The 72,089-nt window shown below is 37.3% G+C and overlaps 2 long non-coding RNA genes across 5 annotated transcripts; both read left to right on the forward strand.

The window, feature by feature from the left end:
• Positions 1-30,152: 30,152 nt before the first annotated feature.
• On the forward strand, positions 30,153-35,674 carry LOC148197195 (uncharacterized). Its single transcript, XR_015780063.1, has 5 exons — positions 30,153-31,124; positions 31,734-31,804; positions 31,884-31,984; positions 32,055-32,428; positions 35,580-35,674. It is a non-coding gene; the product is annotated as an uncharacterized LOC148197195 (long non-coding RNA).
• A 284-nt stretch (positions 35,675-35,958) lies between these two features.
• On the forward strand, positions 35,959-51,813 carry LOC148197196 (uncharacterized). 4 transcript variants are annotated; one of them, XR_015780190.1, is made up of 5 exons: positions 35,986-36,554; positions 36,636-36,727; positions 36,957-36,992; positions 40,974-41,119; positions 41,290-41,946. It is a non-coding gene; the product is annotated as an uncharacterized LOC148197196 (long non-coding RNA). The 4 variants fall into 4 exon arrangements; XR_015780191.1 differs by having other exon boundaries at positions 35,986-36,545; XR_015780192.1 differs by lacking the exon at positions 41,290-41,946 and adding an exon at positions 51,588-51,813 and having other exon boundaries at positions 35,959-36,727.
• Positions 51,814-72,089: the final 20,276 nt, after the last annotated feature.

Here is a 72,089-nt window from a genome sequence, read left to right on the forward strand (position 1 = left end):
CTGGAATTGAAAAACTTAAGGAAACAGTGCACAGATTCAAGAAAAACACGAAGGAAGTGTTTATGACAGTATGGAATGGGAAGAACACTTAGCTGGAGCGTGATGCAGAACCTAGGCTCTGAATACCACTTGATGAGTTGCTCCAGCAAGAGTGACAGGTTGAATGCAGCGGAAAATGGAAACCAGAGATGGGCAGCGGAGATGCAGAGTGAAAATCAGTTGTATAAGTGATGGTTGAAGAGCTGTTTGGGAGGTTGAAAGCTAGCTCAGGCGGCCTTCCACTGGAAGGAAGCTAGATGAAGAAGGGAAGCTCATTGGAATGACTTTTGGACAGAGTTTAAGGTGCTGAAAATGCATGAGCAGAGTAAAACTCAATATTCTTCAAAAGTGATTACAAAGGAGATCTAGGAGTGAATTTATAGAAGGAATTCAGCTCCTATTTTGGGTATCAACGGTGCTAAGAGATTCCTACAAATGTGGATCTAATGCCACGTGTGCAAGCATAAGGTGGGTGCTAAAGATCTAGAATGAGCACGATATACACGTGCTTTAAAGTGAAGATGGGCTAAGCACTCCTAGACCTTGCACTGGTGCACCTTCATTGCCTGCAATTATGCTTTCCTTGGCTAGCTTCTAGTATTTGACCTTAATTATTTGATGGGCTTGGGCCCAAGTATCATGTTTTTTGTGCAATTGTTCTATTGCAAAGGTTTGATGATTTTGTTGATGTTACTTATGTTATTACAGACATTGGGTCAAAGCAAATGCGGATTCGAACCTGTGCTCCGGATGTTTAGCAGTTTGGATTTACTCAAGCAGAAACTCGAGTTTTACAACTCCCAAGGTAGATTATTGTCTATCTATGCTAGTACTCTGACATTTTTATCATGCACTCTCATTATTTTTGTCATTTATTTTGTTTGTTTGAGATAAGCTATATACAGAGTTGTAGTTTTATCAATTGTTTGTCCTACTAATGTTTTGTTCAATGTAAAGTTGTGTTCAGTCGGAGATCAAATTTTTATTATGTTTTGTGAGGCTAACTTGGCCTAAGTCTATTGGCAAATTGAGAGAGTTTAGTGTAACTGACTTGCTAATTGTTTCTTGAGCAGATTACTTAAACTGGAGCGCAATCAAGATAACAAAAGAGAAAATTTCTATTGCATTTACTTCAACTTTTAAAATTGTTTACTACTACGACATTCACTTCCAATTTTTTAAATTTGTTTGCTGATTTATATTCTTCATTTCCATTTAGTTCCATCTCAATTAGAGTCTAATTGGATTCAAGTATTTCTGAGTAGACAACAGCAACAACACCTCAGTGTGGAGCTTGGAGCAGGCTAGAAACAACCATCCAAATAGGGAAGTTGTCTAACTTACCTTTGTTTTGAATTGTTGCTTCGGTTTTAGGTCTTAAGTGATAGTATTGAATCGATACCCTACTTATTGAAGTTTAAATATCTGTGCAGCTTTGGATTGATGAAAATAGGAAGGTTAGTGCACAAGATTTAAAATTGAGTGCAACTAGGATCCATTTTCCACGTCAATTGTGCAAGACCGGGAAAGGGAGAATTCTTTATCTTGTGCATTGTATCTTGCAATCTGTTTAGGCAAGAGAATATTAAGCTGTGTGATATATGTGTGCAGGATTGAAAATCAGACCAAAAGAATGGAATTAAAGGAGCACAAAGTTGTCCAGAAACAACAAAAGTGGAGCACGTGATTTTTGTTTACCTTTATTTTGTCCACAAAGTTTACCTTTCTTTTGTTTCAACATATTAATTCTAACTCCTTTGGCAGCCTTCTTGGATAATTGATGAAGAATTTGACATGGGTTATCGCGGGAAGAAATCTGCACCAATTGTGACTAAATCTTCAGTTGAACACTACAGGTAATATATTAATATTTTTTTCCTTAGGTAATTCTTAGTTGATTCAAAAGCTTGGTGTCATGAGTTGAAGTGCTTAGCATATGAGAGATTCCCCTTTTGTACATAAGTTTGCATATTGAATCCTTGTTTATATGTTTTGATATTTTGTTTTTTTGCATATGATATGATAATATTTTTATTTTCTACCATTTTGTTCTTTTGAGCTTAATTCATATATACTGGTTTGCAGGGTGCCAATCCAACAAAATGAATTATGAGCATAGAGGTAAATTTTTTTTTGGATTCCCTTGCCTTCTGTTTTCTGTGTTTTTTCCATCTTAATTTTGCTGCTCGCTTGGAAGTAGTTACCCTACACGTGGGAGTTTTCTGCATCATTCATGTGTTGACATTTGCTTGTATTTGGGGTTTGAGTATTTATTATTATTTTTATGTCTATTTTTATTTCATTGAGCTGGGACCTTACATTTATTCTGATTTCTATTGATGAATACTTGGCATCGGTGGTGATGCATTGGAATATCTTTTTTGGGATATCTTCATATATATTGTATTTATTACCACGTGTTTGCTAAGCTCAGTTGATTATTTAAAATGTCTTTGATATGTTCAGTAGCATTATTCTAGGCATAAGCTAGTTTTTGTATTTTTAGTTGCAAGTTTGTAAGTACCTGTAGTCATAACTTAGTTAGATGAATTTGAAATTGCTTAGTTGTTGTTTAGAGTATTATAGTAGTATTAGGTTTGATCAGATTTTATATGTTCATTCTAATTTATATTTTGTAGATTAGTTTTAAATTCAACTTTGCATAGTGAATTTTTGTTTAGTATTTGTTTGTATTGTTTTTAAGCTTTCTACATTAATTTTTACCAATTAGAACGTGTTGAGATAGTTTTTGTTATATTTCCCTTGGTTTAGTAACTCATAATTCTGCATAGCTTTTAAATAGGCATAGTTTTAGTTGATAGATTTTAGTGAATGGGTTAAAATTCGAATCTGTGATCAATTTTAGTAGTTAACTTTTTTTCTAGCTTTCATTAGTTGTGAAACTTGTAGAAATGAGGTAGTTAGTTTTTAATTGGTGTTTGTATGAGTACTTATGTTATGTGCTGTTTTTCTTGATGTCATTCAGTTTCTTATATATATATATATATATATATATATATATATATATAGTCAAGATTTTATATTTTCTCCCAAATGACGCAAATATGAGTTCGGTTAAGTAATTTTGAAGTCGTGTGCATAGTTACTTTGTTATTAGATATCACTTTTGTATTTAGTTGTAGAATAAATGTATAAGTGTGATTTCCTACAGAACCAATCTCTATGCAGGTAGCTTTCTTAATTAAATTCCTTGGTATGTTTCATTGAGCTGCTGAGACTTTACATTTATTCTGATTTATACTGATGAATACTTGACATAGGTGGTGATGCATTGGAATCTCTGGTGCTGCATTCTTTTGGGATATCTTCATATATATGATATTTAATACTACGTGTTTGCTATGCTCAAATCATTATTTAAAATCTGATATTAATAAGAATTGCAGGATCTTTTTGGTCTTTGATCTATTCAGTAGCATTAGTCTAGGCATAAGCTAGTTTTTGTATTTTTAGTTTCATGTTTGTAAATACCTGTAGTCATAACATAGTTAGATGAATTTGAAATTGCTCAGTTATTGTTTAGTTGATTATAGTAGTATTAGGTTTGTTCAGATTTTATATGTTCATTCTAATTTATAGTTATTAGATTAGTTTTAAATTTCAGCTTTGCATAGTGAATTTTTGTATAGTACTTTTTTGTATTGTTTTTAAGCTTTCTACATTAATTTTTACCTATTAGAACTTGTTAAGATAGCTTCTGTTACATTTCCCTTGGTTTAGTAAGTCATAATTCTGCATAGCTTTCAAAAAGGCGTAGTTTTAGTGGATAGATTTTAGTGAATAGGTCAAAATTCGAATCTAGCATGAATTATAGTAGTTAACTTTGTTTCTAGCTTTTATTAGTTGTTTGAAACCTGTAGGAATCAGGTTAGTTAGTTTTTAAGTTGTGTTTGTAGGAGTACTTATTGTTATGTGCTGTTTTTGTTAGATTTAATCCAGTTTCTTAGATTTATATAGTCAGATTGTATATTTTCACCCTTTTGAAGCAAATATGAGTTCAGTTAGTTCAGTTAAGTGATTTTAAAGTTGTGTGCATAGTTACTTTGTTATTAGGTAGTGTTAAAATCATATTTTAGAACTAGTGCAGTTTTATTAGCCTAATTTTATTAGTTAGTGCTGTAATTTTTAGTAGTACAGGTATATTTTGATTTGCTAATGATTCTTAGTAACTTGTTCAGTCTTTTGTAACCTTTTAACATTCAAAACTTGTTTTGGCACTTACCTTGAGGTTTTATTATAGGGTCAAAACTTGTTTTGGCACTTACCTTGAGGTTTTATTATAGGATAGTTACAATTCTTGCATTTTAACTTAGACTGTCAAGTAAGTTAGGCTTTAGGTAGACAAATTTTTGGTTTGTGATAGAAATAGATATTGTAGTAGTTCTTAGACTGTTTGAACCATTTTGAATATGTTTAGATAGCTTTTATGTTGTATATGTGATAGATTAGTGCAATTTATAGTTTCTATGTAGTACAACTTAAGATGAACCTGTAAGCCTAACTGACTTGCTAATTGTTTCTTGTGCAGATTGCTTAAACTGGAGTGCAATCAAGATAACAAAAGAGAAAATTTCTATTGCATTTACTTCAACTTTTAAAATTGTTTACTACTACGACATTCACTTCCAATTTTTTAAATTTGTTTGTTGATTTATGTGCAGATGTTAGTTTGATTTTGGTATACTCTTGATTGCCATTTAGTTCCATCTCAATTAGAGTCTAATTGGAGTCAAGTATTTCTGAGTAGACAGCAGCAACAACACCTCAGTGTGGAGCTTGGAGCAGGCTAGAAACAACCATCCAAATAGGGAAGTTGTCTAACTTACCCTTGTTTTGAATTGTTGCTTCGGTTTTAGCTCTTAAGTGATAGTATTGAATGGATACCCTACTGATTGAAGTTTAAATATCTGTGCAGCTTTGGATTGATGAGAATAGGAAGGTTAGTGCACAAGATAGTAAATTAAGTGCAACTAGGATCCATTTTCCACGTCAATTGTGCAAGACCGGGAAAGGGAGAATTCTTTATCTTGTGCATTGTATCTTGCAATCTGTTTAGCCAAGAGAATATTAAGTTGTGTGATATATTTGTGCAGGATTGAAAATCAGACCAAAAGAATGGAATTAAAGGAGCACAAAGTTGTCCTGAAACAACAAAAGTGGAGCACGTGATTTTTGTTTACCTTTATTTTGTCCACAAAGTTTACCTTTATTTTGTTTCAACATATTAATTCTAACTCCTTTGGCAGCCTTCATGGGTAATTGCTGAAGAATTTGGCATGGGTTATCGCGAGAAGAAATCTGCACCAATTGTGACTAAATCTTCAGTTGAACAATACAGGTACTATATTAATCTTTTTTTTCTTTAGGTAATTTTTAGTTGATTCAAAAACTTGATTTCATGTGTTGAAGTGCTTAGCATATGACAGATTCCCCTTTTGTACATAAGTTTGCATATTGGATCCTTGTTTATATGTTTTGATATTTTGTTTTTTTGCATATGATATGATAATTTTTTTATTTTCTAGCATTTTGTTCTTTTGAGCTTAATTCATATATATACTGGTTTGCAGGGTGCCAATCCGGCAGAATGAATTATGAGCATGGAGGTAAATTTTATTTTTAATTCCCTTGTCTTTTGTTTTCTGTGCTTTTTCCATCTTAATTTTGCTGCTTGCCTGGAAGTAGTTACCCTACATGTGGGAGTTTTCTGTAGTATTCATGTGTTGACATTTACTTGTATTTGGGGTTTGAGTATTTATTACAATTTTTATGTCTATTTTGTTGTTTATTTGGTGGAGAGTTTGATCTTGATTGAGCTGAAAGGAGAATAAGATATTTTTGCAATGAAGTTTTGTTTTTGATATATTAAATATCTACTCTATTCAGAGAGTTTCAATTCTTTAATTATATCTCTATGCTTATATTGTGCCAGTTATGGGTATCCTTGGCTCCTGAACTACTTTCACCCAATGGTCTTTATCATGTTGACAAAAAAATCGCCAGCCTGCAATGCTCATGGACTCGGACTTTATTGTGTACCTTTAGACGATACCTTGGGTATGTCACCCCTTCGTTATCTTGTTTCTACACCATGTTCATGCTTATACTCAAATGCAATTAAAATTTACTTTTGTCATCTATTATTGTACAAAGAGTTGCTGCTATCAAGGAACTGTTATCTCAAAAGCTTTGATGTTGTGAGAAAAGTTGCAACATTTGTGGCCATGTAATATTTTTTGTCTATTTAATCCTTAATCGCATCCTTGACCATAATCATAATCCTTACTCTAACCCTAATCATAACTCTTACCCTAATCTTAGCTCTAAATATAAGCATACAACTTGAGACTTGCTGGTAAAACCTTAATAGAAGGTTCAATTATTTAAGATTATGTTTTTCTTAAACCTCATTCTTTTTCGTGGCTGCAGGGGTTGAATGATAGTTCATCTAAAACATCCTTGATATAAGAAAGAAACGCTCATGCCCTAGCCATAATCCCTACCGGAATTGGTGAGCTTTAATTTACCAGCTTTCAAAATTCTACAATTTAGTAAGGTGTGGTGGATAATATGTACAAAATTCTACAATTTAATGAGGTGTGGTGGATAATTAGTACCAACTGTTTTGTGCATACAATGGATTACGGCTTTGCTAATCATCATCGGGCAAAGGAGGGTTTAGGAGGTAGAGTTCGTCTTATTTTGTCTGGAGCAACACGTTTATCTGCACATGTGGGGAAGGTTACTTACGGGTTGTGACTTCTTGTAATGTCCGACAAGGATATGGTATGTTCTTTTTAAATATGAGAATCAAACTTATATCATGCTACCACTTTTCAAGAAAAATGTCATTAATTTGATTTCCATGTGATGGTGACACAAACATATGCTCTTAGTTGAAAATGATTTTTTATCAACAAATATTGGTATTTTATTTTTATCCAAGGATTACATATGTTATAATATTTTAAAGAGTGTTTGTCACAGTTCAAAATAACACTAGGTAGAATGGAACCAGTTTTGTAATTGTTCCCTTGTTGTAAAGGAAGAGTTTCTTGTCTACAATATCAATTGTGCAATTAACCATGATAATTTTACTATGTCTTTCTATTTGTTTTGTTACAAGTGATTTATACATCTTGTGGGAGTCTTCGCAATAAATACTTTGCAACCCAACTAGGAGCGGAGAAAGTAGTTGACTTCATAAAAGGTATTCTTTGAAATTTGTAATTCCATATATTTCTCGTTCATTTTAGAAAAAATTTCGTTATCTACCGATGAGTTATTATGTTTATCTTTTTCACTATGAAATTATTCAAGTTCATTATTGCTCTAAAACTAATTGAATTTTATTGGCTTTAAGAAAGAATAAGATACTTGCTGAAATGGAAACTGTTACCCAGTGTTTGGGTCCACCAATAACTGTCAACGATCAAAATGTAACAAATGTTTGGTTGAAGATGAAAGATAAGGTACAATATTGCATTTGATTTGTTATGTCTTCAAATATAATTAGTTGTAGTAATTGTCCGCAATTGAAAATTGTTTGTCTTATCATGATTTTTCTTTATTGTGTAGCTTGGAGGCTTGAATTATGTACTACTCGATGAAGTCGTAGTTGTTTCCAACGCTACCACCCTCATTATTGGCACTGTTGTGTCCCTCGACTCCCAAGAGCTACTCCTTCAATTGTAGTAGTGACAGATAAGAAATCTTATGTTCTCCTTATGACACTATTTATTTTGAACCAAGAATTGTTTAGCATTGTATGAGTACCATTTGGAGGCATAGGGCGTAGGGCATAGGGCATAGGGCATAGGGCATAGGGCATAGGGCATAGGGCATAGGGCATAGGGCATAGGGCATAGGGCATAGGGCATAGGGCATAGGGCATAGGGCATAGGGCTTAGGGCTTAGGGCATAGGGCTTAGGGCATAGGGCATAGGGCATAGGGCATAGGGCATAGGGCATAGGGCATAGGGCATAGGGCATAGGGCATAGGGCATAGGGCATAGGGCATAGGGCATAGGGCATAGGGCATAGGGCATAGGGCATAGGGCATAGGGCATAGGGCATAGGGCTTAAAGGCTTAGGTCAAAGTATGATTAGGGATTAGGGCTTAGTATACTAAGACATAAGACTTAGGCCTTAAAGGTTAGAACTTAGTGCTCTGCCATTTGAGTTCAAATTTGTTCTCAAAGTTTGAATTGCTTCAACTAATGGTTTTGTTGTTGTGGTTGTTTTCTTTTTAACATTGCTTACTTGTTGTATTTTGTAGATTTTTTTGAAACGGAAATTTAAGTTTCCGAAAGAGGATGTGGCGCACAAATAAAATCAAAACATTATGGTAGAGATATCTTTTCATCTTTACATTCAAGTATTCCACAGTGTGATGCATTGCTGTTTATTTACATTTCAGAACATTTATTGTTTATGTTATGCATTCATGAATGATTTATGCATTCATTTTTCATAACACCTCTCTTTGATTTTGGACTTGATTTTTATCTCTTTCTACCTCACCTATACCTTGGCCACATTACAAGCCTTGATTGGAGTCCTATTGATCTCGAGTGTATTTCTAATTCAATTGGTGCGATTAGAAGTTTTCCAAGTTTATGATAGGGTAAATTTGCATAATGTGTTGAGAGTTAAACACCTAGATGTTGAAGTCTGAGGTTATTCTTATATATAGAGAGAGACCGAAACACCTCATATCCTGGGACCGGTGGGTTATGCAATTTTCCACCTTCATTTTAGGGCCATTCAGGATTTGTATGATGTATGCAATTTGATGTCCTGTCTATGAATGAGATTTGTCACAATTGTTGTCTGCATACTTTGATTTTTAAATACTGTCTTCTTGCTTGCATGCATTTGGGATAATTAAGGTTGATTTTTCTTTTCCTTTCTTTTTTTATCTATGGGAAAATTATGAGACTTGTAGTTTACGGGCAAAGGCTATGGATGAAGGGCGATTGTTTGAGAAGCTGAAAGGCCCCCAAAAATACAAATTTAGTATGTTCCTATCATATTTTTCTATACTATACTGTAGATAACTTGCCTTTGAATATTTTTAACCTTTGATTTCACGCAGAAATTCAAAAAGATTATATTCTGTTGACTAACAAAGAATATGCGTCAGACATTCCTAAAGATGCCTAATGCAAAGTCAGTTTGGGAGTTGTTTTCTTTTAGGTAGATGTTTTCTTTGGTTGAAATTATTATCCTAATTTTTTTGATTCTGATGTTTCTTTTATTTGTGCAGTGTTTTCACTCCTTAATATCCTAGATCGTGTTTTATGGCATTTGTGACTCCTCATGAAAAATGAAGATGGAATTTATCCAGGTAATTTTACTTAGTTTCTTTCTTCAACAGACATAGACTGTTGTTGCAATCTTTGGAGCTTATCCATGAGTTCTCTTTTGTAGTAGGAGGGCATGTGCCTTTTCCGAAGGGCATTTGTAAGCTCATTCCAATGTTTTATTGGAGGAAGTCGCTGTCTTAGTCTCTCTTGGACTGTAGCAGTCCACCAGTGCATTGCATATCCTTGAAAACTTAGGGTAGCAAGAGAGACTTTTCTTTTTTCTCCCACTTGATGGCAAGCACAAATTTGCTCTACCTTCATTTCCCAATCTAGGGAAGCCTTAACATTATCTTTTCCATGAAAATGAGGCAATACTACATTAACTTCCTTAGGGGTAGGAGGATTTTCAAATTCCCTCCTATGTCTTCTTGATGAAGAAGGTTGATGATAATATTCTCCTACTCTTAAGGCCTCTTGTTCATATTGGGACTCTCCACTATAACTTCTCTCCCTATTTCGGACTTGTTCCTTTCTCAAAAGTTTCAACTCATTTTCAACCATGGCATTATGTTGCTCTCTTTGGACTTTTTCTTGACTTATTTTTCTCTCAATCTCATTGAGTTGATTGACGAGAGTTTGGAATGAAAATTGATCTTTGGGAGGATCACTAATTCTAGGGGATTGTCTTCCAGACATTTTGATGAACTTAAAAGTTTTCTTGAAGTAAAGACTAGAATTTTTTCACTTGAGGACAATATTCCAGGTAAGAGAGGTGAACCGTATAGGTTGCTTAAATACGAAGTCTTGCCTTGCCAAATATATCCCTAGTTACTTACTAAAAGTCTTTAAATCAAAATTACCTCTAAATTCATTAAATGTTTAAAGACACACTCAAACTCAAAGAAAACTAGACCCTAAATGCGGACTTCTAAGACTTGGCCTATGCGCTTGCAAAAATTGAAAGAAGTGAGATCTCCTAAGTGAGGCTTGGAACTTTGTATCCAAGACACACTCACTGTCTACCAATTTTATATGAACAATTAAAAGCAAAGTTTGCAAGTGATGGAAGAACACTTGTGAATTCTTCCAAGTCACTTATTTAATGGCCAATTACAAGTATTTTTGCAAGAAATAGAAATGAAACAATCAAGAGAATAGAAAGTAAAAGTGGTGTGCAGCTCTGGCTTCTCTCAAAGGAAGTGAATTTGGTTGATTCACACTAATCTCACAGCTGCTAAGTGAAATATGCTGCTGTTGCAGCAACCAGATTTTATGCAGACCAGTGAAGAACGTGGTTCTGCTGCACCAAAAATCAGCCCCAATGTTGATCTTTCCTTGCTACAATCCACTCCCTAAGATGCTACCAGTGTTGTGGGACGTTTTGAGATAGTTCTGAACCCAACATAGAGCTCATACAAACCACCAATAATCAATTATTAAGCCAGAAAATCAACACTGCTGCTGCCCGAAAACTGTTAAACCAGAATGCACAACTGTAGTTTTATCAAACAGCTTATGTGCAGGATTTTCAAACAACTTAAATCAATGTTTCCAATAAATGGTGGCACTCAAAATGAACTTAGGAAAGGATCTAGAGTGGATTTGAAAAGCAAGAAACAAAGATAAGTTGCAGCTATGATCAATTCGAACCCAAATTTAAACTAGGCAAAGTGTTTGACAAAATGCCTGGCAGAAGGCTGAAAAATGTGCATCAGAGTTTTCAAATTTGCTTAGTACAGGTTCAAACAGCTTTTTACAGTGCAGTTTATGGTAAGATTTGAATTGTGCACTTCTTTTAATTCAATTGAACCAAGCTTTTGCTACCAATCTAACATTGAATCTGATGCATTAATCATACCAAACTCTGAATTTTCAAAATCTGCAACTTATATCAGAAAAAGTGTTGAAAATTGGTGGTTTAGATGGTCAATTTGCACAAACGTGTTTGGACTTTCAATTTAATGGTTCGAGCAACTTTAGTTTACCAAATATGACTTGTGCAAGCTGCCAGCAGAGGCTAAATGCTAGCAAATCAAAATTTCACTAGTTCAGTTGCCTTTTAACACCAAATTTTACCAATTCACCAACCAAACTTCAGCTGAGGATTCAAACAAAACTGTAAACAACTTTTATGACTCCAGGACAGCAAATTAAACTTGAACAAGACTCTAGAAATGCATTAAGAGATGTCCAGAAGTGAGTTCTAAGCTGGACAGATTCAAAAATCAGGAAAAGACTCAATCAAAGTGTGTGCAGCTCGGTCCAACTGCTCTAGCAATGACTTCTGGATTCTGCTGACTGGTGCAACCAGTTTTTATTGTCTTAGACAATACAATGTTCATATGGTATGCACACAACGCAGTCCAAGAATTCAAACACAACCAGAAAGCAAATTTCCACACGTTGTAGTTCAGAAAATTTAAAGCAGATTCAAAAACTACATCAATTGGCAGTGCACTGTGATGGAATTCAAGATGCACTTGAGCTCTTTAATCATTGCTCATCTGATGTGCTTCTATTGAAAAACACATCCAGTTTCACAGATTTATCCAGGCACCAAAATTACTCAGGATTTTTGACAAAATTCAAGCAAATCACATGACTGGACAAAACAATGCAGATTTTAAAAAAAAATTAACAGACTCAAATCAATAAGTTGATCCGATTAAAATGATGAACAATAAAGCAATTAAAAGCGGGAACAAACGAATCAACACAATGGAATCTACTGGAATTGAAAAACTTAAGGAAACAGTGCACAGATTCAAGAAAAACACGAAGGAAGTGTTTATGACAGTATGGAATGGGAAGAACACTTAGCTGGAGCGTGATGCAGAACCTAGGCTCTGAATACCACTTGATGAGTTGCTCCAGCAAGAGTGACAGGTTGAATGCAGCGGAAAATGGAAACCAGAGATGGGCAGCGGAGATGCAGAGTGAAAATCAGTTGTATAAGTGATGGTTGAAGAGCTGTTTGGGAGGTTGAAAGCTAGCTCAGGCGGCCTTCCACTGGAAGGAAGCTAGATGAAGAAGGGAAGCTCATTGGAATGACTTTTGGACAGAGTTTAAGGTGCTGAAAATGCATGAGCAGAGTAAAACTCAATATTCTTCAAAAGTGATTACAAAGGAGATCTAGGAGTGAATTTATAGAAGGAATTCAGCTCCTATTTTGGGTATCAACGGTGCTAAGAGATTCCTACAAATGTGGATCTAATGCCACGTGTGCAAGCATAAGGTGGGTGCTAAAGATCTAGAATGAGCACGATATACACGTGCTTTAAAGTGAAGATGGGCTAAGCACTCCTAGACCTTGCACTGGTGCACCTTCATTGCCTGCAATTATGCTTTCCTTGGCTAGCTTCTAGTATTTGACCTTAATTATTTGATGGGCTTGGGCCCAAGTATCATGTTTTTTGTGCAATTGTTCTATTGCAAAGGTTTGATGATTTTGTTGATGTTACTTATGTTATTACAGACATTGGGTCAAAGCAAATGCGGATTCGAACCTGTGCTCCGGATGTTTAGCAGTTTGGATTTACTCAAGCAGAAACTCGAGTTTTACAACTCCCAAGGTAGATTATTGTCTATCTATGCTAGTACTCTGACATTTTTATCATGCACTCTCATTATTTTTGTCATTTATTTTGTTTGTTTGAGATAAGCTATATACAGAGTTGTAGTTTTATCAATTGTTTGTCCTACTAATGTTTTGTTCAATGTAAAGTTGTGTTCAGTCGGAGATCAAATTTTTATTATGTTTTGTGAGGCTAACTTGGCCTAAGTCTATTGGCAAATTGAGAGAGTTTAGTGTAACTGACTTGCTAATTGTTTCTTGTGCAGATTACTTAAACTGGAGCGCAATCAAGATAACAAAAGAGAAAATTTCTATTGCATTTACTTCAACTTTTAAAATTGTTTACTACTACGACATTCACTTCCAATTTTTTAAATTTGTTTGCTGATTTATATTCTTCATTTCCATTTAGTTCCATCTCAATTAGAGTCTAATTGGATTCAAGTATTTCTGAGTAGACAACAGCAACAACACCTCAGTGTGGAGCTTGGAGCAGGCTAGAAACAACCATCCAAATAGGGAAGTTGTCTAACTTACCTTTGTTTTGAATTGTTGCTTCGGTTTTAGGTCTTAAGTGATAGTATTGAATCGATACCCTACTTATTGAAGTTTAAATATCTGTGCAGCTTTGGATTGATGAAAATAGGAAGGTTAGTGCACAAGATTTAAAATTGAGTGCAACTAGGATCCATTTTCCACGTCAATTGTGCAAGACCGGGAAAGGGAGAATTCTTTATCTTGTGCATTGTATCTTGCAATCTGTTTAGGCAAGAGAATATTAAGCTGTGTGATATATGTGTGCAGGATTGAAAATCAGACCAAAAGAATGGAATTAAAGGAGCACAAAGTTGTCCAGAAACAACAAAAGTGGAGCACGTGATTTTTGTTTACCTTTATTTTGTCCACAAAGTTTACCTTTCTTTTGTTTCAACATATTAATTCTAACTCCTTTGGCAGCCTTCTTGGATAATTGATGAAGAATTTGACATGGGTTATCGCGGGAAGAAATCTGCACCAATTGTGACTAAATCTTCAGTTGAACACTACAGGTAATATATTAATATTTTTTTCCTTAGGTAATTCTTAGTTGATTCAAAAGCTTGGTGTCATGAGTTGAAGTGCTTAGCATATGAGAGATTCCCCTTTTGTACATAAGTTTGCATATTGAATCCTTGTTTATATGTTTTGATATTTTGTTTTTTTGCATATGATATGATAATATTTTTATTTTCTACCATTTTGTTCTTTTGAGCTTAATTCATATATACTGGTTTGCAGGGTGCCAATCCAACAAAATGAATTATGAGCATAGAGGTAAATTTTTTTTTGGATTCCCTTGCCTTCTGTTTTCTGTGTTTTTTCCATCTTAATTTTGCTGCTCGCTTGGAAGTAGTTACCCTACACGTGGGAGTTTTCTGCATCATTCATGTGTTGACATTTGCTTGTATTTGGGGTTTGAGTATTTATTATTATTTTTATGTCTATTTTTATTTCATTGAGCTGGGACCTTACATTTATTCTGATTTCTATTGATGAATACTTGGCATCGGTGGTGATGCATTGGAATATCTTTTTTGGGATATCTTCATATATATTGTATTTATTACCACGTGTTTGCTAAGCTCAGTTGATTATTTAAAATGTCTTTGATATGTTCAGTAGCATTATTCTAGGCATAAGCTAGTTTTTGTATTTTTAGTTGCAAGTTTGTAAGTACCTGTAGTCATAACTTAGTTAGATGAATTTGAAATTGCTTAGTTGTTGTTTAGAGTATTATAGTAGTATTAGGTTTGATCAGATTTTATATGTTCATTCTAATTTATATTTTGTAGATTAGTTTTAAATTCAACTTTGCATAGTGAATTTTTGTTTAGTATTTGTTTGTATTGTTTTTAAGCTTTCTACATTAATTTTTACCAATTAGAACTTGTTGAGATAGTTTTTGTTATATTTCCCTTGGTTTAGTAACTCATAATTCTGCATAGCTTTTAAATAGGCATAGTTTTAGTTGATAGATTTTAGTGAATAGGTTAAAATTCGAATCTGTGATCAATTTTAGTAGTTAACTTTTTTTCTAGCTTTCATTAGTTGTGAAACTTGTAGAAATGAGGTAGTTAGTTTTTAATTGGTGTTTGTATGAGTACTTATGTTATGTGCTGTTTTTCTTGATGTCATTCAGTTTCTTATATATATATATATATATATATAGTCAAGATTTTATATTTTCTCCCAAATGACGCAAATATGAGTTCGGTTAAGTAATTTTGAAGTCGTGTGCATAGTTACTTTGTTATTAGATATCACTTTTGTATTTAGTTGTAGAATAAATGTATAAGTGTGATTTCCTACAGAACCAATCTCTATGCAGGTAGCTTTCTTAATTAAATTCCTTGGTATGTTTCATTGAGCTGCTGAGACTTTACATTTATTCTGATTTATACTGATGAATACTTGACATAGGTGGTGATGCATTGGAATCTCTGGTGCTGCATTCTTTTGGGATATCTTCATATATATGATATTTAATACTACGTGTTTGCTATGCTCAAATCATTATTTAAAATCTGATATTAATAAGAATTGCAGGATCTTTTTGGTCTTTGATCTATTCAGTAGCATTAGTCTAGGCATAAGCTAGTTTTTGTATTTTTAGTTTCATGTTTGTAAATACCTGTAGTCATAACATAGTTAGATGAATTTGAAATTGCTCAGTTATTGTTTAGTTGATTATAGTAGTATTAGGTTTGTTCAGATTTTATATGTTCATTCTAATTTATAGTTATTAGATTAGTTTTAAATTTCAGCTTTGCATAGTGAATTTTTGTATAGTACTTTTTTGTATTGTTTTTAAGCTTTCTACATTAATTTTTACCTATTAGAACTTGTTAAGATAGCTTCTGTTACATTTCCCTTGGTTTAGTAAGTCATAATTCTGCATAGCTTTCAAAAAGGCGTAGTTTTAGTGGATAGATTTTAGTGAATAGGTCAAAATTCGAATCTAGCATGAATTATAGTAGTTAACTTTGTTTCTAGCTTTTATTAGTTGTTTGAAACCTGTAGGAATCAGGTTAGTTAGTTTTTAAGTTGTGTTTGTAGGAGTACTTATTGTTATGTGCTGTTTTTGTTAGATTTAATCCAGTTTCTTAGATTTATATAGTCAGATTGTATATTTTCACCCTTTTGAAGCAAATATGAGTTCAGTTAGTTCAGTTAAGTGATTTTAAAGTTGTGTGCATAGTTACTTTGTTATTAGGTAGTGTTAAAATCATATTTTAGAACTAGTGCAGTTTTATTAGCCTAATTTTATTAGTTAGTGCTGTAATTTTTAGTAGTACAGGTATATTTTGATTTGCTAATGATTCTTAGTAACTTGTTCAGTCTTTTGTAACCTTTTAACATTCAAAACTTGTTTTGGCACTTACCTTGAGGTTTTATTATAGGGTCAAAACTTGTTTTGGCACTTACCTTGAGGTTTTATTATAGGATAGTTACAATTCTTGCATTTTAACTTAGACTGTCAAGTAAGTTAGGCTTTAGGTAGACAAATTTTTGGTTTGTGATAGAAATAGATATTGTAGTAGTTCTTAGACTGTTTGAACCATTTTGAATATGTTTAGATAGCTTTTATGTTGTATATGTGATAGATTAGTGCAATTTATAGTTTCTATGTAGTACAACTTAAGATGAACCTGTAAGCCTAACTGACTTGCTAATTGTTTCTTGTGCAGATTGCTTAAACTGGAGTGCAATCAAGATAACAAAAGAGAAAATTTCTATTGCATTTACTTCAACTTTTAAAATTGTTTACTACTACGACATTCACTTCCAATTTTTTAAATTTGTTTGCTGATTTATGTGCAGATGTTAGTTTGATTTTGGTATACTCTTGATTGCCATTTAGTTCCATCTCAATTAGAGTCTAATTGGAGTCAAGTATTTCTGAGTAGACAGCAGCAACAACACCTCAGTGTGGAGCTTGGAGCAGGCTAGAAACAACCATCCAAATAGGGAAGTTGTCTAACTTACCCTTGTTTTGAATTGTTGCTTCGGTTTTAGCTCTTAAGTGATAGTATTGAATGGATACCCTACTGATTGAAGTTTAAATATCTGTGCAGCTTTGGATTGATGAGAATAGGAAGGTTAGTGCACAAGATAGTAAATTAAGTGCAACTAGGATCCATTTTCCACGTCAATTGTGCAAGACCGGGAAAGGGAGAATTCTTTATCTTGTGCATTGTATCTTGCAATCTGTTTAGCCAAGAGAATATTAAGTTGTGTGATATATTTGTGCAGGATTGAAAATCAGACCAAAAGAATGGAATTAAAGGAGCACAAAGTTGTCCTGAAACAACAAAAGTGGAGCACGTGATTTTTGTTTACCTTTATTTTGTCCACAAAGTTTACCTTTATTTTGTTTCAACATATTAATTCTAACTCCTTTGGCAGCCTTCATGGGTAATTGCTGAAGAATTTGGCATGGGTTATCGCGAGAAGAAATCTGCACCAATTGTGACTAAATCTTCAGTTGAACAATACAGGTACTATATTAATCTTTTTTTTCTTTAGGTAATTTTTAGTTGATTCAAAAACTTGATTTCATGTGTTGAAGTGCTTAGCATATGACAGATTCCCCTTTTGTACATAAGTTTGCATATTGGATCCTTGTTTATATGTTTTGATATTTTGTTTTTTTGCATATGATATGATAATTTTTTTATTTTCTAGCATTTTGTTCTTTTGAGCTTAATTCATATATATACTGGTTTGCAGGGTGCCAATCCGGCAGAATGAATTATGAGCATGGAGGTAAATTTTATTTTTAATTCCCTTGCCTTTTGTTTTCTGTGCTTTTTCCATCTTAATTTTGCTGCTTGCCTGGAAGTAGTTACCCTACATGTGGGAGTTTTCTGCAGTATTCATGTGTTGACATTTACTTGTATTTGGGGTTTGAGTATTTATTACAATTTTTATGTCTATTTTGTTGTTTATTTGGTGGAGAGTTTGATCTTGATTGAGCTGAAAGGAGAATAAGATATTTCTGCAATGAAGTTTTGTTTTTGATATATTGAATATCTACTCTATTCAGAGAGTTTCAATTCTTTAATTATATCTCTATGCTTATATTGTGCCAGTTATGGGTATCCTTGGCTCCTGAACTACTTTCACCCAATGGTCTTTATCATGTTGACAAAAAAATCGCCAGCCTGCAATGCTCATGGACTCGAACTTTATTGTGTACCTTTATACGATACCTTGGGTATGTCACCCCTTCGTTATCTTGTTTCTACACCATGTTCATGCTTATACTCAAATGCAATTAAAATTTATTTTTGTCATCTATTATTGTACAAAGAGTTGCTGCTATCAAGGAACTGTTATCTCAAAAGCTTTGATGTTGTGAGAAAAGTTGCAACATTTGTGGCCATGTAATATTTTTTTTCTATTTAATCCTTAATCGCATCCTTGACCATAATCATAATCCTTACTCTAACCCTAATCATAACTCTTACCCTAATCTTAGCTCTAAATATAAGCATACAACTTGAGACTTGCTGGTAAAACCTTAATAGAAGGTTCAATTATTTAAGATTATGTTTTTCTTAAACCTCATTCTTTTTCGTGGCTGCAGGGGTTGAATGATAGTTCATCTAAAACATCCTTGATATAAGAAAGAAACGCTCATGCCCTAGCCATAATCCCTACCGGAATTGGTGAGCTTTAATTTACCAGCTTTCAAAATTCTACAATTTAGTAAGGTGTGGTGGATAATATGTACAAAATTCTACAATTTAATGAGGTGTGGTGGATAATTAGTACCAACTGTTTTGTGCATAAAATGGATTACGGCTTTGCTAATCATCATCGGGCAAAGGAAGGTTTAGGAGGTAGAGTTCGTCTTATTTTGTCTGGAGCAACACGTTTATCTGCACATGTGGGGAAGGTTACTTACGGGTTGTGACTTCTTGTAATGTCCGACAAGGATATGGTATGTTCTTTTTAAATATGAGAATCAAACTTATATCATGCTACCACTTTTCAAGAAAAATGTCATTAATTTGATTTCCATGTGATGGTGACACAAACATATGCTCTTAGTTGAAAATGATTTTTTATCAACAAATATTGGTATTTTATTTTTATCCAAGGATTACATATGTTATAATATTTTAAAGAGTGTTTGTCACAGTTCAAAATAACACTAGGTAGAATGGAACCAGTTTTGTAATTGTTCCCTTGTTGTAAAGGAAGAGTTTCTTGTCTACAATATCAATTGTGCAATTAACCATGATAATTTTACTATGTCTTTCTATTTGTTTTGTTACAAGTGATTTATACATCTTGTGGGAGTCTTCGCAATAAATACTTTGCAACCCAACTAGGAGCGGAGAAAGTAGTTGACTTCATAAAAGGTATTCTTTGAAATTTGTAATTCCATATATTTCTCGTACATTTTAGAAAAAATTTCGTTATCTACCGATGAGTTATTATGTTTATCTTTTTCACTATGAAATTATTCAAGTTCATTATTGCTCTAAAACTAATTGAATTTTATTGGCTTTAAGAAAGAATAAGATACTTGCTGAAATGGAAACTGTTACCCAGTGTTTGGGTCCACCAATAACTGTCAACGATCAAAATGTAACAAATGTTTGGTTGAAGATGAAAGATAAGGTACAATATTGCATTTGATTTGTTATGTCTTCAAATATAATTAGTTGTAGTAATTGTCCGCAATTGAAAATTGTTTGTCTTATCATGATTTTTCTTTATTGTGTAGCTTGGAGGCTTGAATTATGTACTACTAGATGAAGTCGTAGTTGTTTCCAACGCTACCACCCTCATTATTGGCACTGTTGTGTCCCTCGACTCCCAAGAGCTACTCCTTCAATTGTAGTAGTGACAGATAAGAAATCTTATGTTCTCCTTATGACACTATTTATTTTGAACCAAGAATTGTTTAGCATTGTATGAGTACCATTTGGAGGCATAGGGCGTAGGGCGTAGGGCATAGGGCATAGGGCATAGGGCATAGGGCATAGGGCATAGGGCATAGGGCATAGGGCATAGGGCATAGGGCATAGGGCATAGGGCATAGGGCATAGGACATAGGACATAGGGCATAGGGCATAGGGCATAGGGCATAGGGCATAGGGCATAGGGCTTAGGGCATAGGGCATAGGGCATAGGGCATAGGGCATAGGGCATAGGGCATAGGGCATAGGGCATAGGGCATAGGGCATAGGGCATAGGGCATAGGGCATAGGGCATAGGGCATAGGGCTTACGGCTTAAAGGCTTAGGTCAAAGTATGATTAGGGATTAGGCTTAGTATATTAAGACATAAGACTTAGGCCTTAAAGGTTAGAACTTAGTGCTCTGCCATTTGAGTTCAAATTTGTTCTCAAAGTTTGAATTGCTTCAACTAATGGTTTTGTTGTTGTGGTTGTTTTCTTTTTAACATTGCTTACTTGTTGTATTTTGTAGATTTTTTTGAAACGGAAATTTAAGTTTCCGAAAGAGGATGAGGCGCACAAATAAAATCAAAACATTATGGTAGAGATATCTTTTCATCTTTTCATTCAAGTATTCCACAGTGTGATGCATTGCTGTTTATTTACATTTCAGAACATTTATTGTTTATGTTATGCATTCATGAATGATTTATGCATTCATTTTTCATAACACCTCTCTTTGATTTTGGACTTGATTTTTATCTCTTTCTACCTCACCTATACCTTGGCCACATTACAAGCCTTGATTGCAGTCCTATTGATCTCGAGTGTATTTCTAATTCAATTGGTGCGATTAGAAGTTTTCCAAGTTTATGATAGGGTAAATTTGCATAATGTGTTGAGAGTTAAACACCTAGATGTTGAAGTCTGAGGTTATTCTTATATTGACATACTATAGAGAGAGACCGAAACACCTCATATCCTAGGACCGGTGGGTTATGCAATTTTCCACCTTCATTTTAGGGCCATTCAGGATTTGTATGATGTATGCAATTTGATGTCCTGTCTATGAATGAGATTTGTCACAATTGTTGTCTGCATACTTTGATTTTTAAATACTGTCTTCTTGCTTGCATGCATTTGGGATAATTAAGGTTGATTTTTCTTTTCCTTTCTTTTTTTATCTATGGGAAAATTATGAGACTTGTAGTTTACGGGCAAAGGCTATGGATGAAGGGCGATTGTTTGAGAAGCTGAAAGGCTCCCAAAAATACAAATTTAGTATGTTCCTATCATATTTTTCTATACTATACTGTAGATAACTTGCCTTTGAATATTTTTAACCTTTGATTTCACGCAGAAATTCAAAAAGATTATATTCTGTTGACTAACAAAGAATATGCGTCAGACATTCCTAAAGATGCCTAATGCAAAGTCAGTTTGGGAGTTGTTTGCTTTTAGGTAGATGTTTTCTTTGGTTGAAATTATTATCCTAATTTTTTTGATTCTGATGTTTCTTTTATTTGTGCAGTGTTTTCACTCCTTAATATCCTAGATCGTGTTTTATGGCATGTGTGACTCCTCATGAAAAATGAAGATGGAATTTATCCAGGTAATTTTACTTAGTTTCTTTCTTCAACAGACATAGACTGTTGTTGCAATCTTTGGAGCTTATCCTATGAGTTCTCTTTTGTAAGTAGGAGGGCATGTGCCTTTTCCGAAGGGCATTTGTAAGCTCATTCCAATGTTTTATTGGAGGAAGTCGCTGTCTTAGTCTCTCTTGGACTGTAGCAGTCCACCAGTGCATTGCATATCCTTGAAAACTTAGGGTAGCAAGAGAGACTTTTCTTTCTTCTCCCACTTGATGGCAAGCACAAATTTGCTCTACCTTCATTTCCCAATCTAGGGTAAGCCTTAACATTATCTTTTCCATGAAAATGAGGCAATACTACATTAACTTCCTTAGGGTAGGAGGATTTTCAAATTCCCTCCTATGTCTTCTTGATGAAGAAGGTTGATGATAATATTCTCCTACTCTTAAGGCCTCTTGTTCATATTGGGACTCTCCACTATAACTTCTCTCCCTATTTCGGACTTGTTCCTTTCTCAAAAGTTTCAACTCATTTTCAACCATGGCACTTATGTAGCTCTCTTTGGACTTTTTCTTGACTTATTTTTCTCTCAATCTCATTGAGTTGATTGACGAGAGTTTGGAATGAAAATTGATCTTTGGGAGGATCACTAATTCTAGGGGATTGTCTTCCAGACATTTTGATGAACTTAAAAGTTTTCTTGAAGTAAAGACTAGAATTTTTTCACTTGAGGACAATATTCCAGGTAAGAGAGGTGAACCGTATAGGTTGCTTAAATACGAAGTCTTGCCTTGCCAAATATATCCCTAGTTACTTACTAAAAGTCTTTAAATCAAAATTACCTCTAAATTCATTAAATGTTTAAAGACACACTCAAACTCAAAGAAAACTAGACCCTAAATGCGGACTTCTAAGACTTGGCCTATGCGCTTGCAAAAATTGAAAGAAGTGAGATCTCCTAAGTGAGGCTTGGAACTTTGTATCCAAGACACACTCACTGTCTACCAATTTTATATGAACAATTAAAAGCAAAGTTTGCAAGTGATGGAAGAACACTTGTGAATTCTTCCAAGTCACTTATTTAATGGCCAATTACAAGTATTTTTGCAAGAAATAGAAATGAAACAATCAAGAGAATAGAAAGTAAAAGTGGTGTGCAGCTCTGGCTTCTCTCAAAGGAAGTGAATTTGGTTGATTCACACTAATCTCACAGCTGCTAAGTGAAATATGCTGCTGTTGCAGCAACCAGATTTTATGCAGACCAGTGAAGAACGTGGTTCTGCTGCACCAAAAATCAGCCCCAATGTTGATCTTTCCTTGCTACAATCCACTCCCTAAGATGCTACCAGTGTTGTGGGACGTTTTGAGATAGTTCTGAACCCAACATAGAGCTCATACAAACCACCAATAATCAATTATTAAGCCAGAAAATCAACACTGCTGCTGCCCGAAAACTGTTAAACCAGAATGCACAACTGTAGTTTTATCAAACAGCTTATGTGCAGGATTTTCAAACAACTTAAATCAATGTTTCCAATAAATGGTGGCACTCAAAATGAACTTAGGAAAGGATCTAGAGTGGATTTGAAAAGCAAGAAACAAAGATAAGTTGCAGCTATGATCAATTCGAACCCAAATTTAAACTAGGCAAAGTGTTTGACAAAATGCCTGGCAGAAGGCTGAAAAATGTGCATCAGAGTTTTCAAATTTGCTTAGTACAGGTTCAAACAGCTTTTTACAGTGCAGTTTATGGTAAGATTTGAATTGTGCACTTCTTTTAATTCAATTGAACCAAGCTTTTGCTACCAATCTAACATTGAATCTGATGCATTAATCATACCAAACTCTGAATTTTCAAAATCTGCAACTTATATCAGAAAAAGTGTTGAAAATTGGTGGTTTAGATGGTCAATTTGCACAAACGTGTTTGGACTTTCAATTTAATGGTTCGAGCAACTTTAGTTTACCAAATATGACTTGTGCAAGCTGCCAGCAGAGGCTAAATGCTAGCAAATCAAAATTTCACTAGTTCAGTTGCCTTTTAACACCAAATTTTACCAATTCACCAACCAAACTTCAGCTGAGGATTCAAACAAAACTGTAAACAACTTTTATGACTCCAGGACAGCAAATTAAACTTGAACAAGACTCTAGAAATGCATTAAGAGATGTCCAGAAGTGAGTTCTAAGCTGGACAGATTCAAAAATCAGGAAAAGACTCAATCAAAGTGTGTGCAGCTCGGTCCAACTGCTCTAGCAATGAATTCTGGATTCTGCTGACTGGTGCAACCAGTTTTTGTTGTCTTAGACAATACAATGTTCATATGGTATGCACACAACGCAGTCCAAGAATTCAAACACAACCAGAAAGCAAATTTCCACACGTTGTAGTTCAGAAAATTTAAAGCAGATTCAAAAACTACATCAATTGGCAGTGCACTGTGATGGAATTCAAGATGCACTTGAGCTCTTTAATCATTGCTCATCTGATGTGCTTCTATTGAAAAACACATCCAGTTTCACAGATTTATCCAGGCACCAAAATTACTCAGGATTTTTGACAAAATTCAAGCAAATCACATGACTGGACAAAACAATGCAGATTTTAAAAAAAAATTAAAAGACTCAAATCAATGAATTGATCCGATTGAAATGATGAACAATAAAGCAATTAAAAGCTGGAACAAACGAATCAACACAATGGAATCTACTGGAATTGAAAAACTTAAGGAAACAGTGCACAGATTCAAGAAAAACACGAAGGAAGTGTTTATGATAGTATGGAATGGGAAGAACACTTAGCTGGAGCGTGATGCAGAACCTAGGCTCTGAATACCACTTGATGAGTTGCTCCAGCAAGAGTGACAGGTTGAATGCAGCGGAAAATGGAAACCAGAGATGGGCAGCGGAGATGCAGAGTGAAAATCAGTTGTATAAGTGATGGTTGAAGAGCTGTTTGGGAGGTTGAAAGCTAGCTCAGGCGGCCTTCCACTGGAAGGAAGCTAGATGAAGAAGGGAAGCTCATTGGATTGACTTTTGGACAGAGTTTAAGGTGCTGAAAATGCATGAGCAGAGTAAAACTCAATATTCTTCAAAAGTGATTACAAAGGAGATCTAGGAGTGAATTTATAGAAGGAATTCAGCTCCTATTTTGGGTATCAACGGTGCTAAAAGATTCCTACAAATGTGGATCTAATGCCACGTGTGCAAGCATAAGGTGGGTGCTAAAGATCTAGAATGAGCACCATATACACGTGCTTTAAAGTGAAGATGGGCTAAGCACTCCTAGACCTTGCACTGGTGCACCTTCATTGCCTGCAATTATGCTTTCCTTGGCTAGCTTCTAGTATTTGACCTTAATTATTTGATGGGCTTGGGCCCAAGTATCATGTTTTTTGTGCAATTGTTCTATTGCAAAGGTTTGATGATTTTGTTGATGTTACTTATGTTATTACAGACATTGGGTCAAAGCAAATGCGGATTCGAACCTGTGCTCCGGATGTTTAGCAGTTTGGATTTACTCAAGCAGAAACTCGAGTTTTACAACTCCCAAGGTAGATTATTGTCTATCTATGCTAGTACTCTGACATTTTTATCATGCACTCTCATTATTTTTGTCATTTATTTTGTTTGTTTGAGATAAGCTATATACAGAGTTGTAGTTTTATCAATTGTTTGTCCTACTAATGTTTTGTTCAATGTAAAGTTGTGTTCAGTCGGAGATCAAATTTTTATTATGTTTTGTGAGGCTAACTTGGCCTAAGTCTATTGGCAAATTGAGAGAGTTTAGTGTAACTGACTTGCTAATTGTTTCTTGTGCAGATTACTTAAACTGGAGCGCAATCAAGATAACAAAAGAGAAAATTTCTATTGCATTTACTTCAACTTTTAAAATTGTTTACTACTACGACATTCACTTCCAATTTTTTAAATTTGTTTGCTGATTTATATTCTTCATTTCCATTTAGTTCCATCTCAATTAGAGTCTAATTGGATTCAAGTATTTCTGAGTAGACAACAGCAACAACACCTCAGTGTGGAGCTTGGAGCAGGCTAGAAACAACCATCCAAATAGGGAAGTTGTCTAACTTACCTTTGTTTTGAATTGTTGCTTCGGTTTTAGCACTTAAGTGATAGTATTGAATGGATACCCTACTGATTGAAGTTTAAATATTTGTGCAGCTTTGGATTGATGAAAATAGGAAGGTTACTTTGTTATTAGATATCACTTTTGTATTTAGTTGTAGAATAAATGTATAAGTGTGATTTCCTACAGAACCAATCTCTATGCAGGTAGCTTTCTTAATTAAATTCCTTGGTATGTTTCATTGAGCTGCTGAGACTTTACATTTATTCTGATTTATACTGATGAATACTTGACATAGGTGGTGATGCATTGGAATCTCTGGTGCTGCATTCTTTTGGGATATCTTCATATATATGATATTTAATACTACGTGTTTGCTATGCTCAAATCATTATTTAAAATCTGATATTAATAAGAATTGCAGGATCTTTTTGGTCTTTGATCTATTCAGTAGCATTAGTCTAGGCATAAGCTAGTTTTTGTATTTTTAGTTTCATGTTTGTAAATACCTGTAGTCATAACATAGTTAGATGAATTTGAAATTGCTCAGTTATTGTTTAGTTGATTATAGTAGTATTAGGTTTGTTCAGATTTTATATGTTCATTCTAATTTATAGTTATTAGATTAGTTTTAAATTTCAGCTTTGCATAGTGAATTTTTGTATAGTACTTTTTTGTATTGTTTTTAAGCTTTCTACATTAATTTTTACCTATTAGAACTTGTTAAGATAGCTTCTGTTACATTTCCCTTGGTTTAGTAAGTCATAATTCTGCATAGCTTTCAAAAAGGCGTAGTTTTAGTGGATAGATTTTAGTGAATAGGTCAAAATTCGAATCTAGCATGAATTATAGTAGTTAACTTTGTTTCTAGCTTTTATTAGTTGTTTGAAACCTGTAGGAATCAGGTTAGTTAGTTTTTAAGTTGTGTTTGTAGGAGTACTTATTGTTATGTGCTGTTTTTGTTAGATTTAATCCAGTTTCTTAGATTTATATAGTCAGATTGTATATTTTCACCCTTTTGAAGCAAATATGAGTTCAGTTAGTTCAGTTAAGTGATTTTAAAGTTGTGTGCATAGTTACTTTGTTATTAGGTAGTGTTAAAATCATATTTTAGAACTAGTGCAGTTTTATTAGCCTAATTTTATTAGTTAGTGCTGTAATTTTTAGTAGTACAGGTATATTTTGATTTGCTAATGATTCTTAGTAACTTGTTCAGTCTTTTGTAACCTTTTAACATTCAAAACTTGTTTTGGCACTTACCTTGAGGTTTTATTATAGGGTAGTTACAATTCTTGCATTTTAACTTAAGACTGTCAAGTAAGTTAGGCTTTAGGTAGACAAATTTTTGGTTTGTGATAGAAATAGATATTGTAGTAGTTCTTAGACTGTTTGAACCATTTTGAATATGTTTAGATAGCTTTTATGTTGTATATGTGATAGATTAGTGCAATTTATAGTTTCTATGTAGTACAACTTAAGATGAACCTATAAGCCTAACTGACTTGCTAATTGTTTCTTGTGCAGATTGCTTAAACTGGAGTGCAATCAAGATAACAAAAGAGAAAATTTCTATTGCATTTACTTCAACTTTTAAAATTGTTTACTACTACGACATTCACTTCCAATTTTTTAAATTTGTTTGCTGATTTATGTGCAGATGTTAGTTTGATTTTGGTATACTCTTGATTGCCATTTAGTTCCATCTCAATTAGAGTCTAATTGGAGTCAAGTATTTCTGAGTAGACAGCAGCAACAACACCTCAGTGTGGAGCTTGGAGCAGGCTAGAAACAACCATCCAAATAGGGAAGTTGTCTAACTTACCCTTGTTTTGAATTGTTGCTTCGGTTTTAGCTCTTAAGTGATAGTATTGAATGGATACCCTACTGATTGAAGTTTAAATATCTGTGCAGCTTTGGATTGATGAGAATAGGAAGGTTAGTGCACAAGATAGTAAATTAAGTGCAACTAGGATCCATTTTCCACGTCAATTGTGCAAGACCGGGAAAGGGAGAATTCTTTATCTTGTGCATTGTATCTTGCAATCTGTTTAGCCAAGAGAATATTAAGTTGTGTGATATATTTGTGCAGGATTGAAAATCAGACCAAAAGAATGGAATTAAAGGAGCACAAAGTTGTCCTGAAACAACAAAAGTGGAGCACGTGATTTTTGTTTACCTTTATTTTGTCCACAAAGTTTACCTTTATTTTGTTTCAACATATTAATTCTAACTCCTTTGGCAGCCTTCATGGGTAATTGCTGAAGAATTTGGCATGGGTTATCGCGAGAAGAAATCTGCACCAATTGTGACTAAATCTTCAGTTGAACAATACAGGTACTATATTAATCTTTTTTTCTTTAGGTAATTTTTAGTTGATTCAAAAACTTGATTTCATGTGTTGAAGTGCTTAGCATATGACAGATTCCCCTTTTGTACATAAGTTTGCATATTGGATCCTTGTTTATATGTTTTGATATTTTGTTTTTTTGCATATGATATGATAATTTTTTTATTTTCTAGCATTTTGTTCTTTTGAGCTTAATTCATATATATACTGGTTTGCAGGGTGCCAATCCGGCAGAATGAATTATGAGCATGGAGGTAAATTTTATTTTTAATTCCCTTGCCTTTTGTTTTCTGTGCTTTTTCCATCTTAATTTTGCTGCTTGCCTGGAAGTAGTTACCCTACATGTGGGAGTTTTCTGCAGTATTCATGTGTTGACATTTACTTGTATTTGGGGTTTGAGTATTTATTACAATTTTTATGTCTATTTTGTTGTTTATTTGGTGGAGAGTTTGATCTTGATTGAGCTGAAAGGAGAATAAGATATTTCTGCAATGAAGTTTTGTTTTTGATATATTGAATATCTACTCTATTCAGAGAGTTTCAATTCTTTAATTATATCTCTATGCTTATATTGTGCCAGTTATGGGTATCCTTGGCTCCTGAACTACTTTCACCCAATGGTCTTTATCATGTTGACAAAAAAATCGCCAGCCTGCAATGCTCATGGACTCGAACTTTATTGTGTACCTTTATACGATACCTTGGGTATGTCACCCCTTCGTTATCTTGTTTCTACACCATGTTCATGCTTATACTCAAATGCAATTAAAATTTATTTTTGTCATCTATTATTGTACAAAGAGTTGCTGCTATCAAGGAACTGTTATCTCAAAAGCTTTGATGTTGTGAGAAAAGTTGCAACATTTGTGGCCATGTAATATTTTTTTTCTATTTAATCCTTAATCGCATCCTTGACCATAATCATAATCCTTACTCTAACCCTAATCATAACTCTTACCCTAATCTTAGCTCTAAATATAAGCATACAACTTGAGACTTGCTGGTAAAACCTTAATAGAAGGTTCAATTATTTAAGATTATGTTTTTCTTAAACCTCATTCTTTTTCGTGGCTGCAGGGGTTGAATGATAGTTCATCTAAAACATCCTTGATATAAGAAAGAAACGCTCATGCCCTAGCCATAATCCCTACCGGAATTGGTGAGCTTTAATTTACCAGCTTTCAAAATTCTACAATTTAGTAAGGTGTGGTGGATAATATGTACAAAATTCTACAATTTAATGAGGTGTGGTGGATAATTAGTACCAACTGTTTTGTGCATAAAATGGATTACGGCTTTGCTAATCATCATCGGGCAAAGGAGGGTTTAGGAGGTAGAGTTCGTCTTATTTTGTCTGGAGCAACACGTTTATCTGCACATGTGGGGAAGGTTACTTACGGGTTGTGACTTCTTGTAATGTCCGACAAGGATATGGTATGTTCTTTTTAAATATGAGAATCAAACTTATATCATGCTACCACTTTTCAAGAAAAATGTCATTAATTTGATTTCCATGTGCTGGTGACACAAACATATGCTCTTAGTTGAAAATGATTTTTTATCAACAAATATTGGTATTTTATTTTTATCCAAGGATTACATATGTTATAATATTTTAAAGAGTGTTTGTCACAGTTCAAAATAACACTAGGTAAATTGGAACCAGTTTTGTAATTGTTCCCTTGTTGTAAAGGAAGAGTTTCTTGTCTACAATATCAATTGTGCAATTAACCATGATAATTTTACTATGTCTTTCTATTTGTTTTGTTACAAGTGATTTATACATCTTGTGGGAGTCTTCGCAATAAATACTTTGCAACCCAACTAGGAGCGGAGAAAGTAGTTGACTTCATAAAAGGTATTCTTTGAAATTTGTAATTCCATATATTTCTCGTTCATTTTAGAAAAAATTTCGTTATCTACCGATGAGTTATTATGTTTATCTTTTTCACTATGAAATTATTCAAGTTCATTATTGCTCTAAAACTAATTGAATTTTATTGGCTTTAAGAAAGAATAAGATACTTGCTGAAATGGAAACTGTTACCCAGTGTTTGGGTCCACCAATAACTGTCAACGATCAAAATGTAACAAATGTTTGGTTGAAGATGAAAGATAAGGTACAATATTGCATTTGATTTGTTATGTCTTCAAATATAATTAGTTGTAGTAATTGTCCGCAATTGAAAATTGTTTGTCTTATCATGATTTTTCTTTATTGTGTAGCTTGGAGGCTTGAATTATGTACTACTCGATGAAGTCGTAGTTGTTTCCAACGCTACCACCCTCATTATTGGCACTGTTGTGTCCCTCGACTCCCAAGAGCTACTCCTTCAATTGTAGTAGTGACAGATAAGAAATCTTATGTTCTCCTTATGACACTATTTATTTTGAACCAAGAATTGTTTAGCATTGTATGAGTACCATTTGGAGGCATAGGGCGTAGGGCGTAGGGCATAGGGCATAGGGCATAGGGCATAGGGCATAGGGCATAGGGCATAGGGCATAGGGCATAGGGCATAGGGCATAGGGCATAGGGCATAGGGCATAGGGCATAGGGCATAGGGCATAGGGCATAGGGCATAGGGCATAGGGCATAGGGCATAGGGCATAGGGCATAGGGCATAGGGCATAGGGCATAGGGCATAGGGCATAGGGCATAGGGCATAGGGCATAGGGCATAGGGCTTAGGGCATAGGGCATAGGGCATAGGGCATAGGGCATAGGGCATAGGGCATAGGGCATAGGGCATAGGGCATAGGGCATAGGGCATAGGGCATAGGGCATAGGGCATAGGGCATAGGGCATAGGGCATAGGGCATAGGGCATAGGGCATAGGGCATAGGGCATAGGGCATAGGGCATAGGGCATAGGGCATAGGGCATAGGGCATAGGGCATAGGGCATAGGGCATAGGGCATAGGGCATAGGGCATACGGCTTAAAGGCTTAGGTCAAAGTATGATTAGGGATTAGGCTTAGTATATTAAGACATAAGACTTAGGCCTTAAAGGTTAGAACTTAGTGCTCTGCCATTTGAGTTCAAATTTGTTCTCAAAGTTTGAATTGCTTCAACTAATGGTTTTGTTGTTGTGGTTGTTTTCTTTTTAACATTGCTTACTTGTTGTATTTTGTAGATTTTTTTGAAACGGAAATTTAAGTTTCCGAAAGAGGATGAGGCGCACAAATAAAATCAAAACATTATGGTAGAGATATCTTTTCATCTTTTCATTCAAGTATTCCACTGTGTGATGCATTGCTGTTTATTTACATTTCAGAACATTTATTGTTTATGTTATGCATTCATGAATGATTTATGCATTCATTTTTCATAACACCTCTCTTTGATTTTGGACTTGATTTTTATCTCTTTCTACCTCACCTATACCTTGGCCACATTACAAGCCTTGAATGGAGTCCTATTGATCTCGAGTGTATTTCTAATTCAATTGGTGCGATTAGAAGTTTTCCAAGTTTATGATAGGGTAAATTTGCATAATGTGTTGAGAGTTAAACACCTAGATGTTGAAGTCTGAGGTTATTCTTATATTGACATACTATAGAGAGAGACCGAAACACCTCATATCCTGGGACCGGTGGGTTATGCAATTTTCCACCTTCATTTTAGGGCCATTCAGGATTTGTATGATGTATGCAATTTGATGTCCTGTCTATGAATGAGATTTGTCACAATTGTTGTCTGCATACTTTGATTTTTAAATACTGTCTTCTTGCTTGCATGCATTTGGGATAATTAAGGTTGATTTTTCTTTTCCTTTCTTTTTTTATCTATGGGAAAATTATGAGACTTGTAGTTTACGGGCAAAGGCTATGGATGAAGGGCGATTGTTTGAGAAGCTGAAAGGCCCCCAAAAATACAAATTTAGTATGTTCCTATCATATTTTTCTATACTGTACTGTTGATAACTTGCCTTTGAATATTTTTAACCTTTGATTTCACGCAGAAATTCAAAAAGATTATATTCTGTTGACTAACAAAGAATATGCGTCAGACATTCCTAAAGATGCCTAATGCAAAGTCAGCTTGGGAGTTGTTTTCTTTTAGGTAGATGTTTTCTTTGGTTGAAATTATTATCCTAATTTTTTTGATTCTGATGTTTCTTTTATTTGTGCAGTGTTTTCACTCCTTAATATCCTAGATCGTGTTTTATGGCATTTGTGAACTCCTCATGAAAAATGAAGATGGAATTTATCCAGGTAATTTTACTTAGTTTCTTTCTTCAACAGACATAGACTGTTGTTGCAATCTTTGGAGCTTATCCATGAGTTCTCTTTTGTAGTAGGAGGGCATGTGCCTTTTCCGAAGGGCATTTGTAAGCTCATTCCAATGTTTTATTGGAGGAAGTCGCTGTCTTAGTCTCTCTTGGACTGTAGCAGTCCACCAGTGCATTGCATATCCTTGAAAACTTAGGGTAGCAAGAGAGACTTTTCTTTTTTCTCCCACTTGATGGCAAGCACAAATTTGCTCTACCTTCATTTCCCAATCTAGGTAAGCCTCAACATTATCTTTTCCATGAAAATGAGGCAATACTACATTAACTTCCTTAGGGGTAGGAGGATTTTCAAATTATCTCCTATGTCTTCTTGATGAAGAAGGTTGATGATAATATTCTCCTACTCTTAAGGCCTCTTGTTCATATTGGGACTCTCCACTATAACTTCTCTCCCTATTTCGGACTTGTTCCTTTCTCAAAAGTTTCAACTCATTTTCAACCATGGCACTATGTAGCTCTCTTTGGACTTTTTCTTGACTTATTTTTCTCTCAATCTCATTGAGTTGATTGACGAGAGTTTGGAATGAAAATTGATCTTTGGGAGGATCACTAATTCTAGGGGATTGTCTTCCAGACATTTTGATGAACTTAAAAGTTTTCTTGAAGTAAAGACTAGAATTTTTTCACTTGAGGACAATATTTCAGGTAAGAGAGGTGAACCGTATAGGTTGCTTAAATACGAAGTCTTGCCTTGCCAAATATATCCCTAGTTACTTACTAAAACTCTTTAAATCAAAATTACCTCTAAATTCATTAAATGTTTAAAGACACACTCAAACTCAAAGAAAACTAGACCCTAAATGCGGACTTCTAAGACTTGGCCTATGCGCTTGCAAAAATTGAAAGAAGTGAGATCTCCTAAGTGAGGCTTGGAACTTTGTATCCAAGACACACTCACTGTCTACCAATTTTATATGAACAATTAAAAGCAAAGTTTGCAAGTGATGGAAGAACACTTGTGAATTCTTCCAAGTCACTTATTTAATGGCCAATTACAAGTATTTTTGCAAGAAATAGAAATGAAACAATCAAGAGAATAGAAAGTAAAAGTGGTGTGCAGCTCTGGCTTCTCTCAAAGGAAGTGAATTTGGTTGATTCACACTAATCTCACAGCTGCTAAGTGAAATATGCTGCTGTTGCAGCAACCAGATTTTATGCAGACCAGTGAAGAACGTGGTTCTGTGCACCAAAAATCAGCCCCAAGGTTGATCTTTCCTTGCTCCAATCCACTCCCTAAGATGCTACCAGTGTTGTGGGACGTTTTGAGATAGTTCTGCACCCAACATAGAGCTCATACAAACCACCAATAATCAATTATTAAGCCAGAAAATCAACACTGCTGCTGCCCGAAAACTGTTAAACCAGAATGCACAACTGTAGTTTTATCAAACAGCTTATGTGCAGGATTTTCAAACAACTTAAATCAATCAATTAATCGGTTTCCAATAAATGGTGGCACTCAAAATGAACTTAGAAAAGGATCTAGAGTGGATTTGAAAAGCAAGAAACAAAGATAAGTTACAGTTATGATCAATTCGAACCCAAATTTAAACTAGGCAAAGTGTTTGACAAAATGCCTGGCAGAAGGCTGAAAAATGTGCATCAGAGTTTTCAAATTTGCTTAGTACAGGTTCAAACAGCTTTTTACAGTGCAGTTTATGGTAAGATTTGAATTGTGCACTTCTTTTAATTCAATTGAACCAAGCTTTTGCTACCAATCTAACATTGAATCTGATGCATTAATCATACCAAACTCTGAATTTTCAAAATCTGCAACTTATATCAGAAAAAGTGTTGAAAATTGGTGGTTTAGATGGTCAATTTGCACAAACGTGTTTGGACTTTCAATTTAATGGTTCGAGCAACTTTAGTTTACCAAATATGACTTGTGCAAGCTGCCAGCAGAGGCTAAATGCTAGCAAATCAAAATTTCACTAGTTCAGTTGCCTTTTAACACCAAATTTTACCAATTCACCAACCAAACTTCAGCTGAGGATTCAAACAAAACTGTAAACAACTTTTATGACTCCAGGACAGCAAATTAAACTTGAACAAGACTCTAGAAATGCATTAAGAGATGTCCAGAAGTGAGTTCTAAGCTGGACAGATTCAAAAATCAGGAAAAGACTCAATCAAAGTGTGTGCAGCTCGGTCCAACTGCTCTAGCAATGAATTCTGGATTCTGCTGACTGGTGCAACCAGTTTTTATTGTTTTAGACAATACAATGTTCATATGGTATGCACACAACGCAGTCCAAGAATTCAAACACAACCAGAAAGCAAATTTCCACACGTTGTAGTTCAGAAAATTTAAAGCAGATTCAAAAACTACATCAATTGGCAGTGCACTGTGATGGAATTCAAGATGCACTTGAGCTCTTTAATCATTGCTCATCTGATGTGCTTCTATTGAAAAACACATCCAGTTTCACAGATTTATCCAGGCACCAAAATTACTCAGGATTTTTGACAAAATTCAAGCAAATCACATGACTGGACAAAACAATGCAGATTTTAAAAAAAAATTAAAAGACTCAAATCAATGAATTGATCCGATTGAAATGATGAACAATAAAGCAATTAAAAGCTGGAACAAACGAATCAACACAATGGAATCTACTGGAATTGAAAAACTTAAGGAAACAGTGCACAGATTCAAGAAAAACACGAAGGAAGTGTTTATGACAGTATGGAATGGGAAGAACACTTAGCTGGAGCGTGATGCAGAACCTAGGCTCTGAATACCACTTGATGAGTTGCTCCAGCAAGAGTGACAGGTTGAATGCAGCGGAAAATGGAAACCAGAGATGGGCAGCGGAGATGCAGAGTGAAAATCAGTTGTATAAGTGATGGTTGAAGAGCTGTTTGGGAGGTTGAAAGCTAGCTCAGGCGGCCTTCCACTGGAAGGAAGCTAGATGAAGAAGGGAAGCTCATTGGAATGACTTTTGGACAGAGTTTAAGGTGCTGAAAATGCATGAGCAGAGTAAAACTCAATATTCTTCAAAAGTGATTACAAAGGAGATCTAGGAGTGAATTTATAGAAGGAATTCAGCTCCTATTTTGGGTATCAACGGTGCTAAAAGATTCCTACAAATGTGGATCTAATGCCACGTGTGCAAGCATAAGGTGGGTGCTAAAGATCTAGAATGAGCACCATATACACGTGCTTTAAAGTGAAGATGGGCTAAGCACTCCTAGACCTTGCACTGGTGCACCTTCATTGCCTGCAATTATGCTTTCCTTGGCTAGCTTCTAGTATTTGACCTTAATTATTTGATGGGCTTGGGCCCAAGTATCATGTTTTTTGTGCAATTGTTCTATTGCAAAGGTTTGATGATTTTGTTGATGTTACTTATGTTATTACAGACATTGGGTCAAAGCAAATGCGGATTCGAACCTGTGCTCCGGATGTTTAGCAGTTTGGATTTACTCAAGCAGAAACTCGAGTTTTACAACTCCCAAGGTAGATTATTGTCTATCTATGCTAGTACTCTGACATTTTTATCATGCACTCTCATTATTTTTGTCATTTATTTTGTTTGTTTGAGATAAGCTATATACAGAGTTGTAGTTTTATCAATTGTTTGTCCTACTAATGTTTTGTTCAATGTAAAGCTGTGTTCAGTTGGAGATCAAATTTTTATTATGTTTTGTGAGGCTAACTTGGCCTAAGTCTATTGGCAAATTGAGAGAGTTTAGTGTAACTGACTTGCTAATTGTTTCTTGTGCAGATTACTTAAACTGGAGCGCAATCAAGATAACAAAAGAGAAAATTTCTATTGCATTTACTTCAACTTTTAAAATTGTTTACTACTACGACATTCACTTCCAATTTTTTAAATTTGTTTGCTGATTTATATTCTTCATTTCCATTTAGTTCCATCTCAATTAGAGTCTAATTGGATTCAAGTATTTCTGAGTAGACAACAGCAACAACACCTCAGTGTGGAGCTTGGAGCAGGCTAGAAACAACCATCCAAATAGGGAAGTTGTCTAACTTACCTTTGTTTTGAATTGTTGCTTCGGTTTTAGGTCTTAAGTGATAGTATTGAATCGATACCCTACTTATTGAAGTTTAAATATCTGTGCAGCTTTGGATTGATGAAAATAGGAAGGTTAGTGCACAAGATTTAAAATTGAGTGCAACTAGGATCCATTTTCCACGTCAATTGTGCAAGACCGGGAAAGGGAGAATTCTTTATCTTGTGCATTGTATCTTGCAATCTGTTTAGTCAAGAGAATATTAAGCTGTGTGATATATGTGTGCAGGATTGAAAATCAGACCAAAAGAATTGAATTAAAGGAGCACAAAGTTGTCCAGAAACAACAAAAGTGGAGCACGTGATTTTTGTTTACCTTTATTTTGTCCACAAAGTTTACCTTTCTTTTGTTTCAACATATTAATTCTAACTCCTTTGGCAGCCTTCTTGGATAATTGATGAAGAATTTGACATGGGTTATCGCGGGAAGAAATCTGCACCAATTGTGACTAAATCTTCAGTTGAACACTACAGGTAATATATTAATCTTTTTTTCCTTAGGTAATTCTTAGTTGATTCAAAAGCTTGGTGTCATGAGTTGAAGTGCTTAGCATATGAGAGATTCCCCTTTTGTACATAAGTTTGCATATTGAATCCTTGTTTATATGTTTTGATATTTTGTTTTTTTGCATATGATATGATAATATTTTTATTTTCTACCATTTTGTTCTTTTGAGCTTAATTCATATATACTGGTTTGCAGGGTGCCAATCCAACAAAATGAATTATGAGCATAGAGGTAAAATTTTTTTTGGATTCCCTTGCCTTCTGTTTTCTGTGTTTTTTCCATCTTAATTTTGCTGCTCGCTTGGAAGTAGTTACCCTACACGTGGAAGTTTTCTGCATCATTCATGTGTTGACATTTGCTTGTATTTGGGGTTTGAGTATTTATTATTATTTTTATGTCTATTTTTATTTCATTGAGCTGGGACCTTACATTTATTCTGATTTCTATTGATGAATACTTGGCATCGGTGGTGATGCATTGGAATATCTTTTTTGGGATATCTTCATATATATTGTATTTATTACCACGTGTTTGCTAAGCTCAGTTGATTATTTAAAATCTAATATTAAAAAGAATTGTAGGATCTCTTTTGTCTTTGATATGTTCAGTAGCATTATTCTAGGCATAAGCTAGTTTTTGTATTTTTAGTTGCAAGTTTGTGAGTACCTGTAGTCATAACTTAGTTAGATGAATTTGAAATTGCTTAGTTGTTGTTTAGAGTATTATAGTAGTATTAGGTTTGATCAGATTTTATATGTTCATTCTAATTTATATTTTGTAGATTAGTTTTAAATTCAACTTTGCATAGTGAATTTTTGTTTAGTATTTGTTTGTATTGTTTTTAAGCTTTCTACATTAATTTTTACCAATTAGAACTTGTTGAGATAGTTTTTGTTATATTTCCCTTGGTTTAGTAACTCATAATTCTGCATAGCTTTTAAATAGGCATAGTTTTAGTTGATAGATTTTAGTGAATAGGTTAAAATTCGAATCTGTGATCAATTTTAGTAGTTAACTTTTTTTCTAGCTTTCATTAGTTGTGAAACTTGTAGAAATGAGGTAGTTAGTTTTTAATTGGTGTTTGTATGAGTACTTATGTTATGTCCTGTTTTTCTTGATTTCATTCAGTTTCTTATATATATATATATATATATATATATATATATATATATATATATATATATATATATATATATATATATATATATATATATTGTAACATCCCAAAATACAGTAATTACCATAATTGAGAATTAATTACAATTAACAGTAACATAAACAGTCTTTGCATTAATCAGGATTAAAAGCCGAACGGCATCAGTACAAAAGAACGCGCATAACGCATACAAGGGAAAACCTGGAACGAACGTTCTTTGATATATAAAACAACGTACGTCAAAATAGAGGAATATAAGATTAAGACGAACGGCCTAACAAAATACTTGGCCGAACGTTCAAACTACACTAACATTTACAGTCCTGATCTAACGAGCACTCTAAGGCTCTGCCTTTACTTCAACTTCCACCAGATTAGCTTCATCCAAATTTTCTTCTTCCAGCATTTGCCCAAGGGATGCACCACCATCTGCTCACATCCACAACGGATGATCATTGCATTTTGACAAGACGAAAGTACATGGACAGTAGACAACACAATGGAAATGCAAGGGTAAGCTTATAATATTTAATTTATACAATCAACACATACATTTACATTTCAATTCACACATACAACATGTAACTTATCCAATAAAAATCACAGAAATACGTAAATAAGACAGACCGTCCGGACTGTATGAACCATGTAGTTACAAGCGTCCTTGCACCCGAGTGGTGTAGTAACTGATCAAATCTCCCAGCTGCCACTCGAGGTTAACCCTATCTGTCCGAAGTACTCAATGGACTAGGGCCTCCTGCCACTCCCACGCATGACTACCCCCTTCTACTTGAAGAGGAGTATCACGGAATATCAGGATGGACCGCGAGGCTTAACTTATCCAGGTTCATACTTTACCAAATTTCTCATTCAACACATCTGAGACGTTCCTCCTTGAAACGCTCGTTCAAATTCCACAATCGTATAATTCATTAATACAGTGTTCGAACATCTTAACATTTCATGTTTATAATATTTTCATTCTTTGTTCCACTCTCTGGAAAAGACGGACGTTCAACTTTCTGAAGGAAGAGGACGTACGTTAAAACTGGATTTAAAAGAACTTCTTAAAATCTCAAAGACTTCATAATAAAAGATCAACTCCAGAATATTTTTAAATACTAAGAAGTCAGATTATCTCAATTTAGATGAATAGACATTAAAGAGAATACTTGAATATATAAGGAACTTTGTATTCGGAAGGAACAGGCTACCAGTCAAAGACCGGACGCGCAAAAATATAAAATTTTCAAATGTTTGGACGAACACTATTTACGTTTGGTAAGGAATTAAAGAAAATGACGAACGTTCGGTTTAAGACCGAATTCTTTGTTAAAGCGAACGCTCGGTATATGACCGAGCACAAATCATGACGAACGCTTGGCAAAAGGCCGAGCGCTCTTTAGGACGAACGCTCAATATGGAACCGAGCGCTCTTTAGGACGAACGCTCAATATGGAATTGAGCGCTCTTTAGGACGAACGCTCAGTATAAGACTGAGCGTTACTTATTTATAAAGTTTCAAATATTTATAAACATCTAAGTTGCCTGAACGCTCAGACATTCAATTGGGGACGCTCGTTCACGAGCAGAATTCTTTCCAAATGAAGGAATCCCATTCTAGTTATTTTAAGGAAAACCGAGCGGTCTATGACCGTACGATGACGAGCGTCATTTATAAAAGGGAAGATTTAAAGTTTCAGATTTTTCAACCTTAACAGAATTTTCCAGATTTCAAATTTATAAACTTTATAACTTTCATTCCAGATTTAATTCACCTTAAATATCATCATCATATAGATCTCAACATTTTAATCATTCCAACTATACAATAACCATACTCCATTCATACGTAACCAAATCAACATGCATTTCAATCAAAATCAACACATATATAATACATACAAACAGTGCTTGTTCATGACAGATCAACCAAAACCAGAAATCATATCAGATATCAGTAATCTTCCATAACAGCTCAAACTTCAGATTTATCATACATGCAAAATCAGAACATATAACATACAGTATAAATTAAACATATAAGCTCCCCTTACCTGGTCTAGCAGTGAACTCCCTACGCGAACGTTTGTTAACTTGTCCAAACAAAATTTCCTACCCGCAACGTGATTCTCAAGTGTTTCACTATCTCTAACCAAAAAGAACGAAGGAGAACTTAGTGTATATTCTAACATGCAGCTGCATCAAGTTCATATGCAACTCAGAAAAGGGTTTCTAGGGTTTGAAAGCTTACCGGATGCAGAATTCTAATATGTTCGGTTCCAGTGAAAGCTCACGACACCGTGAACGATCCTACGGTTTCTGAAATGGAAGCAGAGATGTTGATGGTGAGTTATCTTAGAGAGAAGGTGAAAGGTTTTAGAGAGAAGTTGGAGAAGAGAAATGGCCAGGGTTTCGTGAGGAAGAAGGTGAATGCATAGAATGGAGTGAAGTGTTTTCAGAGAAATCATTTTCTCTTCCTCGTCAAACGGTCGTGCACTCCCGCACTGCCACCTGGATCCCACTACAGCTTTTAGAAGCTTCTAACGTGACAGATGGCATGCGTGCATGCAGCGCTTGGTGCGTTTTTAATGCACTGAGTGTGTGACGTGGTGCGTGTTTCAGAGAATGATGTGGCACGGTTTTTCAGTGCACAGCAGAGGGAAAAGCAGATTTGAAGTGGGCTTTAATGGGATAAGCATTTATTATAGTGTGCATTAATTTGATTTAACACCGAATTATTATTGCTAATTATATAGGGTTTTACATATATATATATATATATATATATATATATATATATAGTCAAGATTTTATATTTTCTCCCAAATGACGCAAATATGAGTTCAGTTAAGTAGTTTTGAAGTCGTGTGCATAGTTACTTTGTTATTAGATATCACTTTTGTATTTAGTTGTAGAATAAATGTATAAGTGTGATTTCCTACAGAACCAATCTCTATGCAGGTAGCTTTCTTAATTAAATTCCTTGGTATGTTTCATTGAGCTGCTGAGACTTTACATTTATTCTGATTTCTACTGATGAATACTTGACATAGGTGGTGATGCATTGGAATCTCTGGTGCTGCATTCTTTTGGGCATCTGGTGAGAGGAAGTGAAGAATTGTTGAGGTTGCAAGGAGATCTTGATCTGCACGTCTGGGAGGAGTTAGATCCCAAAAATTTACATGGAAGTCTTCAAGAGGTAAGGGGAGTTTGATTTATTTCATTAATTGTTGAAATAATCTGTATTTGATGCAAATCTGGGAAGAAGGGGATGAAAATGGAGGTTTTCTGGGTTTTCTGGACTTTGGACGTTCGACCTTGGTTTAATTGTGTTTGTGAGCGTTCGTTCTCGATGATGTTAATCCTCAGGAAGTACTCGTCTTAGGAAAAGTACGACTAGACTTGATCTCGAGCGTTCGTCCTTGGAGCTCGGTTAATAAGGTTTGGTGTTCATCGGCAGCGTTCGGCCTTTGATGATGATTGATTCCAGAACGTTCGTTCAGACAGCATCAGAGTTGGAAATAGCGTTCGGCAATAATGCATGAATCCATGGGAGTATTTTGAAACAATTATTGAGAATTGTTGGTTATTTCCTTGATCCAATATTGGTTTATTTATACATATTATTGAGAATATGTACGAATTCGTGATTGAGCACGTTTATTCTGTTGGAGGTGGTACATACACTATGTTATTTACTTGTAACTTCGTCTGTCTTTTGAGCATTTTTGCTAGTCTCACGCGTGAGACTGAGATTCGAGTGTCACCTTCTTCTGCGCGAGGAGGTGAATGTCTCGCCCAATTAAATGACTTCGGCTCGTGTTGAGTATAGTGCATCGTTACGCGTAGTATCGATGTTTTTACTCGTTAGTCCTTGAGGAGTCGGGGAGATAGGTCTGAAATCGCGATGGAAGACGGCTCGGGTCGCCTGTTATTGAGAGCAGGTTATGACGACGAATTACAAGTAAACGACATCAGAAAATACTGGTATTTTATTTTTATCCAAGGATTACATATGTTATAATATTTTAAAGAGTGTTTGTCACATTTCAAAATAACACTAGGTAGAATGGAACCAGTTTTATAATTGTTCCCTTGTTGTAATCACGTAAAATATGAGAAAGCAAATAACATTTGATAGCTGTCAATACTAAATTTCGTCATATTATCTAGTAAAATCCTAGTAAAATCTAAGTAAAGAGGGGTAGCTGTAAATACTAAATTTCGTCCGAATTGATTTTTTTGGCTTTTACTGTAACATCCCAAAAACTTACCCTTTAAAATTCAAAATTTAAAATATTGTAATAATACATTTAGGATAACACCCCGTCCAAAGAGCACCCATGGGAACTGTACCAACTTCAGAAGGCCTGAGAGGTGGATCTGGGTTGGGCATCTGGTGAGAGGAGGTGAAGAATTGTTGAGGTTGCAAGGAGATCTTGATCTGCACGTCTGGGAGGAGTTAGATCCCAAAATTTACATGGAAGTCTTCAAGAGGTAAGGGGAGTTTGATTTATTTCATTAATTGTTGAAATAATCTGTATTTGATGCAAATCTGGGAAGAAGGGGATGAAAATGGAGGTTTTCTGGGTTTTCTGGACTTTGGTGCGTTTCTGCAGAATTTCTACAGAAAGCGCGTACGTCCAATTTTGGTGAATCAAAATTGGACGTCCGTTCAAACAGTGCTCGACCAAATAGTGGTCGTCCAATTTCTGAACGTTCGGTTATTGTTCTGAGCGTCCGCCCGAATAAGCCAACTTAGAACGTTCGTCCTTGGTTTGTCATAGTGATATTAGCGTTCGGTCAGGGCTAATTTAAATACCGTTCGGTTGAAACCTAAATTAATAGTGTCCGGTTAAGTGTGAATTTAACACTGTTCGATTGAATCGCTCGGCCAGGATTCTAGACGTTCGTCCAGATGATTGTGAGCGTTCGTTAGCAATTGGTAATCCAGGTTTCAACTTGAGCGTCCGTCCCTAAATTGGCATCCACAAGATGTAATCTTGGGCGTTCGGTACTGAGTATTAGTGATTGCAATCGTTCGTTCTTAAAAATAGAATTTTAGGTTTGAATCCTGAGCGTTCGGTTTTGGGTATAAGTGAACGTTCGGTTTTTAAGTATAAGTGAGCGTCCGGTTTTGAGTATAAGTGAGCGTTCGGTTTTGGGTATAAGTGAGCGTTCGCTTTTGGGTATTAATGAGCGTTCGGTTTTTAAGTATAATTGAGCGTTCGGTTTTTGACTCTAAATGAGCGTTCCGTTTGTGGGTATAAGTTAGCGTTCGGTTTTTAAGTTGCTTATTCTCAAGTGTTGAATCTTGAGCGATCGGCCTTGGGGTATTAGTGACTATTGAGCGTTCGGTTAAGTTTTGATTTAAGCACCGTTCGGTTAGCTGCTGATTTATGTCGTTCGGTCAGGCTTCTTTTAATGCCGTTCGGCAAAGGGACTTAGGGGTTCGACTGAGTATCAAAACGTCCGTCCTTATCATGTCCGGATTAATGGTGTTTGATTTGAGTGTTCAGTATTGAGATATTAGTGGGTATAAGCGTTCGTTCCTAACATGGAACTCTTGGGTAGCAATCTTGAGCGTTCGGCTTTAAGTGTTCGGTTTGGATCTTGGACGTTCGACCTTGGTTTAATTGTGTTTGTGAGCGTTCGTTCTCGATGATGTTAATCCTCAGGAAGTACTCGTCTGAGGTAACGTACGACTAGACTTGATCTCGAGCGTTCGTCCTTGGAGCTCGGTTAATAAGGTTTGGTGTTCATCGGCAGCGTTCGGCCTTTGATGATGATTGATTCCAGAACGTTCGTTCAGACAGCATCAGAGTTGGAAATAGCGTTCGGCAATAATGCATGAATCCAGGGGAGTATTTTGAAACAATTATTGAGAATTGTTGGTTATTTCCTTGATCCAATATTGGTTTATTTATACATATTATTGAGAATATGTACGAATTCGTGATTGAGCACGTTTATTCTGTTGGAGGTGGTACATACACTATGTTATTTACTTGTAACTTCGTCTGTCTTTTGAGCATTTTTGCTAGTCTCACGCGTGAGACTGAGATTCGAGTGTCACCTTCTTCTGCGCGAGGAGGTGAATGTCTCGCCCAATGAAATGACTTCGGCTCGTGTTGAGTATAGTGCATCGTTACGCGTAGTATCGATGTTTTTACTCGTTAGTCCTTGAGGAGTCGGGGAGATAGGTCTGAAGTCGCGATGGAAGACGGCTCGGGTCGCCTGTTATCGACATCAGAAAATACTGGTATTTTATTTTTATCCAAGGATTACATATGTTATAATATTTTAAAGAGTGTTTGTCACAGTTCAAAATAACACTAGGTAGAATGGAACCAGTTTTATAATTGTTCCCTTGTTGTAATCACGTAAAATATGAGAAAGCAAATAACATTTGATAGCTGTCAATACTAAATTTCGTCATATTATCTAGTAAAATCCTAGTAAAATCTAAGTAAAGAGGGGTAGCTGTAAATACTAAATTTCGTCCGAATTGATTTTTTTGGCTTTTACTGTAACATCCCAAAAACTTACCCTTTAAAATTCAAAATTTAAAATATTGTAATAATACATTTAGGATAACACCCCGTCCAAAGAGCACCCATGGGAACTGTACCAACTTCAGAAGGCCTGAGAGGTGGATCTGGGTTGGGCATCTGGTGAGAGGAGGTGAAGAATTGTTGAGGTTGCAAGGAGATCTTGATCTGCACGTCTGGGAGGAGTTAGATCCCAAAATTTACATGGAAGTCTTCAAGAGGTAAGGGGAGTTTGATTTATTTCATTAATTGTTGAAATAATCTGTATTTGATGCAAATCTGGGAAGAAGGGGATGAAAATGGAGGTTTTCTGGGTTTTCTGGACTTTGGTGCGTTTCTGCAGAAACCGTTCAAACAGTGCTCGACCAAATAGTGGTCGTCCAATTTCTGAACGTTCGGTTATTGTTCTGAGCGTCCGCCCGAATCAGCCAACTTAGAACGTTCGTCCTTGGTTTGTCATAGTGATATTAGCGTTCGGTCAGGGCTAATTTAAATACCGTTCGGTTGAAACCTAAATTAATAGTGTCCGGTTAAGTGTGAATTTAACACTGTTCGATTGAATCGCTCGGCCAGGATTCTAGACGTTCGTCCAGATGATTGTGAGCGTTCGTTAGCAATTGGTAATCCAGGTTTCAACTTGAGCGTCCGTCCCTAAATTGGCATCCACAAGATGTAATCTTGGGCGTTCGGTACTGAGTATTAGTGATTGCAATCGTTCGTTCTTAAAAATAGAATTTTAGGTTTGAATCCTGAGCGTTCGGTTTTGGGTATAAGTGAACGTTCGGTTTTTAAGTATAAGTGAGCGTCCGGTTTTGAGTATAAGTGAGCGTTCGGTTTTGGGTATAAGTGAGCGTTCGCTTTTGGGTATAAGTGAGCGTTCGGTTTTTAAGTATAATTGAGCGTTCGGTTTTTGACTCTAAATGAGCGTTCCGTTTGTGGGTATAAGTTAGCGTTCGGTTTTTAAGTTGCTTATTCTCAAGTGTTGAATCTTGAGCGATCGGCCTTGGGGTATTAGTGACTATTGAGCGTTCGGTTAAGTTTTGATTTAAGCACCGTTCGGTTAGCTGCTGATTTATGTCGTTCGGTCAGGCTTCTTTTAATGCCGTTCGGCAAAGGGACTTAGGGGTTCGACTGAGTATCAAAACGTCCGTCCTTATCATGTCCGGATTAATGGTGTTTGATTTGAGTGTTCAGTATTGAGATATTAGTGGGTATAAGCGTTCGTTCCTAACATGGAACTCTTGGGTAGCAATCTTGAGCGTTCGGCTTTAAGTGTTCGGTTTGGATCTTGGACGTTCGACCTTGGTTTAATTGTGTTTGTGAGCGTTCGTTCTCGATGATGTTAATCCTCAGGAAGTACTCGTCTGAGGTAACGTACGACTAGACTTGATCTCGAGCGTTCGTCCTTGGAGCTCGGTTAATAAGGTTTGGTGTTCATCGGCAGCGTTCGGCCTTTGATGATGATTGATTCCAGAACGTTCGTTCAGACAGCATCAGAGTTGGAAATAGCGTTCGGCAATAATGCATGAATCCAGGGGAGTATTTTGAAACAATTATTGAGAATTGTTGGTTATTTCCTTGATCCAATATTGGTTTATTTATACATATTATTGAGAATATGTACGAATTCGTGATTGAGCACGTTTATTCTGTTGGAGGTGGTACATACACTATGTTATTTACTTGTAACTTCGTCTGTCTTTTGAGCATTTTTGCTAGTCTCACGCGTGAGACTGAGATTCGAGTGTCACCTTCTTCTGCGCGAGGAGGTGAATGTCTCGCCCAATGAAATGACTTCGGCTCGTGTTGAGTATAGTGCATCGTTACGCGTAGTATCGATGTTTTTACTCGTTAGTCCTTGAGGAGTCGGGGAGATAGGTCTGAAGTCGCGATGGAAGACGGCTCGGGTCGCCTGTTATCGACATCAGAAAATACTGGTATTTTATTTTTATCCAAGGATTACATATGTTATAATATTTTAAAGAGTGTTTGTCACAGTTCAAAATAACACTAGGTAGAATGGAACCAGTTTTATAATTGTTCCCTTGTTGTAATCACGTAAAATATGAGAAAGCAAATAACATTTGATAGCTGTCAATACTAAATTTCGTCATATTATCTAGTAAAATCCTAGTAAAATCTAAGTAAAGAGGGGTAGCTGTAAATACTAAATTTCGTCCGAATTGATTTTTTTGGCTTTTACTGTAACATCCCAAAAACTTACCCTTTAAAATTCAAAATTTAAAATATTGTAATAATACATTTAGGATAACACCCCGTCCAAAGAGCACCCATGGGAACTGTACCAACTTCAGAAGGCCTGAGAGGTGGATCTGGGTTGGGCATCTGGTGAGAGGAGGTGAAGAATTGTTGAGGTTGCAAGGAGATCTTGATCTGCACGTCTGGGAGGAGTTAGATCCCAAAATTTACATGGAAGTCTTCAAGAGGTAAGGGGAGTTTGATTTATTTCATTAATTGTTGAAATAATCTGTATTTGATGCAAATCTGGGAAGAAGGGGATGAAAATGGAGGTTTTCTGGGTTTTCTGGACTTTGGTGCGTTTCTGCAGAAACCGTTCAAACAGTGCTCGACCAAATAGTGGTCGTCCAATTTCTGAACGTTCGGTTATTGTTCTGAGCGTCCGCCCGAATCAGCCAACTTAGAACGTTCGTCCTTGGTTTGTCATAGTGATATTAGCGTTCGGTCAGGGCTAATTTAAATACCGTTCGGTTGAAACCTAAATTAATAGTGTCCGGTTAAGTGTGAATTTAACACTGTTCGATTGAATCGCTCGGCCAGGATTCTAGACGTTCGTCCAGATGATTGTGAGCGTTCGTTAGCAATTGGTAATCCAGGTTTCAACTTGAGCGTCCGTCCCTAAATTGGCATCCACAAGATGTAATCTTGGGCGTTCGGTACTGAGTATTAGTGATTGCAATCGTTCGTTCTTAAAAATAGAATTTTAGGTTTGAATCCTGAGCGTTCGGTTTTGGGTATAAGTGAACGTTCGGTTTTTAAGTATAAGTGAGCGTCCGGTTTTGAGTATAAGTGAGCGTTCGGTTTTGGGTATAAGTGAGCGTTCGCTTTTGGGTATAAGTGAGCGTTCGGTTTTTAAGTATAATTGAGCGTTCGGTTTTTGACTCTAAATGAGCGTTCCGTTTGTGGGTATAAGTTAGCGTTCAGTTTTTAAGTTGCTTATTCTCAGGTGTTGAATCTTGAGCGATCGGCCTTGGGGTATTAGTGACTATTGAGCGTTCGGTTAAGTTTTGATTTAAGCACCGTTCGGTTAGCTGCTGATTTATGTCGTTCGGTCGGCTTCTTTTAATGCCGTTCGGCAAAGGGACTTAGGGGTTCGACTGAGTATCAAAACGTCCGTCCTTATCATGTCCGGATTAATGGTGTTTGATTTGAGTGTTCAGTATTGAGATATTAGTGGGTATAAGCGTTCGTTCCTAACATGGAACTCTTGGGTAGCAATCTTGAGCGTTCGGCTTTAAGTGTTCGGTTTGGATCTTGGACGTTCGACCTTGGTTTAATTGTGTTTGTGAGCGTTCGTTCTCGATGATGTTAATCCTCAGGAAGTACTCGTCTGAGGTAACGTACGACTAGACTTGATCTCGAGCGTTCGTCCTTGGAGCTCGGTTAATAAGGTTTGGTGTTCATCGGCAGCGTTCGGCCTTTGATGATGATTGATTCCAGAACGTTCGTTCAGACAGCATCAGAGTTGGAAATAGCGTTCGGCAATAATGCATGAATCCAGGGGAGTATTTTGAAACAATTATTGAGAATTGTTGGTTATTTCCTTGATCCAATATTGGTTTATTTATACATATTATTGAGAATATGTACGAATTCGTGATTGAGCACGTTTATTCTGTTGGAGGTGGTACATACACTATGTTATTTACTTGTAACTTCGTCTGTCTTTTGAGCATTTTTGCTAGTCTCACGCGTGAGACTGAGATTCGAGTGTCACCTTCTTCTGCGCGAGGAGGTGAATGTCTCGCGTAGTATCGATGTTTTTACTCGTTAGTCCTTGAGGAGTCGGGGAGATAGGTCTGAAGTCGCGATGGAAGACGGCTCGGGTCGCCTGTTATCGACATCAGAAAATACTGGTATTTTATTTTTATCCAAGGATTACATATGTTATAATATTTTAAAGAGTGTTTGTCACAGTTCAAAATAACACTAGGTAGAATGGAACCAGTTTTATAATTGTTCCCTTGTTGTAATCACGTAAAATATGAGAAAGCAAATAACATTTGATAGCTGTCAATACTAAATTTCGTCATATTATCTAGTAAAATCCTAGTAAAATCTAAGTAAAGAGGGGTAGCTGTAAATACTAAATTTCGTCCGAATTGATTTTTTTGGCTTTTACTGTAACATCCCAAAAACTTACCCTTTAAAATTCAAAATTTAAAATATTGTAATAATACATTTAGGATAACACCCCGTCCAAAGAGCACCCATGGGAACTGTACCAACTTCAGAAGGCCTGAGAGGTGGATCTGGGTTGGGCATCTGGTGAGAGGAGGTGAAGAATTGTTGAGGTTGCAAGGAGATCTTGATCTGCACGTCTGGGAGGAGTTAGATCCCAAAATTTACATGGAAGTCTTCAAGAGGTAAGGGGAGTTTGATTTATTTCATTAATTGTTGAAATAATCTGTATTTGATGCAAATTGTGAGAACCTGATAATTAGTACACATTAATTCAATCTCTAATCACTATTTAATGCACCGTGACACGTCAAAATGCACTCACCTTTCCGCTGCATGCGCCTGCCATGTGTCACGGTTGGAGCATTCTGAGAAGGTTAGTGGGAGACAAGTGGCGTGTGGAGGATGGGAGTTTATTCTGCAGGGGAAAGAGAAAAATAATTCTGGAAAAACTCTCCCTCTTCCTCCTGCATGCTTCATCTTCTTCTCAGAATTTATGCTTCCAAGATTCTCTGCCCTCTCTCTAAACTGTTTCCATCTTCTTCCTAAGAAAATTCACCAGCAAACCTTTGATCTTGTTTCAGACACCATAGAAACCTTCCCTGCACTGTGAGCATCATTCGGATCCAAACAGAATTGAGAACTGAACTGGTAAGTTCTCGTCTCTGTGCCTCTTTCCATTTAGTTCATGCAAACCAAAATTCTGGTTGCATGCATGAGTTAGACGTCTGATATGTTAAAATTTTTGGTGTGTTAGATTAAGTTGAAGTGGTTGAGTGAACTTCTGATAGAAAGTCGTGAGAGCACGAGAGAAACTCTAAACATTTGGAAGTACACTGCTAGATCAGGTAAGGGAAGTTTATATGTTTAATTTATACTGTTTGATTTATGATCTGAGATGCATGTATGGAAAGCATGATGTTTGAGTATTTTGAAACGTTTACTGATATGGAATATGATTTCTGGTTTGTTTTGCATGTGTGAAAAATATGAAGTTGAGTTGTTAGAAATGATCACTGATATCTGATATGCATTCTGGTTTGGATGAATCTGTCATGAACTGATACGGCTTGTATGAATTATATTTGATGTTGAATTTGTTTTAAATGCATGTTGAGTTGATTATGGATGAATGGAGAATGGCTATTGTGTGGTTGGAATGATTTTAAATGTTGAAATCTGCATGATGATGATGTTTGAAGGGAATTAAACCTGAAATGGAAGTATAAAGTTGGAAAATGGAAATCTGGAAAAATTCTGCTAAGTGTGAAAAATCTAAATTTTCTGATCATTCTCTGTTGCTAAAAGGACGTTCGTCACTGTACGGTCTTAGACCGTTCGGTTTTGATTAACATGACTTAGATTGGAATTCATTCATTTGGAATGAATTCTGCTCGAGAACGAGCGTCCCCCAATTGAGTGAATGAGCGTTCGTTCTGCTCAGTATAGATCAATATTTAAAACTTTATAAATAAGTGACGTTCGGTCTTAAGTCGAGCGTTCGTCCTCAATGACGTTCGGCCTCATGTCGAGCGTTCGTCCTTATTGTTGTTCGACCTTATGTCGAACGTTAGTTCTAGAGAGCGTTCGTCCTTATACTGAACGTTCGTCCAAAGTTGGCGTTCGGTCCTATACCGAAACGCTCGTCCTATAAAGCGCTTGGGTTATAACCAGCGTTAGTGCTGATTCGTGCTTGGTCATTGACCTAGCGTTCGTCCACAGCAGGGTTCGGTTTCTAACTGAACGCTCGTCCTTATTATTGAATTCTGAGCGAACGTAATTGACGTTCGTCCAAAGTAAATTTCTGAACGTTCATTCATTGACAGTAAGAGTTGTTTCTGTACTTTAAATATTCTGGTTATTTATCTAAGTTATTCTGTAAGATAATTATTTCTTTTGATTCAACCTAAAGTTCTTGTACTCAACATCTTCTAAGTATTATTCTGAACTTCTAAATTCAATCTCATCTAAATTCTTTAAGAATTCTTAATGTCCATCAGTGAATAAGAGTTCGTTTCTTTTGTTCAGAAACGTGAAATCAAAGGTTCTGTAATAAGTTCGTTTTATTTGAGTAAAGAATGCATGACGTTAATGTTAAGAGAGTGGAACATAGAATGAAAATGTGAAAATGAGAAATGTTTAATGTGGACGAATGATATGTTGAACGAATTATTGGAATTGGATTTTTACGAGCGTTCCAGGGAGGAACGTCTCTTATATGATTGAATATTGAATTGGTAAAGTATGACTGTGGTTAGTTAATGCTGGCTTGGTCCATCCTGATATTCCGTGATACACCTCTTCAAGTAGAAGGGGGTAGTCATGCGTGGGAATGGCAGGAGGTCCTTAGTCCATAAGTTAACATGGGCGACGTAAGAACGGACTTACCTCGAGTGGCAGCTGTTTGGTGTTACCCAGTTACTACACCACTCGGGTGCAAGGACGCCTGTAACTACATGGTTCATACAGTCCGGACGGTCTGTCTTATTATATACCTTTATATGATTATTATTTGATGAATTACATGCTGTATGTGTGTTTAGAAATGTAACTGTATGTGTTGATTGTATAAATTAAATATTATAAGCTTACCCTTGCATTTCCATTGTGTTGTCTCTTGTACATGTATACTCCGTCTTGTCAAATGCAATGATCATCCGTTGTGGATGTGAGCAGATGGTGGTGCATCCCTTGAAGCAATGCTGGAAGAAGAAAATTTGGACGACTCCAATCTGGTTGAAGTTGAAGTAAAGGCCGAGCCTTAGAGTGCTCGTTTGATTTAGGCTGTACATGTTAGCATAGTTATAACGTTCGGCCACCTATTTTGTAAGGCCGTTCGTCTTATTCATCTCTGATTGTATTTTGGTGCACGTTAGTTTATGTATTTAAGAGCGTTCACTCTTGGTTTTATTGTATGCGTTTACACGCGTCCTCTGTACTGATGCCGTTAGGCTTTTTAATCCTGTTTTAATTCAAAGACTGTTTGTGATTACTGTTAATTGTAATTAATTCTGAATTATAGTGATTACTGTATTTTGGGATGTTACATTAGTGGTATCAGAGCAGTTTTGTTCTTCTAAGGACACTGTAGGGTTATGAGTGCACTGTGTTTTGCTATGTGCTTATTGCATGTTTAATGAGTTATTATTGTTTTAACTCTTGGACATAACTAATGCTCGTTTGTTTTTCTCTGCATCCAGAGAACAAATGGCACCTAGACTTCCTCCTCCTCCTCAACCGAATGAGTCCGAAACGTCCAACAACACTAGATTGTTGGAAACCGTGGTAGAAAGATTGCATCAACAGAATACCACGTTGCTGGAGCAAAACGCCACCTTGATGCAGCAAAACCAAGCTGCTATGCAAGGTTTGGAGGCCTCGCGTGTCAATTCTGAAAACACGCAAAGGCAGTTGATGGAAATCTTGGCTGCAACTAGAGGTGCGCCTGGAGCATCTTCTTCAAACGCTGCTCAACCTGCTGCCGAGTGGAGTTTGGAGAGCTTTCTGCAACATCACCCAGCTAAGTTCAGTGGGAAGTGCCTCCCTGATGAGGCTGATCAGTGGCTGAGGGATATGGAGAGGATTTTTAACGCCAAAAGGTGTCCGGATGAGAACAGGTTGGCGTATACAGAATACTTATTAACTGGAGAAGCAAGCCATTGGTGGACGAGCACAAGGGCCATACTGGTAGACGCTCACCGCCCTGTTACTTGGGAAGTATTCCGTAATAAGTTTTATGAGGAATATTTCCCTGACAGCGTAAAGTTTGCAAAGGAGGTGGAGTTTTTACAACTGGTTCAAGGTGGAATGTCTGTATCAGAATACACCAATAAGTTTAAACACCTTGTCAGATTCAATACAATGGCCACTAGTGAGGAGTGGCAGTGCAGAAAATTTGAAAACGGTTTACGCAGTGATCTGAAGGTTGTGATTTCCAGTTTATGCATCCGAACGTTCCCTGCCATGGTGGAGAGGGCTAAGGTACTGGAAAAGAATTTAGCAGAGGTGGAACGGTATAAGAAACAGCAAACAGTAAGGGGGCCAATTGTCTCAAGGGGGAGTGTGAATCAGAGAGGATCCCCTTACGCTCGTCCAGCAGCCAACACAAGTGGATCTCAAGCCTTGATTCCAGCTGGACAGTCTGGACAGCAAGGTAGTATCACTTGTTTTCAGTGTGGAGGGCCACACTACCGTTCATCATGCCCTCAGTTGGCGAGAGGAAAACATTGTGCTCGTTGCGGAAGAAGTGGACATGGAACGAATGAGTGCAACTCTGGTGGGAGAGCAGTGATGAGGCCGCCAAACGCAGGAAGAAATCAGCAAGGAAGGGGTGGTCGAGCCCAAGCTACTGGGCGTGTGTACGCAATTACTGGTGCGGAAGCAGCAAGTTCAGGTACACTTATCACCAGTACTTGCTTGTTATATGGAATGCAATGTTGTGTGCTGTTTGATTCGGGGGCGACACACTCCTTCATCTCGAAGGCGTGTGTTGAAAAGCTGGGAATAGTGGAGAGAGATATGCAGTTTGAATTGGTGGTATCAACACCAGCGGCTGGAGAGCTTAGGACATCTACCGTATGCATTAGATGTCCTATTGTGGTAGAGGGGCATAGTTATAAGGTGAATTTAATCTGTTTACCTTTGAAGGACTTGGAGATAATTCTAGGAATGGATTGGCTAGCTGCCAACCATATTATTATTGATTGTGGCAAGAAGGAATTAGTGTTTCCTGAAGAGGATGAAGAATACTTGGGTGTAACTTTCGGTCAATTGAAGGAGGATATAATGGAAGGTGCAAGCTGTTTTCTCATCATGACGCATGAAGATAAGGAGTTAAGGGGGTTGGCAGAAGCACGGATGAACAAGGGGAGCAGTATTGAGAGCACGGTTGTGAAGGAATTTCTGGACGTATTTCCAGAAGAGATACCAGGATTGCCTCCTGTTAGAGAGATTGAATTCACCATTGATTTGGTGACAACAGCTGCACCTATATCTGTTCAACCTTACCGGATGGCGCCTGCAGAATTGACCGAGCTTAAGAAACAGATTGAAGAACTTATGGAGAAGCAATTCATCAGACCAAGTGTATCACCATGGGGAGCTCCTGTACTCTTGGTGAAAAAGAAAGATGGTAGCTCTCGGTTATGTATAGACTACAGGCAATTAAATAAGCTGACCATCAAGAACAAATACCCGTTGCCAAGGATAGACGATTTGCTGGATCAGCTGCATGGAGCAACGGTATTTTCAAAAATTGATTTGCGTTCAGGATATCACCAAATAAGGGTTAAGGAGGACGACATCCAGAAGACAGCATTTAGATCACGTTATGGACATTATGAGTACGTGGTCATGCCATTTGGAGTAACGAACGCTCCAGCCATCTTCATGGATTACATGAACCGGATATTCAGACCCTATTTGGATAAGTTTGTAGTTGTGTTTATAGATGATATTCTCATCTACTCCAAAAGCAATGCCGAACATGAGGAGCATTTGAGAACAGTACTAACCGTATTGAGGGAGAAAGAGTTGTACGCAAAGCTGTCAAAGTGTGAATTCTGGTTAAAGGAGGTGCAGTTTTTGGGACATGTGATCTCGGCTGAAGGCATTTCAGTGGATCCCTCTAAGGTGAGAGCAGTGTTGGATTGGAAGAGCCCTCGTTCAGTCACAGAAGTGAGGAGTTTTGTGGGGCTAGCAGGCTATTACAGACGTTTCATAGAGGGGTTCGCCAAGATAGTGGCTCCACTTACTCAGTTGACTAGAAAGGATCATCCATTCGCTTGGACTGATGTGTGTGAGGAACGGTTCCAAGAGCTGAAGGCGAAACTGACGAGCGCCCCAGTTTTAATTATTCCAGACACGTCCAAGCCATTTGAAGTATACTGTGACGCTTCTCACCATGGTTTAGGCTGTGTGCTCATGCAAGAGAGACGTGCAGTAGCTTACGCGTCTCGCCAGTTGAAGATCCATGAAAAGAATTATCCCACTCACGATTTGGAGTTAGCAGCAGTTGTGTTCGCATTAAAGATTTGGAGGCACTATCTATACGGATCAACATTTCAAGTCTTTAGTGATCACAAGAGCCTCAAATATTTGTTTGATCAGAGGGAGCTGAATATGAGGCAAAGACGTTGGTTGGAGTTTTTAAAAGACTATGATTTCGAACTGCTGTATCACCCTGGGAAAGCCAATGTAGTGGCAGACGCTCTGAGCAGGAAGGCAGTGCAAGTCTCGTTTATGATGGTGAAAGAGTTTAATTTGGTGGAGAGTTTTAGGGATTTGAGATTACAATTTGATCTAGGAGCAGATGTGATAAGGTGCTGTAATCTTAGAATTTCCAGTGATGTGTTTGACAGAATTAGGATGAAGCAAAGAGAGGATGAAGAGCTGGTGAAGATATTAACAGCACTCGATTCAAACAAAGATAGGGATTTCAATACAGGAACTGATGGCATGTTACGTTACCGGGGCAAAACGTGCGTTCCAAATGACATTGAGCTGAGAAGGATCATATTAGAGGAGGGACATCACAGCCGTCTTCGAATGCACCCTGGCATGACCAAGATGTATCAAGACCTTAGGAAGTCATTTTGGTGGCCAGGTATGAAGAGTGACATTGCACGTTTTGTGTCCTCTTGCCTAACTTGTCAAAGAGCCAAAGCTGAACATCAAAGACCAGGAGGATTACTGCAGCCCTTGGAAATTCCAGAGTGGAAGTGGGACAGCATCTCTATGGATTTCGTGACCCACCTGCCACGAACAGTCCGAAACCATGATTCAATTTGGGTGATTGTAGATAGATTAACTAAGAGTGCCCACTTCTTGGCCGTTAATTTGAGGATGTCCATGACAAATTTGGCCAAGCTGTACATTAAGGAGATTGTTAGATTGCATGGAATTCCTTCAAGCATTATATCAGATCGAGACGCGAGATTCACATCTCGTTTTTGGCAGTCATTGCAAGGAGAATTGGGAAGCAAATTGCAGATGAGTTCTGCATATCACCCTCAGACGGATGGCCAATCTGAGCGAACCATCCAGACTCTTGAAGACTTGTTGAGGACATGCGTTATAGATCATGTGGGAGTGTGGGATGAAGTTCTGCCGCTTGTTGAATTCACATATAATAACAGCTATCAAGCAAGCATAGGAATGGCACCGTTCGAAGCTCTTTATGGAAGAAAGTGTAGAACTCCTTTGTGTTGGTTCCAAGAAGGTGAAACTGCATTAACTGGACCAGAATTAATTCAGCAAACAACAGAAAAAGTGAAACTGATCCAGGAGCGATTGAAGACGTCTCAAAGCAGGCAGAAATCGTATGCTGATAAGAGGAGAAGACCCTTAGAATTTGCTGCTGGAGACCACGTGTTTCTAAGGCTGAATCCTATCACTGGAGTAGGGAGAATTCTTCGTCCAAAGAAGCTATCACCAAAGTACGTTGGCCCTTATCAAATTCTAAAGAAGATTGGAGCAGTGGCGTATGAATTGGCGTTACCACCTCAACTGTCCAACCTTCATCCAGTCTTCCACGTTTCACAACTCAAGAAGTACATGGCTGATCCCTCACACGTGCTGGAAGTAGAAGACATCCAAATTCGCCCAGACCGGACACTGGAGATGCAACCTGTTTGTGTGGAAGACAGCCGCACCAGACTCTACAAAGGCAAAGATGTTCATCTCGTGAAAGTAGTGTGGAATGCCAAGACTGGTGACTCAACATGGGAGGTGGAAAAGACTGTGAAGGAGTTGTACCCTCACCTATTCCCTGGTAAGCTTTAGAATTTTCGAGGACGAAAATTTTTGTAGTTAGGGGGAATGTGAGAACCTGATAATTAGTACACATTAATTCAATCTCTAATCACTATTTAATGCACCGTGACACGTCAAAATGCACTCACCTTTCCGCTGCATGCGCCTGCCATGTGTCACGGTTGGAGCATTCTGAGAAGGTTAGTGGGAGACAAGTGGCGTGTGGAGGATGGGAGTTTATTCTGCAGGGGAAAGAGAAAAATAATTCTGGAAAAACTCTCCCTCTTCCTCCTGCATGCTTCATCTTCTTCTCAGAATTTATGCTTCCAAGATTCTCTGCCCTCTCTCTAAACTGTTTCCATCTTCTTCCTAAGAAAATTCACCAGCAAACCTTTGATCTTGTTTCAGACACCATAGAAACCTTCCCTGCACTGTGAGCATCATTCGGATCCAAACAGAATTGAGAACTGAACTGGTAAGTTCTCGTCTCTGTGCCTCTTTCCATTTAGTTCATGCAAACCAAAATTCTGGTTGCATGCATGAGTTAGACGTCTGATATGTTAAAATTTTTGGTGTGTTAGATTAAGTTGAAGTGGTTGAGTGAACTTCTGATAGAAAGTCGTGAGAGCACGAGAGAAACTCTAAACATTTGGAAGTACACTGCTAGATCAGGTAAGGGAAGTTTATATGTTTAATTTATACTGTTTGATTTATGATCTGAGATGCATGTATGGAAAGCATGATGTTTGAGTATTTTGAAACGTTTACTGATATGGAATATGATTTCTGGTTTGTTTTGCATGTGTGAAAAATATGAAGTTGAGTTGTTAGAAATGATCACTGATATCTGATATGCATTCTGGTTTGGATGAATCTGTCATGAACTGATACGGCTTGTATGAATTATATTTGATGTTGAATTTGTTTTAAATGCATGTTGAGTTGATTATGGATGAATGGAGAATGGCTATTGTGTGGTTGGAATGATTTTAAATGTTGAAATCTGCATGATGATGATGTTTGAAGGGAATTAAACCTGAAATGGAAGTATAAAGTTGGAAAATGGAAATCTGGAAAAATTCTGCTAAGTGTGAAAAATCTAAATTTTCTGATCATTCTCTGTTGCTAAAAGGACGTTCGTCACTGTACGGTCTTAGACCGTTCGGTTTTGATTAACATGACTTAGATTGGAATTCATTCATTTGGAATGAATTCTGCTCGAGAACGAGCGTCCCCCAATTGAGTGAATGAGCGTTCGTTCTGCTCAGTATAGATCAATATTTAAAACTTTATAAATAAGTGACGTTCGGTCTTAAGTCGAGCGTTCGTCCTCAATGACGTTCGGCCTCATGTCGAGCGTTCGTCCTTATTGTTGTTCGACCTTATGTCGAACGTTAGTTCTAGAGAGCGTTCGTCCTTATACTGAACGTTCGTCCAAAGTTGGCGTTCGGTCCTATACCGAAACGCTCGTCCTATAAAGCGCTTGGGTTATAACCAGCGTTAGTGCTGATTCGTGCTTGGTCATTGACCTAGCGTTCGTCCACAGCAGGGTTCGGTTTCTAACTGAACGCTCGTCCTTATTATTGAATTCTGAGCGAACGTAATTGACGTTCGTCCAAAGTAAATTTCTGAACGTTCATTCATTGACAGTAAGAGTTGTTTCTGTACTTTAAATATTCTGGTTATTTATCTAAGTTATTCTGTAAGATAATTATTTCTTTTGATTCAACCTAAAGTTCTTGTACTCAACATCTTCTAAGTATTATTCTGAACTTCTAAATTCAATCTCATCTAAATTCTTTAAGAATTCTTAATGTCCATCAGTGAATAAGAGTTCGTTTCTTTTGTTCAGAAACGTGAAATCAAAGGTTCTGTAATAAGTTCGTTTTATTTGAGTAAAGAATGCATGACGTTAATGTTAAGAGAGTGGAACATAGAATGAAAATGTGAAAATGAGAAATGTTTAATGTGGACGAATGATATGTTGAACGAATTATTGGAATTGGATTTTTACGAGCGTTCCAGGGAGGAACGTCTCTTATATGATTGAATATTGAATTGGTAAAGTATGACTGTGGTTAGTTAATGCTGGCTTGGTCCATCCTGATATTCCGTGATACACCTCTTCAAGTAGAAGGGGGTAGTCATGCGTGGGAATGGCAGGAGGTCCTTAGTCCATAAGTTAACATGGGCGACGTAAGAACGGACTTACCTCGAGTGGCAGCTGTTTGGTGTTACCCAGTTACTACACCACTCGGGTGCAAGGACGCCTGTAACTACATGGTTCATACAGTCCGGACGGTCTGTCTTATTATATACCTTTATATGATTATTATTTGATGAATTACATGCTGTATGTGTGTTTAGAAATGTAACTGTATGTGTTGATTGTATAAATTAAATATTATAAGCTTACCCTTGCATTTCCATTGTGTTGTCTCTTGTACATGTATACTCCGTCTTGTCAAATGCAATGATCATCCGTTGTGGATGTGAGCAGATGGTGGTGCATCCCTTGAAGCAATGCTGGAAGAAGAAAATTTGGACGACTCCAATCTGGTTGAAGTTGAAGTAAAGGCCGAGCCTTAGAGTGCTCGTTTGATTTAGGCTGTACATGTTAGCATAGTTATAACGTTCGGCCACCTATTTTGTAAGGCCGTTCGTCTTATTCATCTCTGATTGTATTTTGGTGCACGTTAGTTTATGTATTTAAGAGCGTTCACTCTTGGTTTTATTGTATGCGTTTACACGCGTCCTCTGTACTGATGCCGTTAGGCTTTTTAATCCTGTTTTAATTCAAAGACTGTTTGTGATTACTGTTAATTGTAATTAATTCTGAATTATAGTGATTACTGTATTTTGGGATGTTACACAAATCTGGGAAGAAGGGGATGAAAATGGAGGTTTTCTGGGTTTTCTGGACTTTGGTGCGTTTCTGCAGAATTTCTGCAGAAAGCGCGTACGTCCAATTTTGGTGAATCAAAATTGGACGTCCGTTCAAACAGTGCTCGACCAAATAGTGGTCGTCCAATTTCTGAACGTTCGGTTATTGTTCTGAGCGTCCGCCCGAATCAGCCAACTTAGAACGTTCGTCCTTGGTTTGTCATAGTGATATTAGCGTTCGGTCAGGGCTAATTTAAATACCGTTCGGTTGAAACCTAAATTAATAGTGTCCGGTTAAGTGTGAATTTAACACTGTTCGATTGAATCGCTCGGCCAGGATTCTAGACGTTGGTCCAGATGATTGTGAGCGTTCGTTAGCAATTGGTAATTCAGGTTTCAACTTGAGCGTCCGTCCCTAAATTGGCATCCACAAGATGTAATCTTGGGCGTTCGGTACTGAGTATTAGTGATTGCAATCGTTCGTTCTTAAAAATAGAATTTTAGGTTTGAATCCTGAGCGTTCGGTTTTGGGTATAAGTGAACGTTCGGTTTTTAAGTATAAGTGAGCGTCCGGTTTTGAGTATAAGTGAGCGTTCGGTTTTGGGTATAAGTGAGCGTTCGCTTTTGGGTATAAGTGAGCGTTCGGTTTTTAAGTATAATTGAGCGTTCGGTTTTTGAGTCTAAATGAGCGTTCCGTTTGTGGGTATAAGTTAGCGTTCGGTTTTTAAGTTGCTTATTCTCAGGTGTTGAATCTTGAGCGATCGGCCTTGGGGTATTAGTGACTATTGAGCGTTCGGTTAAGTTTTGATTTAAGCACCGTTCGGTTAGCTGCTGATTTATGTCGTTCGGTCAGGCTTCTTTTAATGCCGTTCGGCAAAGGGACTTAGGGATTCGACTGAGTATCAAAACGTCCTCCTTATCATGTCCGGATTAATGGTGTTTGATTTGAGTGTTCAGTATTGAGATATTAGTGGGTATAAGCGTTCGTTCCTAACATGGAACTCTTGGGTAGCAATCTTGAGCGTTCGGCTTTAAGTGTTCGGTTTGGATCTTGGACGTTCGACCTTGGTTTAATTGTGTTTGTGAGCGTTCGTTCTCGATGATGTTAATCCTCAGGAAGTACTCGTCTGAGGTAACGTACGACTAGACTTGATCTCGAGCGTTCGTCCTTGGAGCTCGGTTAATAAGGTTTGGTGTTCATCGGCAGCGTTCGGCCTTTGATGATGATTGATTCCAGAACGTTCGTTCAGACAGCATCAGAGTTGGAAATAGCGTTCGGCAATAATGCATGAATCCAGGGGAGTATTTTGAAACAATTATTGAGAATTGTTGGTTATTTCCTTGATCCAATATTGGTTTATTTATACATATTATTGAGAATATGTACGAATTCGTGATTGAGCACGTTTATTCTGTTGGAGGTGGTACATACACTATGTTATTTACTTGTAACTTCGTCTGTCTTTTGAGCATTTTTGCTAGTCTCACGCGTGAGACTGAGATTCGAGTGTCACCTTCTTCTGCGCGAGGAGGTGAATGTCTCGCCCAATGAAATGACTTCGGCTCGTGTTGAGTATAGTGCATCGTTACGCGTAGTATCGATGTTTTTACTCGTTAGTCCTTGAGGAGTCGGGGAGATAGGTCTGAAGTCGCGATGGAAGACGGCTCGGGTCGCCTGTTATCGACATCAGAAAATACTGGTATTTTATTTTTATCCAAGGATTACATATGTTATAATATTTTAAAGAGTGTTTGTCACAGTTCAAAATAACACTAGGTAGAATGGAACCAGTTTTATAATTGTTCCCTTGTTGTAATCACGTAAAATATGAGAAAGCAAATAACATTTGATAGCTGTCAATACTAAATTTCGTCATATTATCTAGTAAAATCCTAGTAAAATCTAAGTAAAGAGGGGTAGCTGTAAATACTAAATTTCGTCCGAATTGATTTTTTTGGCTTTTACTGTAACATCCCAAAAACTTACCCTTTAAAATTCAAAATTTAAAATATTGTAATAATACATTTAGGATAACACCCCGTCCAAAGAGCACCCATGGGAACTGTACCAACTTCAGAAGGCCTGAGAGGTGGATCTGGGTTGGGCATCTGGTGAGAGGAGGTGAAGAATTGTTGAGGTTGCAAGGAGATCTTGATCTGCACGTCTGGGAGGAGTTAGATCCCAAAATTTACATGGAAGTCTTCAAGAGGTAAGGGGAGTTTGATTTATTTCATTAATTGTTGAAATAATCTGTATTTGATGCAAATCTGGGAAGAAGGGGATGAAAATGGAGGTTTTCTGGGTTTTCTGGACTTTGGTGCGTTTCTGCAGAATTTCTGCAGAAAGCGCGTACGTCCAATTTTGGTGAATCAAAATTGGACGTCCGTTCAAACAGTGCTCGACCAAATAGTGGTCGTCCAATTTCTGAACGTTCGGTTATTGTTCTGAGCGTCCGCCCGAATCAGCCAACTTAGAACGTTCGTCCTTGGTTTGTCATAGTGATATTAGCGTTCGGTCAGGGCTAATTTAAATACCGTTCGGTTGAAACCTAAATTAATAGTGTCCGGTTAAGTGTGAATTTAACACTGTTCGATTGAATCGCTCGGCCAGGATTCTAGACGTTGGTCCAGATGATTGTGAGCGTTCGTTAGCAATTGGTAATTCAGGTTTCAACTTGAGCGTCCGTCCCTAAATTGGCATCCACAAGATGTAATCTTGGGCGTTCGGTACTGAGTATTAGTGATTGCAATCGTTCGTTCTTAAAAATAGAATTTTAGGTTTGAATCCTGAGCGTTCGGTTTTGGGTATAAGTGAACGTTCGGTTTTTAAGTATAAGTGAGCGTCCGGTTTTGAGTATAAGTGAGCGTTCGGTTTTGGGTATAAGTGAGCGTTCGCTTTTGGGTATAAGTGAGCGTTCGGTTTTTAAGTATAATTGAGCGTTCGGTTTTTGAGTCTAAATGAGCGTTCCGTTTGTGGGTATAAGTTAGCGTTCGGTTTTTAAGTTGCTTATTCTCAGGTGTTGAATCTTGAGCGATCGGCCTTGGGGTATTAGTGACTATTGAGCGTTCGGTTAAGTTTTGATTTAAGCACCGTTCGGTTAGCTGCTGATTTATGTCGTTCGGTCAGGCTTCTTTTAATGCCGTTCGGCAAAGGGACTTAGGGATTCGACTGAGTATCAAAACGTCCTCCTTATCATGTCCGGATTAATGGTGTTTGATTTGAGTGTTCAGTATTGAGATATTAGTGGGTATAAGCGTTCGTTCCTAACATGGAACTCTTGGGTAGCAATCTTGAGCGTTCGGCTTTAAGTGTTCGGTTTGGATCTTGGACGTTCGACCTTGGTTTAATTGTGTTTGTGAGCGTTCGTTCTCGATGATGTTAATCCTCAGGAAGTACTCGTCTGAGGTAACGTACGACTAGACTTGATCTCGAGCGTTCGTCCTTGGAGCTCGGTTAATAAGGTTTGGTGTTCATCGGCAGCGTTCGGCCTTTGATGATGATTGATTCCAGAACGTTCGTTCAGACAGCATCAGAGTTGGAAATAGCGTTCGGCAATAATGCATGAATCCATGGGAGTATTTTGAAACAATTATTGAGAATTGTGGGTTATTTCCTTGATCCAATATTGGTTTATTTATACATATTATTGAGAATATGTACGAATTCGTGATTGAGCACGTTTATTCTGTTGGAGGTGGTACATACACTATGTTATTTACTTGTAACTTCGTCTGTCTTTTGAGCATTTTTGCTAGTCTCACGCGTGAGACAGAGATTCGAGTGTCACCTTCTTCTGCGCGAGGAGGTGAATGTCTCGCCCAATGAAATGACTTCGGCTCGTGTTGAGTATAGTGCATCGTTACGCGTAGTATCGATGTTTTTACTCGTTAGTCCTTGAGGAGTCGGGGAGATAGGTCTGAAGTCGCGATGGAAGACGGCTCGGGTCGCCTGTTATCGACATCAGAAAATACTGGTATTTTATTTTTATCCAAGGATTACATATGTTATAATATTTTAAAGAGTGTTTGTCACAGTTCAAAATAACACTAGGTAGAATGGAACCAGTTTTATAATTGTTCCCTTGTTGTAATCACGTAAAATATGAGAAAGCAAATAACATTTGATAGCTGTCAATACTAAATTTCGTCATATTATCTAGTAAAATCCTAGTAAAATCTAAGTAAAGAGGGGTAGCTGTAAATACTAAATTTCGTCCGAATTGATTTTTTTGGCTTTTACTGTAACATCCCAAAAACTTACCCTTTAAAATTCAAAATTTAAAATATTGTAATAATACATTTAGGATAACACCCCGTCCAAAGAGCACCCATGGGAACTGTACCAACTTCAGAAGGCCTGAGAGGTGGATCTGGGTTGGGCATCTGGTGAGAGGAGGTGAAGAATTGTTGAGGTTGCAAGGAGATCTTGATCTGCACGTCTGGGAGGAGTTAGATCCCAAAATTTACATGGAAGTCTTCAAGAGGTAAGGGGAGTTTGATTTATTTCATTAATTGTTGAAATAATCTGTATTTGATGCAAATCTGGGAAGAAGGGGATGAAAATGGAGGTTTTCTGGGTTTTCTGGACTTTGGTGCGTTTCTGCAGAATTTCTGCAGAAAGCGCATACGTCCAATTTTGGTGAATCAAAATTGGACGTCCGTTCAAACAGTGCTCGACCAAATAGTGGTCGTCCAATTTCTGAACGTTCGGTTATTGTTCTGAGCGTCCGCCCGAATCAGCCAACTTAGAACGTTCGTCCTTGGTTTGTCATAGTGATATTAGCGTTCGGTCAGGGCTTATTTTAAATACCGTTCGGTTGAAACCTAAATTAATAGTGTCCGGTTAAGTGTGAATTTAACACTGTTCGATTGAATCGCTCGGCCAGGATTCTAGACGTTCGTCCAAATGATTGTGAGCGTTCGTTAGCAATTGGTAATCCAGGTTTCAACTTGAGCGTCCGTCCCTAAATTGGCATCCACAAGATGTAATCTTGGGCGTTCGGTACTGAGTATTAGTGATTGCAATCGTTCGTTCTTAAAAATAGAATTTTAGGTTTGAATCCTGCGCGTTCGGTTTTGGGTATAAGTGAACGTTCGGTTTTTAAGTATAAGTGAGCGTCCGGTTTTGAGTATAAGTGAGCGTTCGGTTTTGGGTATAAGTGAGCGTTCGCTTTTGGGTATAAGTGAGCGTTCGGTTTTTAGGTATAATTGAGCGTTCGGTTTTTGAGTCTAAATGAGCGTTCCGTTTGTGGGTATAAGTTAGCGTTCGGTTTTTAAGTTGCTTATTCTCAAGTGTTGAATCTTGAGCGATCGGCCTTGGGGTATTAGTGACTATTGAGCGTTCGGTTAAGTTTTGATTTAAGCACCGTTCGGTTAGCTGCTGATTTATGTCGTTCGGTCAGGCTTCTTTTAATGCCGTTCGGCAAAGGGACTTAGGGGTTCGACTGAGTATCAAAACGTCCGTCCTTATCATGTCCGGATTAATGGTGTTTGATTTGAGTGTTCAGTATTGAGATATTAGTGGGTATAAGCGTTCGTTCCTAACATGGAACTCTTGGGTAGCAATCTTGAGCGTTCGGCTTTAAGTGTTCGGTTTGGATCTTGGACGTTCGACCTTGGTTTAATTGTGTTTGTGAGCGTTCGTTCTCGATGATGTTAATCCTCAGGAAGTACTCGTCTGAGGTAACGTACGACTAGACTTGATCTCGAGCGTTCGTCCTTGGAGCTCGGTTAATAAGGTTTGGTGTTCATCGGCAGCGTTCGGCCTTTGATGATGATTGATTCCAGAACGTTCGTTCAGACAGCATCAGAGTTGGAAATAGCGTTCGGCAATAATGCATGAATCCATGGGAGTATTTTGAAACAATTATTGAGAATTGTTGGTTATTTCCTTGATCCAATATTGGTTTATTTATACATATTATTGAGAATATGTACGAATTCGTGATTGAGCACGTTTATTCTGTTGGAGGTGGTACATACACTATGTTATTTACTTGTAACTTCGTCTGTCTTTTGAGCATTTTTGCTAGTCTCACGCGTGAGACTGAGATTCGAGTGTCACCTTCTTCTGCGCGAGGAGGTGAATGTCTCGCCCAATGAAATGACTTCGGCTCGTGTTGAGTATAGTGCATCGTTACGCGTAGTATCGATGTTTTTACTCGTTAGTCCTTGAGGAGTCGGGGAGATAGGTCTGAAGTCGCGATGGAAGACGGCTCGGGTCGCCTGTTATCGACATCAGAAAATACTGGTATTTTATTTTTATCCAAGGATTACATATGTTATAATATTTTAAAGAGTGTTTGTCACAGTTCAAAATAACACTAGGTAGAATGGAACCAGTTTTATAATTGTTCCCTTGTTGTAATCACGTAAAATATGAGAAAGCAAATAACATTTGATAGCTGTCAATACTAAATTTCGTCATATTATCTAGTAAAATCCTAGTAAAATCTAAGTAAAGAGGGGTAGCTGTAAATACTAAATTTCGTCCGAATTGATTTTTTTGGCTTTTACTGTAACATCCCAAAAACTTACCCTTTAAAATTCAAAATTTAAAATATTGTAATAATACATTTAGGATAACACCCCGTCCAAAGAGCACCCATGGGAACTGTACCAACTTCAGAAGGCCTGAGAGGTGGATCTGGGTTGGGCATCTGGTGAGAGGAGGTGAAGAATTGTTGAGGTTGCAAGGAGATCTTGATCTGCACGTCTGGGAGGAGTTAGATCCCAAAATTTACATGGAAGTCTTCAAGAGGTAAGGGGAGTTTGATTTATTTCATTAATTGTTGAAATAATCTGTATTTGATGCAAATCTGGGAAGAAGGGGATGAAAATGGAGGTTTTCTGGGTTTTCTGGACTTTGGTGCGTTTCTGCAGAATTTCTGCAGAAAGCGCGTACGTCCAATTTTGGTGAATCAAAATTGGACGTCCGTTCAAACAGTGCTCGACCAAATAGTGGTCGTCCAATTTCTGAACGTTCGGTTATTGTTCTGAGCGTCCGCCCGAATCAGCCAACTTAGAACGTTCGTCCTTGGTTTGTCATAGTGATATTAGCGTTCGGTCAGGGCTTATTTTAAATACCGTTCGGTTGAAACCTAAATTAATAGTGTCCGGTTAAGTGTGAATTTAACACTGTTCGATTGAATCGCTCGGCCAGGATTCTAGACGTTCGTCCAAATGATTGTGAGCGTTCGTTAGCAATTGGTAATCCAGGTTTCAACTTGAGCGTCCGTCCCTAAATTGGCATCCACAAGATGTAATCTTGGGCGTTCGGTACTGAGTATTAGTGATTGCAATCGTTCGTTCTTAAAAATAGAATTTTAGGTTTGAATCCTGCGCGTTCGGTTTTGGGTATAAGTGAACGTTCGGTTTTTAAGTATAAGTGAGCGTCCGGTTTTGAGTATAAGTGAGCGTTCGGTTTTGGGTATAAGTGAGCGTTCGCTTTTGGGTATAAGTGAGCGTTCGGTTTTTAGGTATAATTGAGCGTTCGGTTTTTGAGTCTAAATGAGCGTTCCGTTTGTGGGTATAAGTTAGCGTTCGGTTTTTAAGTTGCTTATTCTCAAGTGTTGAATCTTGAGCGATCGGCCTTGGGGTATTAGTGACTATTGAGCGTTCGGTTAAGTTTTGATTTAAGCACCGTTCGGTTAGCTGCTGATTTATGTCGTTCGGTCAGGCTTCTTTTAATGCCGTTCGGCAAAGGGACTTAGGGGTTCGACTGAGTATCAAAACGTCCGTCCTTATCATGTCCGGATTAATGGTGTTTGATTTGAGTGTTCAGTATTGAGATATTAGTGGGTATAAGCGTTCGTTCCTAACATGGAACTCTTGGGTAGCAATCTTGAGCGTTCGGCTTTAAGTGTTCGGTTTGGATCTTGGACGTTCGACCTTGGTTTATTAATTGTGTTTGTGAGCGTTCGTTCTCGATGATGTTAATCCTCAGGAAGTACTCGTCTGAGGTAACGTACGACTAGACTTGATCTCGAGCGTTCGTCCTTGGAGCTCGGTTAATAAGGTTTGGTGTTCATCGGCAGCGTTCGGCCTTTGATGATGATTGATTCCAGAACGTTCGTTCAGACAGCATCAGAGTTGGAAATAGCGTTCGGCAATAATGCATGAATCCATGGGAGTATTTTGAAACAATTATTGAGAATTGTTGGTTATTTCCTTGATCCAATATTGGTTTATTTATACATATTATTGAGAATATGTACGAATTCGTGATTGAGCACGTTTATTCTGTTGGAGGTGGTACATACACTATGTTATTTACTTGTAACTTCGTCTGTCTTTTGAGCATTTTTGCTAGTCTCACGCGTGAGACTGAGATTCGAGTGTCACCTTCTTCTGCGCGAGGAGGTGAATGTCTCGCCCAATGAAATGACTTCGGCTCGTGTTGAGTATAGTGCATCGTTACGCGTAGTATCGATGTTTTTACTCGTTAGTCCTTGAGGAGTCGGGGAGATAGGTCTGAAGTCGCGATGGAAGACGGCTCGGGTCGCCTGTTATCGACATCAGAAAATACTGGTATTTTATTTTTATCCAAGGATTACATATGTTATAATATTTTAAAGAGTGTTTGTCACAGTTCAAAATAACACTAGGTAGAATGGAACCAGTTTTATAATTGTTCCCTTGTTGTAATCACGTAAAATATGAGAAAGCAAATAACATTTGATAGCTGTCAATACTAAATTTCGTCATATTATCTAGTAAAATCCTAGTAAAATCTAAGTAAAGAGGGGTAGCTGTAAATACTAAATTTCGTCCGAATTGATTTTTTTGGCTTTTACTGTAACATCCCAAAAACTTACCCTTTAAAATTCAAAATTTAAAATATTGTAATAATACATTTAGGATAACACCCCGTCCAAAGAGCACCCATGGGAACTGTACCAACTTCAGAAGGCCTGAGAGGTGGATCTGGGTTGGGCATCTGGTGAGAGGAGGTGAAGAATTGTTGAGGTTGCAAGGAGATCTTGATCTGCACGTCTGGGAGGAGTTAGATCCCAAAATTTACATGGAAGTCTTCAAGAGGTAAGGGGAGTTTGATTTATTTCATTAATTGTTGAAATAATCTGTATTTGATGCAAATCTGGGAAGAAGGGGATGAAAATGGAGGTTTTCTGGGTTTTCTGGACTTTGGTGCGTTTCTGCAGAATTTCTGCAGAAAGCGCGTACGTCCAATTTTGGTGAATCAAAATTGGACGTCCGTTCAAACAGTGCTCGACCAAATAGTGGTCGTCCAATTTCTGAACGTTCGGTTATTGTTCTGAGCGTCCGCCCGAATCAGCCAACTTAGAACGTTCGTCCTTGGTTTGTCATAGTGATATTAGCGTTCGGTCAGGGCTTATTTTAAATACCGTTCGGTTGAAACCTAAATTAATAGTGTCCGGTTAAGTGTGAATTTAACACTGTTCGATTGAATCGCTCGGCCAGGATTCTAGACGTTCGTCCAAATGATTGTGAGCGTTCGTTAGCAATTGGTAATCCAGGTTTCAACTTGAGCGTCCGTCCCTAAATTGGCATCCACAAGATGTAATCTTGGGCGTTCGGTACTGAGTATTAGTGATTGCAATCGTTCGTTCTTAAAAATAGAATTTTAGGTTTGAATCCTGCGCGTTCGGTTTTGGGTATAAGTGAACGTTCGGTTTTTAAGTATAAGTGAGCGTCCGGTTTTGAGTATAAGTGAGCGTTCGGTTTTGGGTATAAGTGAGCGTTCGCTTTTGGGTATAAGTGAGCGTTCGGTTTTTAGGTATAATTGAGCGTTCGGTTTTTGAGTCTAAATGAGCGTTCCGTTTGTGGGTATAAGTTAGCGTTCGGTTTTTAAGTTGCTTATTCTCAAGTGTTGAATCTTGAGCGATCGGCCTTGGGGTATTAGTGACTATTGAGCGTTCGGTTAAGTTTTGATTTAAGCACCGTTCGGTTAGCTGCTGATTTATGTCGTTCGGTCAGGCTTCTTTTAATGCCGTTCGGCAAAGGGACTTAGGGGTTCGACTGAGTATCAAAACGTCCGTCCTTATCATGTCCGGATTAATGGTGTTTGATTTGAGTGTTCAGTATTGAGATATTAGTGGGTATAAGCGTTCGTTCCTAACATGGAACTCTTGGGTAGCAATCTTGAGCGTTCGGCTTTAAGTGTTCGGTTTGGATCTTGGACGTTCGACCTTGGTTTAATTGTGTTTGTGAGCGTTCGTTCTCGATGATGTTAATCCTCAGGAAGTACTCGTCTGAGGTAACGTACGACTAGACTTGATCTCGAGCGTTCGTCCTTGGAGCTCGGTTAATAAGGTTTGGTGTTCATCGGCAGCGTTCGGCCTTTGATGATGATTGATTCCAGAACGTTCGTTCAGACAGCATCAGAGTTGGAAATAGCGTTCGGCAATAATGCATGAATCCATGGGAGTATTTTGAAACAATTATTGAGAATTGTTGGTTATTTCCTTGATCCAATATTGGTTTATTTATACATATTATTGAGAATATGTACGAATTCGTGATTGAGCACGTTTATTCTGTTGGAGGTGGTACATACACTATGTTATTTACTTGTAACTTCGTCTGTCTTTTGAGCATTTTTGCTAGTCTCACGCGTGAGACTGAGATTCGAGTGTCACCTTCTTCTGCGCGAGGAGGTGAATGTCTCGCCCAATGAAATGACTTCGGCTCGTGTTGAGTATAGTGCATCGTTACGCGTAGTATCGATGTTTTTACTCGTTAGTCCTTGAGGAGTCGGGGAGATAGGTCTGAAGTCGCGATGGAAGACGGCTCGGGTCGCCTGTTATCGACATCAGAAAATACTGGTATTTTATTTTTATCCAAGGATTACATATGTTATAATATTTTAAAGAGTGTTTGTCACAGTTCAAAATAACACTAGGTAGAATGGAACCAGTTTTATAATTGTTCCCTTGTTGTAATCACGTAAAATATGAGAAAGCAAATAACATTTGATAGCTGTCAATACTAAATTTCGTCATATTATCTAGTAAAATCCTAGTAAAATCTAAGTAAAGAGGGGTAGCTGTAAATACTAAATTTCGTCCGAATTGATTTTTTTGGCTTTTACTGTAACATCCCAAAAACTTACCCTTTAAAATTCAAAATTTAAAATATTGTAATAATACATTTAGGATAACACCCCGTCCAAAGAGCACCCATGGGAACTGTACCAACTTCAGAAGGCCTGAGAGGTGGATCTGGGTTGGGCATCTGGTGAGAGGAGGTGAAGAATTGTTGAGGTTGCAAGGAGATCTTGATCTGCACGTCTGGGAGGAGTTAGATCCCAAAATTTACATGGAAGTCTTCAAGAGGTAAGGGGAGTTTGATTTATTTCATTAATTGTTGAAATAATCTGTATTTGATGCAAATCTGGGAAGAAGGGGATGAAAATGGAGGTTTTCTGGGTTTTCTGGACTTTGGTGCGTTTCTGCAGAATTTCTGCAGAAAGCGCGTACGTCCAATTTTGGTGAATCAAAATTGGACGTCCGTTCAAACAGTGCTCGACCAAATAGTGGTCGTCCAATTTCTGAACGTTCGGTTATTGTTCTGAGCGTCCGCCCGAATCAGCCAACTTAGAACGTTCGTCCTTGGTTTGTCATAGTGATATTAGCGTTCGGTCAGGGCTTATTTTAAATACCGTTCGGTTGAAACCTAAATTAATAGTGTCCGGTTAAGTGTGAATTTAACACTGTTCGATTGAATCGCTCGGCCAGGATTCTAGACGTTCGTCCAAATGATTGTGAGCGTTCGTTAGCAATTGGTAATCCAGGTTTCAACTTGAGCGTCCGTCCCTAAATTGGCATCCACAAGATGTAATCTTGGGCGTTCGGTACTGAGTATTAGTGATTGCAATCGTTCGTTCTTAAAAATAGAATTTTAGGTTTGAATCCTGCGCGTTCGGTTTTGGGTATAAGTGAACGTTCGGTTTTTAAGTATAAGTGAGCGTCCGGTTTTGAGTATAAGTGAGCGTTCGGTTTTGGGTATAAGTGAGCGTTCGCTTTTGGGTATAAGTGAGCGTTCGGTTTTTAGGTATAATTGAGCGTTCGGTTTTTGAGTCTAAATGAGCGTTCCGTTTGTGGGTATAAGTTAGCGTTCGGTTTTTAAGTTGCTTATTCTCAAGTGTTGAATCTTGAGCGATCGGCCTTGGGGTATTAGTGACTATTGAGCGTTCGGTTAAGTTTTGATTTAAGCACCGTTCGGTTAGCTGCTGATTTATGTCGTTCGGTCAGGCTTCTTTTAATGCCGTTCGGCAAAGGGACTTAGGGGTTCGACTGAGTATCAAAACGTCCGTCCTTATCATGTCCGGATTAATGGTGTTTGATTTGAGTGTTCAGTATTGAGATATTAGTGGGTATAAGCGTTCGTTCCTAACATGGAACTCTTGGGTAGCAATCTTGAGCGTTCGGCTTTAAGTGTTCGGTTTGGATCTTGGACGTTCGACCTTGGTTTATTAATTGTGTTTGTGAGCGTTCGTTCTCGATGATGTTAATCCTCAGGAAGTACTCGTCTGAGGTAACGTACGACTAGACTTGATCTCGA

Source organism: Vigna umbellata, chromosome 6 (assembly GCF_029865625.1).
Source record: "Vigna umbellata cultivar VRB3 chromosome 6, Vumbellata_1.0, whole genome shotgun sequence".
Lineage (NCBI taxonomy): Eukaryota > Viridiplantae > Streptophyta > Magnoliopsida > Fabales > Fabaceae > Vigna > Vigna umbellata.